Raw genomic sequence first — 72,089 nt, 5'->3', positions numbered from 1 at the left:
ATGAAATGCACACCTTTAGAGTCCCTACAAAAGACATGTAGAAGTTCATTCAATTCTGTTGAGCAGTTTTTGTGGAGAAGTGGATAGACTTCATCCCCTACAACACTATCATAGAGAAATTCAGCAAAATGTACCTAAGTTCAAATGTCTCTAAACTTACAAAAAAAAACAATAAAATAAAAAAACAAAATATGAGATGCACACCATTAGAGTCCCAAGAAAGACCATGTATAAGTTCATTGAATTCCACAGAGCGGTTATGGTGGAGAAGTGGCTAGAATACATTCCCTGTTTCGGACGGACCGGATGGACGGACGTGACGGACGGACACCGAGGGTAACCCTATATGCCCCTGCCATATTTATGGCGGGGGCATAAAAAAACCCAATAATTAGAATAAACCTGGGGGAAAACTCTTAAAATTGGTGATTACATTAAAAATGTATATATTTCGATTATAGTCGATAATCGTTCACCACAAGTCCTCCGATAATCGATAGTGGATTTGGTTTCCAATTCCAAACACTAGTAAGAGCCATGTGTTGAACATTTAACAAAATAGCAAAGTCACACATCCACATCAACCTGCCATGTTCTCAGTGGGCTAGCACTGTGTATATGAATCTGGAAAAAGCAGCCACAAACGGGAATGCTGCAAAATATGTACAGTGATGTTCTATTCAGGACTGAGCCCCATGTCACCTCATTGTGAAAAACAATTCTCAGCACCACTGGCCATGTTTGTTGCAGATATTGAAAGAATGATTTCAAAAATAAAATGTTCATAAAAAAATAAACTATAGCTTTATTGTGGCTGTAATCATACATAATCATATCATTTGAGGGTATGTCCCTCTGTACTACCTCTTCATAATGCATAAATAACTTAATGGATGTGACCATCGTCGAACACGTGCTTTTGGTATGATAAAACATAGTAGTTTCAGAAATGAAATATTTCAGTAAGTATTAGCCTGGCTCACAACTGGCCATCCTCGATAATCTCCAGGGTATACGTTACGATCACTCTCCACTATACCCTGGATGCATCCACGGCTTGGCCCGGTGATTTTATTACCTCCCTTTGCTGGCTTTTTATCCAATCAGGTGTCTATGCTGGGAAGTTGAGCAAACCAATCACTACTCACTTTCGCTTCTTAAATTATCTAACCGTTTAAACTTGGCAACACAATTGATGCAGAGGTACTCTGAAAGAGGTAGAAAGAGTTCTTTTATATATTTTTTGAAAGTTTCAGATCTGTCAATTTGTCTGTATTATTTCCTCAAAAATATGAGTGGCACTGCGAAGAATCCTTCGCGACTGCGGCCGCTATCTTTGTTGACACTGGCAAGCTCGGATGTAACGGAGGCTTAGCTGATTGGCTACTGTGAGAATGCGGAGCCAGCAAAGGGAGGTAATATAATCATCGGGCCAAGCCGTGGATGCATCCAGGGTATAGTGGAGAGTGATCGTAACGTATACCCTGGAGATTATCGAGGATGACAATTTGCATGAATCTGGGATTGAAACATCATGGCACATCTGTGGAAGGCAGTCAGCCCAGAATGTTCTGGCACCGTATTTGACTTGACCACCTGAGCTTTCAGAAGAGTGAAGCACATTTAGTCCTTAGGGATGCCACGATACATCGATACTTTTTCTAAGATGATGCAATTATCAATACAATCAAAACTGTATCGATAATTAGTTTTGAAAGTATCGGCTTAAATATGTTTATGTATCCTTTACATTTTGCAATTGTATCATGATTTTTGATGTTATGAGAGTTATAAATGATTATTGTTCATGCACAAAGATGGGAAATTAGAACTTTTTAATCTCTGAGAATAAAACACGTTGATCTTTTCATGGACAACTATAAAATAGGAAATAATAATGTTCAAAATTTAACTAAATTTATGCAATAATGCCGCAAAAATGGATATCGTGATGCATATCGAATCGTGACATGGGTATCGTGATGCGTATCGATTCATGAAATTTATGTATAGTGACATCCCTATTGGTCCTTATAATAATAATGTAAATGTTTATGCTAACTACAGTCACAAGACCATTTTTAATGAATATCTGAAACCCCAGGCCCTTCAGAATTAAACTGTGAATAATAAAACTGTGCCAATGATAATAGTGAGGCACTTTTTCCCTAAATAAGATACCGCCTCCGTGGTGTAGTGGTTAGAGCATCTGCCCGGAGAGTGGAAGGTCGCGGGTTCGATCCCCGACCGCGTCATACCAAAAATACGTTAAAATATGGTACTTGTTGGTCCATGCCTCGCGCTCGGCATTAATGGGTACAAGGACTGGTCGGCTCGGAGTCAGTATAATGTGTCTGAGTGGGGTATTCATGCTTCACTGCGGCATGGTATCTCAGTGGGCTAGCACTATAAAACCAGCTTAAGTCTGGGCTAGTACAAGCAGCTACACATACACATGCATGCACGTCGTCATATGAGCGAAATATTCTCAAGCACGACGTAAAACCAAATTTCACCTCACCTAAATAAGATACATAAATGAGTATGAGGTTTAGGATGCAATGGGGTTCACACACTAATCTAAACCCCAGAACTGGTTTGAACTGAAGGGCCAACACATTTACCTACAAGGCAAACCCACCACCACTTGGTCGATGCAGTGTGGCCAACCAGATATACCACTGAGATCTGCACCACCGTAAGGTCACTACTGTTAGATTTGAACTACCCCTCCACGGCGAACTCATCAGAATTAGACTGAAGCGAAGATCTATTGACTCAAACTTTAGGAAAGAGGAAAGAGGACAGAAGACACCTCACCACTGGCATCTGTTTTAACGCCAGAGACTTGATTCCAGTAAACCTAATCTAAAATGATGCTTGCTTAAGCTTGCATTTTAAATTACCTGCCCTTGAATTCTTGATTGCCCTTTGCCAGTTTGACTCAAGATGCGAGTTCCAAACCACCCTCTGTATTTGGTTGGCAATGTCAAAAACATGGTGGGTAGTCCCACAGAATATGATCGAGGTTTGCAATAAATTTAGTATTGCTAAACTTGCACAAAAGAAAGCCCTAAAAACCTTTAAAGCGGAACAAGCATCTTCATGTCGAGCAAACTGTTGGAAAAGGCTTATGTATAATTATTGTTAGGTATGCATTAAGTACCTCTCTTACTGTTTCCCATATGTAGCATTTGATTGGTTGGTAAATGCTGATGGAACTCAAGGGCAGGTAATCTGAGATTGCTAACAGTGTGCGGAATAGTTTCCACATTTTGTTAGTCAGTCGACCTAGCTATGCCTGAAAGTTACTTGCCCACAAATTAGTTCACTTGTCCGAACTTTGAATGTAGAAACAGGATTCACCATAAAACTGCTAATATGATGAACATTTTTTATAAGGCCATATCTTGCATGATTTAAAAGTGGGTTTAACTTAACAAGTTGGAGAGAGTGATATATTTACAAAATGACCCCATGAAATTTCACTAGCCAGTCGGACCAGTGACTTTGGAGATTTACTGGCCTGCCTGGATTTTTACTAGCCACAGGCTAGCCACTGATTGCTAAACCATGGGAATGAATCATAGCTTTACCAAAATGTGAGCCCTGGGAATGTTGGGAATGCACCACTGTACCGCAGTATTGCTGTATTTGCCCTGAAACACTGAACACAAGGAGAGACCAAAACCATTTATTTGGGGTGCATTTCATATACGTACAAATTAATGATGGGCTGTTAATCTGTTCATAAAAAATAGTTACAAAATGCCCAAAATACCCCAAATCAGCTGGCTTGTAGACAGCTTCTAATGCTCACATTTGTCCCATTCAGTTAACTTTTCATATCAAATGTAATTTGTATCATGTATCACAATACATGTATTACATCAAAGGCCCTGTCTTGTAATGAATCGGTGCAATATTTCATACCTTAGATAACATACAGAAAAAAACCCCTTCTTAAATAGCACATTATTATATGTAATTTTTTGCTTTGGAACTCTTACTTTTCAAAATATCAAAGAATTCCTTTTACAAAATGCCCATCTGAAGCTAGGACTAATGAGTATGTTATATCTGCAGTAAAGTGGTACACAACGTGCAATTTGACATTTGATTTGCTGATGAAGCATCATCAAAGGAGGTGAACCTAGTTAGTAGATAGATCCATTTGATTTATCAGTGGCTCAAAGTTTCTGCGCATACAAGCAGAAACTTTCACCATACAATCATTACATATGTGTATACCACTTTAAATGTCACCTCTAAATTTATTTATTCGTTTTAAAAACGTAGATTATCTTTGGGTGAAAACAATTTTGGGTTAAATCAAGTAAACCTGGGGCTTTTTAACCTTCAAATCTCAACAAACAACATCCTTAATAAAGACACATTTTATGGATAACAACTTGAGAGCGACCTTTCAGTACAGAATATTGAACCAGTACCAAACAGGAAAGGAAATACATATGGTAGAAGAATCTATCGAAATGTTGCACTCACAAAAGCTGCTATCCATAAAATTTGTCATCATTGTGCTTCCCAACTTTGAAAACCCCACTCAAGGGAGACAACTTCCTTCCCTGATCATTGCCGATTGAGACTTTTCTTCCTCAGTGATTGTCAACTGAGGTGGTTCATTTTGGCTGATATGTTATTTTTTCATGCAAAGCATGTTAAGCTGGTAACATTTTAATGAGATGCTTAAGAAGGCTTAGAGTAACATTTGATGCTGTGTTCAAGCGAGATTGAGTTTAACATTTCTATTGCTAATTACACTATTCCTGGACCGGTGAGATTCTGCATCCTTCCTAACTACATAGCGATGAAATATCCCCTTCCTCTTTCCTCACAACAACTGCATTGTTATTTATCCTCGTCAACAGTGCACCAATCTTGTCCATATCAAGTTCGGACTTAAAGTACTTTTCTAGTTCAATGTCAACATCCCGCACGGTCAGTTCTCTATCGACATAAAACACAATCCCGATAAACACGTTTTTGAAAGGTGCATTGTCGTTATCACAGATCCCATGCAACAGCAAGGAAGCCAAAGGGGACAAGCCCTCAAGGTGATCAATAACCACAGATCGTCCGCTCTTGAAATTAGCCCTTATTTTATCGTCAAGGCTTTCCTTCTGGTCCCTTGCTTCAAGATGGTTCAAGAGTCTTGCATCCACGTAGCCATCATCTCCGACACTGCTCGTCAGATGGTTAAAAAGGGAGGCAACTCTTCGGGCCAGACAGCTGGCAGTCGCGGGATGGTCTTTCCGGACAGCAAACAAAACAACAGCTGGGTATCCGGGGTCCGTGGCATTGAGAATATGTTTGACAGATGACTTGATGGTTTTCCATGTTCTCTTGTCCTGAGACTTGAAGGACGACTGAAGGTCATCAACCGTGGACACAAAGGCCTGAAAGCTTGGACTGCGTGATGGTGGTTTCCTAAGGGATGCAGAGAACAGGACTCCCAAAATGATAAGGACTGGGATTACCAGTCCTATCCACATGTAGGGTGGCATTGAGGATGACGTCTGCTTCTTAGGTGCTGCAGGACCTGGAACAATCAGAGAACATGAAATTGAATAAAGTATTTTCCGACATTTGTGTGAGGTGAGGTGAGGTGAAATTGGGTTTTACATCGTGCTTGAGAATATTTCGCTCATATGACGACGTGCATGCATGTGTATGTGTATGTGCGGCTGCTTGTACTAGCCCAGACTTAAGCTGGTTTTATAGTGCTAGCCCACTGAGATACCATGCCGCAGTGAAGCATGAATACCCCACTCAGCAACATTATACTGACTCCGAGCCGACCAGTCCTTGTTGTACCCATTAATGCCGAGCGTCAGGCAGAGACCAACAAGTACCATATTTTAACGTCTTTTGGTATGACGCGGTCGGGGATCGAACCCACGACCTTCCGCTCTCCGGGCGGACGCTCTAACCACTACACCACGGAGGCGGTCCGACATTTGTGTGAGTGAGTTGGGTTTAATGCTGCTTTGAACAGTATTCCAATTAAATTTTGGCAGCTTTATGAGGGAGAAAAGCCTACAACCATACAGGTCACACAGTGTTTCCCGTTATCCTGTATATACCAGACTTTGAAATTATTCTAACATTGTACTGGTCAAGGGCTGTTGGTCATCGTCCGGCAAATTTTATAATAAACTTTTCTAATTACCTCTGTCAATTATATTTCTCCTCGAAAAAAGATTACGTTTTTACAATGTGTGTGTGTGTGTGAGTTCAGTTTTATGCCGCACTCAGCAATATTCTAGCTCTATGGTCGAGGTTGTTTTCACAATGACATTGAGGTGTTGTCAAATAAAAAGCAGCAGTTTGGGAAAACCTCAGGCTAAAATTAGTGGCATGGATGCATTGCGATACCCTCTACATTTCTGATTGGTTGTTAAGGTGCACTTGACCGGTAAAATTTACAAATAACCGGTATTTAAAATGCTAGCCGGTCACAATGTCCAGCAGTGAAAAACACTGTTGCAAAAAATATGATACTTGTAAATTTGAAAATGAAGATTTACAAAAAGCACAACTGCTGTATATCTGTCGTTCTGATCAGATTTAAGCATCATTTTTTATTTGCTCTGTCATAAAAGACAGCACCAAGCCATTGTTGCTGCTCCCTGTTGATCACCCAATACACTTCTATTGAACTTTAACTTTAATGATTATGTTTTAATTTTAATTTCAGTCCATGATCAAATCTGAAACAAACCGTATAGCCAGGGTTTTACCCAAAAAGGTAGAAATCTGCATCCAGTTTACTGAAACATCCAGAATGGATGCATATATATCATAAGGTTCCTGAAACTAAAATAAGGACTAAATTTGACATTTCAATACCCGACACTGTGTCATTACTTTACAGGGCGGTGGGGTAGCCTAGTGGTTAAAGTGTTTGCTTGTCACGAAGAAGGCCCGGGTTCGTTTTCCCACATGGGTACAATGTGTGAAGCCAATTTCTGGTGTCCCCTGCAGTGATATTGCCGGCATATTGCTAGAAGCGGCATAAGTGAGTGAGTGAGTTGAGTTTTACGCCGCACTCAGCAATATTCAACCTTTTTGGCGGCGGTCTGTAAATAATCGAGTCTGGACCAGACAATCCAGTGATCAACAGCATGACCATCGATCTGCGCAATTGGGAACCGATGACATGTGTCAACCAAGTCAGGGAGCCTGACCACCCGATCCCGTTAGTCGTCTTTTACGACATGCATAGTCACCTTTTGTGGCAAGCCTGGGTTGCCAAAGACCTATTCTACCCCGGATCTTCACGGGTCTAGAAGCGGCATAAAACACAACTCACTCACTCATTATGTGCAGGGCCTTCACTTTTCCTGTAAGGACCGAATACATTTAACCATAAGGCTGGGATATAACTGGAATTCTGTTCAATAAAGCATTAAAAACAAAGTTTCCAATACTGACTGTACCTATCACTTCTCTGTGGTCACTGGCATCAGAGAGGTCTTTAAACATTTCAAAATTATAACATGTTCATCATTGTGGCATAACAAATCTGAGATATATTATATTGCTACAAGTCATACTGATGTTTACACCATTAATACTTTCTGACCATTCAATTCTCCAAATGTTTCAGGAATTTGTTTTATAACAAATTACAAAAAGAAAAAAATATTACGTATGTGTACTAATTTCAGTATTATAAGTTAATACAATGAACTTAAAATGTTTTAGGAATTTGTTTTATACCAAATTACAAAATGTAAAAAATGATAAATATGTGTACTGATTAGAGTCATAAGTTCAAGTTTTAGGTTCAACCCTTCAACTGGTTTGAAGAAAACTGAAAGTTAGATAGTTGTATTGCAATCAGTATCATTTACTCCACACCATAAGTTCAGTTGGACATTTGGTCCTGGGGGGCTGAGTATCCAACTTTTGCAAAAAAATCAGTGATTTAATACCTGCAGGCCTTTCATCTTTTTGCATTGTTGACAAATCCGGATAAATGTTCTTGTATTGTGGTGAAGTGTCACTACCAGACATATCTCCCCGACGGTTTGCCCGATGTTGAAGGATGGGGGATGTGTCACTATCAGACACATTCCCTCGAAGTTTATCCCGACGTTGAATTTTGGGGGATGGAGTCATAGGTGTCGGAGAGGCTCTGGTAGTAGCATAGCTGCTGTCAACATCATCTTCCTGTGAGTCTGTGTACTGATCTTCATCTTCATCCTCCTCATCGTTATGTTCCCGGTACGATAGCCTGCTGGTGTTGGGGGAAGTGTTGGGGGTCGTTCCCCTCCGACTCCTGTTTGTTACAGATGGGCTGTCTGCATCTGAACCTTTAGATGAATTCAAATTCCTAAGATTGTGACCACCCTTTATCTTGCTTGGCATGGTGGAGGTCTTTGTTCTGAAATCAAACAGTCGTCGTTTTAAGAAATACGAGACATCAGTGCAGAAATATGACGTTAAATCAGCAGGGGTGGAAATAACTTTAAAATTGCTTGTGTACTTCGGTACAGTGGCACATGTAAAATCACTTGCCCTGATAAGTTTTCCACTATACCGGCCGTTTTCTTGTTGATTTTTTAAATAAACAACATTATTAACATTGGAAAGTCAACTGGACACTGGTACAGCATGATATACAAATTTGCTTGCCCGACAGAAAAAAACACTTGACTCGGACGTCGGGCAATGGGTTATTATGTCCACCCCTGATCAGTCATTTCAATGGAAGAAGAAACAACAAACTACCATTCCAAGCTCCACACAAGCATCAAAAGGACACCAACCCACACGGATGAATATCTTCATTCCACATCTACCATCCCCACCAGGGGCTTAGCTACCATTATTAAAAAAGCCCGGGCGTACATATGATTGTTGTAAAAAGGTTGGGCAAGCCCTGTATGCTATCTTGTTTAGAAGCATTGCAACCTATCGGGCTTGCTACACGCCTGCCTACAAGTCAACCCGAGAAGATCCGGGTTAGAATAATGGTCTTCAGTAACCCATGATTGTCTTAAGAGGCGACTAACGGGATCGCGTGGTCAGGCTCGCTGACTTGGTTGACACATGTCATCGGTTCCCAATTGTGCAGATCAATGCTCATGCTGTTGATCACTGGACTGTCTGGTCAAGACTTGATTATTTTCAGACCGCCACCATATAGCCGGGAATATTGCTGAGTGCGGCATAAAACTAAACTCACTCACTCCCTACAACTTACAAGTCAAGATAGGAATATTCGCCACCCTAGCCAGGAAAGCAAAGAACACCAGCTCCACAACCCAAGTCCTTCAAGCTGAGTTAGAACACCTTTGACATGTGTTCATAACCATCAAGACCAGCCTCAAAACAGGAGACAAACCACCACGTCAGCATTCAGCACCATTCAGCCAGCCTACTAAAGGAACAAACCTAGGAATTTTTTGGGTTGGCCAATGCCCCACCTATTTAAATTTGGGTGGGTCCCAATGCTTGATAGGAGGGTCCAAGTGCCCCACCAGGTTATTTATAGGTGGGCCCCTTTTAGATTGGGTGTTTGAAGTTTTCAACTAAATGTATGTACTTAAAGGTCACATGCAACCAAAAAATCAAACATAATTAAAACACAATTATCACTTATTCATGACATATAATATACATTGCTGATTATGAAAATACACATAAACAAAATTATAAGCGTACAATCGCAAATCTAAAGTACAATATTTTGTACTTGGTTTACTTCCCAAGAAACGAAGCAGCCGAGATACAGAACCCAGTCAGAGCGGGTGGGGTGCACTCAAGTGTAACAGCTGGTTTATTTTCTCGATGCCCTCACGGCTCATTGTGTGTGTATATAAAGAGATGTTGGGTTTTGTAAATAGGGGAGCAGGACAAAAGCCACCCAGCATTAGTCCGGTGTTTTGTCCGGGTGGCATTTGTCCTAGTCCCTGTAAATACATGCTCATTTTTTGTGTATAACATTTTGCAATCAACAGACATCATAACATGTCATGTGTACAAGTATCACACCTGCCTGTCTGTCTAATTACATAATGTGACAGAGACCGAACTCAGGGCCATAAATCAATGCGTTTTGTTTATGGTGTATAGCCTGATAGGTGTTAAGTTCAAATTGCATGTGGTCAGTGATCGAAGTTGTGTATTGAATATTGTCATTGGCAGACAGGCAGGCAGACACATAGGTGTCAATAAAACAGACATTGAGTTTTGTCTGTGACAACGACATATCTATATCACAGTTAGAAATTCTGTTAACGCTAAATAATGACATTGCTTTTAAGTATCGAACTGAGAAAGTGACTCTGTAAGAAGAATGTGTGGTGAAATAGACAAATGAAATTATAGAAACAGTTAAATTGGTAATGTACTGTCATAACATATAAAAAGCTCGCACATGTGAATTATCAACAAAACATTAGGAAAATAGCTCACACCAAAGCCTTCACCGACTATTCACCACTATCGCCGCTTTTAGCAATACATCAGACAACTTCACACATTGTGCCCATGTGGGCGAAACCTATTTCACCGCTTTTAACCATTAGGCTATGTGCTATTCACCAGACAAGTCCAGTGCAGAACCTATTTCACAGCCATGTGCAGCTGTTGAAACCACTTTTTCCCCCAAGAGCTGGAGGAAAATTAGTGAATCGTTTGAACTACGATTTCGCGCGGTTTTTTTCATCATGTTATTTTTCAACTTTATAAGTTGAATTTGCATTTTTGATGATATGTTTCGGTAAGTCCATACCGAAAGGTATCAGAATCTGAAAAGTTGTGTTTTACGTTGCATGTGACCTTTAATATGGTATGTGAATAAACTGTTTTCATAAGCTCGTAATTTTTTTGGGGAGACATGATCATTCACAATCATGAACGAAAACCGAAATCGATATATACCAAATGAAAGATTTTTAGAAACATACGCTATCATTGGATGAACTTATTACAACAACCAATCAGGAATATTACTGCATGTGGATTAAAACTGGTTCACTTAAAGGTCACATGCAACGTAAAACACAACTTTGCAGATTCTGATACCTTTCGGTATGGACTTACCGAAACAAATAATCAAAAATGCAAATTCAACTTATAAAGTTGAAAAATAATAACGATGAAAAAACGCCATTAAATCGAGTTCAAACGTTTTCACTAATTTTCTCCCAACTTTTCTGGGGAAAACGGGTTTCAACAGCTGGGCTCATAGCACTGCGCAGTGAAATGATAACAGCTGGTTGTCCGTGAATATTAATGTTTGTTGATATCATAAGGCATACAGCTTTTTATAAGTAAATTATTATATCACCACATGTTCTTCTTACAGAGTCACTTTCTCATTTAATACTTAGGCTAACACTTGTATTTTTCAGAATCTGACCTGGCTGCTAATGACAATTCAACTTTATTTTGTGTCCACAGGAAGCAATCCAAATTTCTTTCAGCGGCAATTTATATTTTGATGTGGAAATGACGCAGAAACGCATCCTAGGTTTATCCCTGATACTATATATAGATACAACTGGCGATGCAGTAAGCAAACATAGATGTTGGGTTCCAGAGAGGCAGATAAATTCAGCATGCTTTACAAGTCACCGGCAAACCAGCTACAAGAACCAAAGATGATCCTTCAGCCGTTGTCCATCACATTCCATGGATTATTAGATTACGTCATTAGATTATGTTTTGGGGGCATTATGATACAATGAAACTGTACTACTGATATGTATCCCAGGTATGCTTCTGTATAGATAAATGTACCCTACATATAGTGGAAATTAGGGCTGTGCAATATAACCGATTTACCGGTACTAACCTGTTCAGACATGAAATCGATACGTATTGCGATGCGCTGATCGAAAACCAGTAGTTTGACATGCATTTGGAACACTTTGTAACACTCGGAAATCTTCGGATATTTCCATTTTTTAAATTGTTCCTTTCCTTGTTTCATTTGTTCCAATATAAATCAAGCATTAACTCGATTGTAGGTAGTTGTTTTGGTTTAATGAAACCACTCGCAATATATTGCAATACATATCGCAATATATGCTTTTGCATCGCAATATATCGCAATATGAAAATCCTCTGCAATACCCACACCAAGTGAAAAAACATAAATGTACCCAGTACCATAAATGGCATTTGAATCTTTATCCTCAACCAGAAACTGGTTCATGTTATAGTTTACATAAACTATATTTATAGAAAATAATAGATTTATTAGATTTATTTATTAATAATAGATCATATAATAATATATATAACAAAATATATAAACGTATCTATATAAACATAATCTAATGACATAATCTAATAATCCATGGAATGTGGTGGACAACGCATGAAGGATCATCTTTGTTTCTTGTAGGTTTGCTTGATTTCGAGTGATACTGTCCATCGCGCAATATTTGTCACTGTGTATGCTAGTTTCTTATATATAAAGTAATCAACTACAGTCTACATCTCATACAACAGTATGACAGTTCCGATCAAGAATATGATGTGACTTTTCCTAAGGTACATTTCTGTCTTCTGATTTGGGCAAGAGTATATTTCTGTATGCAGAAACGTATGTGGGTACATATCTGTAGTAGATCTACTGTGCTGACAACAACACCTTCAGTTATAGTTTGCTGAAATTTATAAAAAGAACCAAACATGAAAGAATACTGACATTGTTTTATGGCCCATCCCATAGTTGTGAATTAATATTGTCGACACCCATTTCACTGAGGCACTTTTCTAATGATTCTCACCACACCCTTTTAATAAATGACCAGCCCTTTTTTTACACAATGTCAAGATGAGTCTAATGAAACAATATGGTAACCGGTAAACAACAAAGATTATACTTTATATCCATTATACAAATATGATGTAAATTGTGCAGTTGTAAGTAGGACTAAAACTAATATGTTTAGCCTTGTTTCAGCTTTCACTTTCACTTGTAATAATTTCAGTTTGAGCAGCACTGAACTCGGATTGATTGCACGTAAAGCGTCTGCCACTCTCTATCGCCATTGTACGTGTATCTCAAATGTGCTCACTGTGTCGTTTGAAGTCAATATGCCATGTGATCTAGACGAAGCACCATTCAGTTGCTCCAAGACGGTCACACACTTCCTTTCAATGTTTGCGCCTCGCGACCCCAAGCGGAGAAATGCTCCTTGGATTCATAAAAAATCCTGCCAAAGTAAGAAACTGCGAGAAACATAGACCTTAGGGCTATCATAGCCCCTATCATATGATAGGAAGCCTGGAAATGAATATAGATCTATATTTTGATCTGCAAAGGCTGTTTAGGAGGTTCACATTGATTTTCTATATTGTAAGCGATCGACGCCGTGTCTATATTTAGATTATATTTGAGCTGAGCTCCGTCTCTACATATCACGAGGTGAGTATACGTAGAGAGAGCCGAAAACCACATTAGATATAACTCATCGTCATATCGGGGAAAACCCAGTAGATCTACAACAAACCGTTTAGTTGGTTGTCGTGTCGTTTCAGATACGAGTACATTTTTGTTTTCAAAACAACAGTAAAAAGCTACCATCCGCCATTTGGAAGAGACTTCTTGAAGAATCAAGAACCCAGGTAGGCATACGTGGTGTAAATTTACAAATACAGGCATATTATAGCGAAAATGTTTCGGAAAAATGTTCAGCTTGAAACCACGACCGCCATATTGTCAAAGTCATTTATGACTCATCCATTTAAATTTCCTTATGGATTATAAAAATTGTGATGTGCAGGTGTCAAAGAGTATACTGAAGTGAAATTGTTCCTTTGTATTCACCATTATCAGCAATAGCTTAGAAAAAGACAACAATAAAAACTAATCTCACAGACAAACTATTCAACGACTATTTAGTACATTGTCCAAAAGTTGTTTCTGGATAAATCCTAGCCTAAGCTATTAAGTAGGACTCATGTCTTAGACACACTTTTCAGTAAGACAAAAGCCATGTCTTCACTATTTAATAAATTGCTGTAAATTAATTCATAAAGTAATGTCACCAATATTACTAATATTGTAATATTATTAGAGTAACATTATCCAGGTATTTCAATTTAGGCTCATTAAGATTAAGCCCAATGTAAGCACGCCTATTGTAATGCCATAATCACCCAAGCATCCAGTAAATGTGTCAACAAGATTAATACCAGTTCAATTAGGATTAGCAGGATTAAGTACTCCCCACTGTCTGGTCATTTATTATAGGGTATTCTAGGCCACCACCCCCATTAATCTACCATAGTCTTTCTTCTGTTTCAATTCTAAATAAATAGTTAGATAATCAAAATGTAAGTCAGTTGGGTTTAGTCTCTCCAATGCAGGTAAGCTCTAGCCCTAAGCCCAGAGGGTTGTACCAACTCTCTGTGGCCACCCCATGTCATTCTGTTCTTGTAAATAAAATTGTAATTAGCTTCTTGTGACTTCGGACTCTTTGTTGAGCTAATTCCCCTCTACGACCAGCTCACCATTTAGAAAGGGGTTTCACTAGAAACCTCATTGGTACCTTACACAGGCGACCATTATGTACAGTCATGAGTTTGTCTGTCATGATTGTCACCCTCATCATCATGACTTTCAGCATTTCTATAAAATGCCACTCAAACAAGCATTTCTATATTTTATAATATTTCCGGAGACATGGCAAGTTTATATGCTTTGAAGAAAGTGAGGTGAGGTGAAATTGGGTTTAACATCGTGCTTTAGAATATTTCGCTCATATGACGACGTGCATGCGTGTGTATGTGTATGTGACTTATGCTGGTTTTATAGTGGCCACCATACCGCACGCAGTGAAGCATGAATACCCTACTCAGACACATTATACTGACTCGAGCCGACCAGTCCTTGTTGTACCCATGGACCAACATGTACCATATTTTAACGACCTTTTGGTAGACCAATTCTAACCTGGAGTAGATATCTTCGATGAGTATAAAGAAAATATGTTGGTTTACAATCAATAATTATGGGTTTTTTTAATCATTCTTTTCATTGAAGTTAAAAGTTTACAATGCGCGCATAGCTTTATTTATGCTGTTTGGGAATGTTTGTCAAAATTGATTATTTTTGATCATCGGAACATCACTAATCGAATTAGCAATGGATTGCTATTGTTGAGTCTCCGATAGCAATTAATCGATGGCAGAAACGAAAAACTATTGATGCATTGATAGTATGTGTGACTATCGATTGTCTAGTATTTGACTTCTGTTGATAAATGCGCAGTGCAAAATACAGGATGTTTGGGTGCAGACTTGCAGCTTCATTGAGTTTATGTTTTAACTGTTTACTTGATCTGGGCTTCAACATTCTTGTCACTCATTAAAAAAGACTGAAACTACTTCAGCTTCTATTATTTCATATAAAGTATACATTCATTTGGGAAATGACTTCAAATGAAACAATTCAAGGAGAAAAAGCTATTGCAATAGTTGGTCGCAATAGACTACTGCAATCGCAATAGTATGTTGCAATAGACTATTGCTATGGCAATAGTTGTTTTGCCACCAATATTCACCCCTAATATCTGCACCATAAAACCTTGTAGACTCACCTGAAATGTAGACTGAAACTATTTATCTACTTTTTTGTGAAAGCTAACATGGTCCCAGAGTGTGATGTCGATTTTTAGTGTCACTCTTTCCTACCCCCACCTCTCTTGGTAATGTTGTAAAATAATACTCACTCTCTCATTTTTTATACTCATGAAGATTCGGGTTAGAATTGGTCTTCAGCAACCCATACTTGTCATAAGAGGCGACTAACAGGATCAGGTGGTCAGGCTCTCTTACTTGTTTGACACATGCCATTGTGTCCCAAATGGTTAGACTGAAGGTCATGATGTTGATCACTGGATTGTCTAGTCCAGACTCAATTATTCACAGACTGCAACCATAAAGCTGAAATATAGGTGAGTGCGGTGTTAAACAACAAGAAAACAAAATCTCATTTTGAAACAAGTGCATGAAGGTTTCTGAGGTAAGTTACACTCATGCCATGTGTCTGTGTTTATCCAGATATGTTCATCATGTTTGCAGATTCACTGTCGTGAGTCGTGAGTTCAACAGGCGACAATGAGTTGTGAGCAGATCTCCAGCCACCGTGATCTGGAGGTGGGCGATCTGGTTGAGTTCAAACGAGGGCTGTATTCTCACTGGGCTGTTTACATAGGTATAATGCTCTAAAATATTACTTTGATAAAATACTTCCGCATATTATCACCAGAGCATCTCATGGTCAGTCTAAGTAAACTCAGGTTGAGTATTATTCGTTACACTGCCATACTGAGTCTTACAAACCCTACTAGAAGGTCGCGTCAGCTAACCTTTTGTTCTGACCATTTCAGAACGCAGCTTACCAAATCGCGAAAGTTAACATTCGTACATACCGTTTGAACCTTTACCTAAAAAAATTGAACGATTCCAAATGCTATTTTCTGCACGATCGCTTCAGAGTGATACACGTGGACTAAGCAATGAATAAATAGTCGCTGGAAATAGCATTTTTGTCAATATTCAAGGATGTCATCTTGTGGAAATATAAGCTAATAGTCATTAGAAACCCCTAAGCTCATATACTGCAGGTCAGATATATAGAGAATACTACACGAGGTCTCATTACATACGAATTATACGAAACGAGTGACCTTCCTATGGTATCTGACCTCTGGCGGTCAGATCGAATACCATAGGAAGGACACGAAGTTTCAGTATAATTCGTATGTAATGAGACCGAAAGTGTGGTATTTTATTTATTACCACGTCTTACATGCATTAAATTGACAAAATAGGCGTATTTTTGTTAATATTTTGGTTTCAAACCGAAACCCGGTTTCATAAAGGGGTTGCGGAAGAGTTTTGTACTGTAGTACAATATTTGCATGGCGTCACACCAAAATGGCGTCACTGCCTTGGTAACTGACGTCACGATACATGTCAGTTGTCATCGCCTCGTACAGCCTCCTACAGTAAACTACTCCGTAGCACCTCGTTTCTTGGTTTGCAGTTGCTTCATTCGGCTAACATCACTGGTGGAAACATTGCGTTTATGTTTTTCGACGGATATAATGTCTCAGTTCGACTCACAATTAAACAGCGACACGGCAACGTTCTCGATGTTTACATTCCCACAATGCATTTAAGTTGTAGAATGAATGAATTCACGTGTTTGTTATGAATGAAAAAATAGTTACGTCAGAATGTGACCTAATTGAGAGGTCATCGGTTATCCAATCAAATCGTTAGAATCTCAGGTCAAGTCGTTACGACACAGGTCAACGCGATAACACACTCGTGTGATGTACGAGATTAGTATGCAACTACCCATACGTTGACCACGTGGGTAATAACTGTGTTTTATGCAGATTTTCGTTTGTTGATAGATTAGTGTCAGCGACCACTGAAGGGAAAATCCAAAAAACCATTTTGTAAGTCCCACCAAGCCCTAACAAGTAGTCGTTGTCTGATTGGTTAAATCCGTTCGGCTGTCTCGTGTTTAATTGGACAGTCATAGGTCGCTCAAAGGTTAGTTGACGCGACCTTCTATTAGGGCTTGTTAGACTCAGTATAGCAGTTTAACAAATAATTCTGAGCCTAAGTTAATATTAAACTGATCTCAAGTTAGGACAGTATTCTCACTGGCCGGTTAACATAGATATACACAAAGAACTTAATTGAGCACCACCTGTATTTTTGCAATAATACGTTTTCAACATGTACATAAAACCACTCGTAGTGACCATGATGGAAAAACATGACTTTTCTGACCTGTATGATCCTTTCACTCATAAAAAAAGAAAAACTGATTGGAGTCCATGTTGATTTTATGATGTTAGTTGCTCATTTTAAAAAACAACAATGATTTTCATACGAACCATGTCTGTACAAGTATGGCCCTGGAATGTCTAATGTTTAATGTATTGGTGAATGTCTACCCGATTCAAGGTTAATACCGAGTGTAACCTCCATGTGACTGTATGACAGCCAGCACACTCCTCCTCATACCCCCTGTCAACCTCCTGATCCTCTGAAGGGACAGTCTACGTCATTCCTCATGTAAAACAGCTACCAACAGGGACAGGTTCTGTACAGGAGGATCCTTTTGTTGCACACGACGACCAATCATGACCCAGATATGCTCAAAAGGGTTCAGATCGGGGCTGATTCAATCGTGAGATGTGTCAGAGGGTGCTTAACCAAGTTCTTTGTGTATATAATGCCCTAAAATGTTACTTTCTGAAAATACTTAAGGGTATTATCACCAGAGCATTTCATGCAAAGGCTGTATTCTCTCTGGGCTGTTTACATAGGGATATTACTGTAAAATATTATGTTGTGATTGGCATGTTTGGTCATCAAAACCGGCATAAAATTTTGGTCCCGCCATACAACGATATTATGATCATTAAACTGACTGACTGAGTTTGGTTTTACGCCGCTTTTAGCAATATTCCAGCAACATCACGGCGGGGGACACCAGAAATGAGCTTCACACATTGTGCTATGATCATTAAAACATTGTCTAATCCGGCACCTGTCTATTCCGTATTCCGGCACGACTTTCCGGTCCCAACAAGCAATTTTACCTGTAATTAACACTGTCTAAACCGGCATGGGTATGAGCAGTCCAATCAAGGACCCATAATCCAATACACTAATTAATCCTCTTGCACGCTAGACGATGAGGAAGCAGTGATGACGCAGTGAATCAAACGCTCTAGGCGGCATGGGTATGAGCAGTCCAATCAAGGTCCCAATACACTCCCCTCGGCACACTACATTATAAAGAGATTGACGAATGTAAATGGCAGCCATGTTGGAAAATAATCATCACTGTCTAATCCGGCACCCTGTTTAAACCGGCATTTTATTTGGTCCCGTGGGGTGCCAGTTTAGACAGGTTTCACTGTATATAGCAGATGTAATGAACTCTTTACTTTTCTTCATCTTATTCTACACAGGCTGCATTTCTGAAGGGTTCAGCTTACTCCTGCGTAATAACTGGTGCTCCATTTTGTCCATTTTTTCAGTTAAAAAATAACTGATAGTTAACATCTCTTGAAGGGAGGGAGAGGGCCATGAAAAAGGGTGTCAGAAAAACTTCACACATTCCCAAGATCAATCTCTCCTCCTCCCCACCCTGCTCTGTGTAATAAATATGTGGGTGGTGGGGTAGCCTGGTGGTTAAAGCGTTCCCTCATCACACTGAAGACCTGGGTTCGATTCCCCACATGGGTACAATGTGTGAAGCCCATTTCTGTGCCCCTCATGGTGATATTGCTGGAATATTGCTAAAAGCGGTGCAAAACCAAACTCACTCACTCACTCACTCTATGTAATAAGTGACCAGTCCCTAATGATCATAAAATCTACATCATGCCAAAACTCAATTCTGGTTTGTGGATTCAAAGATTGTGACATGATCACTGACAGCTTCCTATTCAGTGGTGGCTGAGTGGGTTAGATGGCCCACTTTGTGCGCTGGCGATTAGGTGCTAGACTGTGAGGTTGTGGACACAAATCCTGGATGGGACTCAACCCAACCTACCCGTGAAGGTCCGGGGTTAGAATGAACCTTCAGTAACCCATGCTTGTCGTAAGAGACGACTAACGAGATCGGGTGGTCAGGCTCGCTGGCTTGGTTGACACATGTCATCGGTTCCCAATTGCGCAGATCGATGCTCATGCTGTTGATCACTGGATTGTCTGGTCCAGACTCAGATTATTTACAGACCGCAGACATATATCTGGAATCTTGCTGAGTGCGGCGTAAAACTGAACTCACTCACTCACTCAAACCAACCAAAGTACTAGATTTGCTGAGAAAGAGTAACATACATGTATGTTGCATTCTATGAATTCAAATGAATTTGAACCTATACTGATGCTTGTTTCCAGGAGGGGGTGAGGTCGTTCACCTGGCAGGGGAAGAAGATGATGGGCTAGGTAATGTCGGGGGGAAGACACGTTTTCACTGTCAGTGGTACAACATTTAACAAGGCTGTGGTCCGTGTCGACATGTTTGACGATGTTGCTGGTGGAGACAAAGCCTACAGAAACAATACCAAGGACAAGAGGTGGAGGTGAGAAAACTGGATTCATTCAGACTTACACATGTGGTAGATGTGTTGTACTTGTTTGTTTGTTGTATAATGCTTCACTCAGCAATATTCCATCTGTATGACGTTTTTTAAATAATCAAGTCTAGACTGGACAATCCAATGATCAACAGCATGAGCATCGATCTGATCAGTTGGGACACGATGTTCGTCGCCTCTTATGACCCATGCTAACGAGATCGGGTGGTCTGGATCACTCACTTGGTTGATACATGTCATCGTATCCCAACTCAATAGATCGATGCTCATGCTGTCGATCACTTGATTGTCTAGTGTATACTTGATTATTTGCAGACCGACACCAATTAGCTGTTATATTGCTGAGTGCAGAGTTAAATAAGAAACAAAACTTTCTGGCATTCACTATGTCTACTATTAGGGGTGTCACGATACACCAATCTCACGATACGATACGTATCACGATTTTAAGGTCACGATACGATACATATTGCGATACATAATTTTCGCGCCTTTTCATATCATTACCTTACCGACAACGTATGCACTACGCACTCGCTGATTGGTCCATCAAAATAGTCTAGCCAATTACAAAAGCTGTTAGTTTCAACCTATTTTTTAAGTAAAGCTAGCTACATCTATTTATCGGAGCGGTCTGGTGTAATTTTACTATCAAGACTTTGACGGAGATGGATATAGCATAAAAATTTGAATCGATAAAGTTTTAAAATAGGAATCGATACACGCAAGCATGTATCGCGTGTATCATATCGTCAGTAAAAATGTATCAATGCATCGATACATTCGCGTATCGCGACACCCCTATCTACTATGTTCACTATTGGTTTTGGTTCCCTGGCAATGCAAGTTACCTTCCTAAACATTTTATCTGAATGTTTGATGAGTAGGTAAAACGGTCATGAAAATCAAGGGCCTTTAGTTTGAGGTGGACACAGGGATGGATCCGGGGGGGTTACTATAATGTAATCCCTGTAGAAATAGAGGATGGCATTTGGTGACTCCATCTGTACTGTTTTTCAGTCCATTCTCAGCAGCGGAGATTGTAGGAAGAGCTCTGTCTAAGGTTGGACGAGTCGGCTACAACCTCATCTTCAGTAACTGTGAACATTTTGTGTCTTGGTGTCGATACGACATGGAACGGAGTGATCAGGTTTGTCAGCATCAGTGGTTGTTTAATTACTGTACGTATTAGGGCTACAACGAATACACTATTTGGCGAATATGATACGTATCATGAATATTGGGTAACGAATCCGAATAATTATTCATGGATACAGTATTGTAGTTAGAGATTGATGCACAAAGTGGAGCGCCCATGTTGATAGTGTTAATTTTTCACAACAATAACCAGTGATCTCATGACACTCAGATTTGGTATGTAATAGTTAGTCAACAGTACCATGTGTGACCTTGGCAAACTAATGTAACATGTGCTACTACAAGGCTAGTACATATTCCATTCTTTCATATCTCACTTTGAAGAAGAACATAATGGTTCAAGTAAAACACACTCCCTTAAAAAATTCGTAAATTTTTGCTAATAATATTCGGTTCTGGTAACCATGAATAACGAATTGAATTTATGAAAGGCTACAGTTCGATTCACCGAATATGCGAGTGAATTGTAACAGCCTTAGTATGTATCATCATTGATAGATGCATATCAGTGAAACAGTGAGTAAAAATTTATCGTCACATCAGCACTGCCTCAGAAATATAGTGAAGGTAACAGTTTATGCATTCTCTTCCCACAGAGGTTACTCCTGTCATATCTTCCTCTGTAACCTCTGTTCTAATACGGCCCTTTCATGGTTGAAGCGTTCAAGACTTGTGATTGGAGGCAATCAGATGTAGTTGTGCAATCATCAACGTTGTTTCAAAAGTGATCATTCGCAAGGCCTCGGTAATTTCCGTATGCTTCGAGAAAACTAAACTTCTTCCCCTGCGCGATGCGCAAACGTTTCTTCTAGACAGAATTCAGTCATGGTATGTATGGATCAGTGGCGTCTCTATCGCCCTCGTTGACAACGGACAAGCTAGCCATTAAACGTCTTGTGTGTAACATCAACACAAGTCCCCAGCAGATGGGGGATATTTGTGGCCCCACATTTGCTTGTGTTAGTCAAGTTGAATCTAAGTCGATGTAACACGTGTTCTGATTGGAGAGAAAGAAGGGAGATAATTCATGTTGCGATCTTTTGCCGTTAGGGGATTTTACGAGAACCGGGAAATATGGCCGTATTAGAACAGAGGTTCGTAGGAAGATTTGACAAGTAACCTCTGTGGGAAGAGAATGCAGTTTATGTTAAATATGATAAATAGCTGTCACAAAGGACGGTTAAACATTTGTAAGCTGTCACAAGATTCGAGTCTAAAAACTAACCATTTCAAATGCTGAAATATCCTACTTGACACATACAACAATAAGACATTTATTGCCATTAAAGGGAACACCATAAATGGACTTCACAAATTGTTCCCATGTGGGGAATTGAACCCAGGTCTTCTGAGTGATGAGCAGAAGCTTTAACCATTAGTCTACTTCACCGCCATTTCTGGTGTCCCCCACCGTGATATTGCTGGAATAATGCTAACAGCGGCGTAAAACCAAACTCAACCACAAAGCGATCTTAACGTAAACATATGCAACTGGGGTGGCGAGGTAGCCTAGTAGTTAAAGCGTTTGCTCGTCATGTCAAAGACCCGGGTTCGATTCTCCGCATGGGTACAATGTGTGAAGCAAATTTCTGGTGTTCCCCGTGGTGACATTGCTGGAATATTGCTAAAAAACTTGTAAAACTAAACTCAGAGGTACAGATAAGCTGCGTATCTGTGTAAATTACGCAAATATTTATTTGAAAACTCAATTCCTATTAAGTCTATAAATGTCATCTTACATGCGTACACACAAAAATGTCAAATCGTAGCTTGCGTACCGGTGGATAGATACAATAACTGAAGTATATTGAGAGGTTCAATTTCAGGACATGAACGTAACAACTTGCAGTCTTTCTTATCATTTCTCATATTACAGATCAAATGTAAATCACAAACACTAACAATTAAACTTTATTATATTTTAAAAATTAATGGAAAATGGCAAAATACCCAATTGAGTTTGAGTGAGGTGAGTACAATTTATATCGTTGCTCAAAGGAAAATTAGCATACCCAATTGAGATGAACACAAGCGAGTACATAACTCAATGACCCAAAAAGTTATCTGTAGCTCTGTAAACTCACTCACTTCTGTAAATCAGAGCATTAACTCCACAATTATTTATTTGATGTAGCTGGTATATCTTGACTATTGAACATTCAATTTAATGGTTATGTTCTTGTGTTTAGGTGGACAGTTTCAAGACTGGGTTCATGGTTGGAATAGCTGTAGTTGCTACAACTGCCATTGTTTCGTTCCTTGGAGGAAGAAGTAAAACAAAGGAGAAGAAGGAGGAAGAACCTTACTAGATGTGTAACCATCCTCGTTTATCCAGTGTTTTAGGCAGTCTGTGAAGAGTATTATGTTCTGGTCCCAGGCCACATATTTCAACCCCTGTTTTAGGCTTCTTATGTTTTCGGAATACTTATTCAAGGGCAGGTACCGGTACCTCTAATCTGTTTCTGGTCCCCATCCACATCAGTTCCAAATCCTGCTTCAGGCTTTCAATAAGTAACTCTAAGCTCCTTTGAGTGGCATGGTTAGAAGTTGGAAAATCCGACAAGGACAAAACTTTATGGATGAACAACCCTTATTAGGTGATGCGAACTTTTCGATACAGATTCTTGTATCGTTGTCAAGCAAGTATTGAAACGTTGCATCCCCCGAATAAAGAAGTTGTTCATCCATAAAGTTTTGTCCTTATCCAACTCTAAGCTGTTTTTCTCCAAACCCAGACCTTTTGTCTGTGCAGTTTGTAGGTTTTAGGAAGGTTATAATATCTTTTTATGTCGAGTTCAGATTAGATAACACTCTAATGAATTGTAAGGAGTAATCTGTGGGTTTTGTTTTAAATTATCGTATGAATTTCATATGCAAATGAGCATGTAAACAGTCTGTTTCAACTGAGACAATTCAAATTACACTGTTGATTGATGTGGAAGCAACAGTATCGCCAGTACTTGATATTTGCATTCAGAGGTGCAGATAAGCTGCGTATCTGCGTAAATTACGCAAATATGTATTTGAAAACTCAATTCCTATTAAGTCTATTGCATACAAGTACGCTTAAAATTTTGTAAATACTCAATAAATGTGATCTTAGATGCGTACACAGAAAAATGTCAAATCTTAGCTTGGGTATAGGTTGATAGATAACATAACTTGGGTATATTGAGAGGTTGTATTTCAGGACATGAACGTAACAACTTGCAGTCTTTCTTATCGTTTCTCATGTTACAGATCAAATATAACAACAAACACTAACATTTAAACTTTATTATATTTTTTAAGATTAATGGAAAATGGCCAAATACCCAATTGAGTTTGAGTGAGGTGAGTACAATTTATTTGGTTACTCAAAAGAAAAGTAGGATACCCAATTAAGATGAACACAAGCGAGTACATAACTCAATGACCCAAAAAGTTATCTGTAGCTCTGTTGCATGTCTCTAAAACAACTAGGATATGTTGGACTTCCTGCCCCATCTTTTAATAGAGGCCAATTGTACAAAGTCTGCACACTCCTACAATTGTAATTACCATACTTCAAAACAGACCCATGATAGCTCTACTGCTGTGCGTCGATCTCATTTTCCATGTGAGACAATGAAAATTCTTTTGTTTACGGATTTAAGTTTTTATAACTGCCTACTCTTTTGATGATACATGGCTATGATTTTCAACATAGATCGTGCATCACAAGTGTTTGAAATGGCTTTTAATTGGTTGTTATTTTAAAAGTTGTTTTCGGAGATAAAGTCTCTGCTGAGTTAGTGATGTGAGAGATGAAGCTGGTGACTTAAGTTCCAGAATGATGCTCTGTGGCAGATTTTTTAAAATCAGATTTTTTCACTCATTTTTAGCTAGACTGCATAGATTTAAGGAAGAAACTATTTAATTAACCAATTGGTTTCCATATATGCTTTTTAGTTTTCCTTAGCTTCAAAATTCAACATTTGGTTTGAGATAAGAGTCTTCCAACCTCATCCTACCCTTGATTATCAAGGGTGCCATTTAGTTATGGTAAATACCCTTTAGCCAAGTTTTAAATACTTGTTATCCGGTCAGATTACACAATATTGGTTATTGGTAGGGGAAGTAGTGCTATCATAAACATTGATAAATACGATGTATACAATTTGAAATATAATTGAGAACACCTGGTAGCATTATTGCATCCCCTTTTCTGTGTTAATATTCATGAAAATATGTTTCTGTTCGACCTTTATTCTGATTTGTAGTAAAAATCTGTGAAATTTAAAACAACACTGATGGTACGGTTCAGAGGTTGTCGCTCGTTTGAATGCAGATCTATGCCAGACTTTTGTTTACTAGAGTTGTTGTTAGGTCAAGGTCATCAGGACCAGTAATCTTGTGCTGGCTGAGTGGTAGTGGTATGGAGATTGTGATCTCACATCCCTAACAAAGGTTTGGCGGCATAGTCCATGACTGAAAAATATCCCTGGTGATCGAGGATGACATACTTTCTCATCTGACAATCCACTGAAACTGAGTGTCCATTTGTCTATTTGTCAGTGCCAGAATCATCTCAAAACTTGTGCATGTGGTTTAACTAGTATATATATTTATATACAATGTCATGTAAAAATGTTCATTTAAATGGAGGTATTTTCTATATGAATATATGGCAGCATTTTTTCATAAGGAACCATTCATAATATATAGCTAGGAGAGGTGATGAAGATTTTTATGAAGAAGCATGTACAATGTGAATGACACCCCCTAAAATTTATGTACAATGTAAGTGAACACCCCTCCCCCTGCTTGTCATGTACAAAATTAATGACACGCTGCACCACCACCACCCACCACCACCACTTCATGTGTACAAAATAGATGCCCTACCCACAGGCCCTCGTGTCTTTGCGAGGATTAAAGATGTTAAAAAAACATAAAACATTTGAGATGATCCCCGACTCGAAATGCTTCACAGTACAATACATTATGACATAATGTATTGTACTGTGTAGCATTTCGAGTCAGGGGTCATCTCAAAAAAACTTTTTTTTTTAATCTTTAATCTTCGCAAAGACACGAGGACATGTGGACCTACCTACCCAGAACAAAATGGGTGACCCCCCTTAAAATCATCATCACCCCCATAGATTATGAACGGTCCCTAACAAGGTGGTTGATGTCATGTAAACAGGATGATCTGATGCAGCGGTTTTAATAAACTGTTGCAAATGTTGTTATGCAATGACACGTGAGGTGAGTGGTTTGACTAGAACGCAAAAGCACAAATCATTATCATAATTTTTTAAAAGTAAGGATTTAGACATATTTATATTTGTCCATTGGTCTAATTTTGTGCAATTAGAAAAATAAACTACTTATGTAAAATGACTTCGTAAATAATAAGTATTGATACATTGTATTGTTCATAATGAACTTTTTCTTTGAGGTACATGATATCAGTGGTGAAAGAGACAGTGACTGTACTGAACAGAAATAGCCATTTTCCCAAATAATTCTCTATTTGCAAGCAATAGAATTAATAATTAAATGAAATCAAATTAACCAAATAAACTTGTACTCTTATTTTATCCTCCCCAATCTAATTTGAAAGCAGTGGGAAACGTAAAATAAAATAAACTTTGTATTTCAAAGTTATTTACTTACAGTTTTAAAGATTGAATACTTGTAACTATTTATCACCATGTTCAATTAGTAATTATTGGACTTCATCAGTTGATGGCACAATGTTTGCTGGCAAATATATATATTTTGAGATTTATATACCAGTGACAAAGCGCTATTGATGATTCTGACACAGATCATAATGTTGTTGAAACATTGTTACTTATGTGTTTTATACAAAACTTACAAATTTGTTATTAAAGGATTAATACAAGGATATTCTGTATTATTTCATCTTCACTGTTTGTTTGTCTGTTGTTTAACCCTGCACTCAGGTCGCGATTGGGACACATGTCATCGTATCCAAATTGCGTAGATTGATGCTCGTGATGTTGATCACTGGATTGTCTGGTTTCTGTCACTAAACCAGAACAGCTGATTTCTGGTGTACCCCCTGTGATATGGCTGGAAGATTGCTAAAGGTGGCATCAAACTAAACTCACTCACAACACCATGTTCAGTCTTCATGTCAATGCTGTGTGGTATGGCTCAAGAAACAAATTACTACCAAAATGTGGGTTTAAATAGAGATTACAAAAGGAGTGGGTGTTGAATATGGAAAATATTCCAATGAGATATTTTTAAACAGCATGTCGCTTTCGCTTGTGAATATATCAAAACTTTTAATAATATCTTGTTGGAATATTTTCCATATTCAACATCCACGAGTTCTGAGATCTATTTATTACACTCAGGACGGGAAAACCGTGTGATCCATGATGACAAATCAAGCAGACGATGCCGAATGTAAACAATACGGAAGGGAGATAACTCTGTCATGACTACTTTATAGATGAAAATAAACAATTAAAAATATTCAATGGGAAGAAAACTATTAATCCCCAGGAAACCGAAATTGAATTTGAATATTCAACAAACCTAATGCTTTGTTTGGTTGACATTTTTGGTATAAAAAACTGCTTCAATGGAGTTATAATGTTAATGTAAATGAGGTGGAACAGAAAGTTCGGCATTATTGGATAGCTTTCAACTGGTTACACAAAACCTGCTTCAAATAATAAAAATTATCTCATAACGATATTCAGAACACATGTGTAATAAAGTATTATAGTTTTGTATTGTATATTTCTTATGACGTCGATTGAATATTATAGTTACCACGTAATCCTCTGTTTTTGACGCGGTGTGTCTATTTATAGCCTTAGTCGCGCAATACCACGGGGATTCCCCATCTTGTCACGCCGCTTTTAAAAGCTTGCAGGCTTATAACAGTTGTGTTGGGGCCGTGGGAAGGATAACAAAGATCGGCACATCTCAGGGAGACAGGTAAGTCACCATATTAACACCACAACTGCTGCAAATGGGCTGTGAGTGACTTTGATACTGATTTGAGCATTCTTACTGTGTAATACGGGATGTTTGTTGTTTAACGCCGCATTCTTGTTATTTGTTTTACCGCAAGTTTTATTTCTTCTCGTGAAATGTCGCTGTTAAGGGTCTCAGTATTGAAAATACATGTCTCATTTCTCGTCGAGATCAGCCTCGTTTGGTTCGAATTCCTCACTTATACCAACAAAATATTTGTAAAAAGTGTCAACATCGGGAGTATTTTCAGTTTGTTTACCTTTGTTGAGCATTTTCCAACATTCTCTATGCGAGCTCTTCTTATTCTTCCGGAATAGATAATTTATTTGATGTTGATAGTTTCGTATGTGTTAATCTAAACATTTTTTATAGTTTTTTGACATTAGTCGAAACTGTGCTCTATCAATAGCTGAATTTGATTTTTTTACTTTATATTTAGCTTTTTGGAATAATTTTCTACTGTTCCAGCATTCTTGACCAAACCAGGGCTTATCAGTATTTTTTGTATGAATGGCATTTAATTTTATATATTTCTTTTCTCCAAATGTTGTACAGGCTGCGTCAATAAGCACATTCCCGATATCACGAGTCATGCTGTTGATCACCTGTTCATTTAGCTGTGATCCACGCGCTGCACGTGCGCGCTCAATCAGTTCACACACCTTGCCTTGATTGATGTTGTTTTGAAATGTGAAGGATAAATCAGAGTCATATCGTTTCGGTTTTCTACTTTCAAATGGATTTCTATCTGGATTACCCTTTGAATGTGTTTGCATATCTGTCTGGGGAATTGTGGCCTTGAATGAGAACTTTACGGGGCAATGCACATCAGAAAATAGGGGTGAGTAATCTAAGATTTCAAAATTTGTAAAATGTGATAGACAGAGGGGAGTAGTTACAACATAATCAACCACAGATCTGACTTTACACGTTGCCTTACCAACCTTATGATCTTTTCCCAAACGACCATTACATATTAGTAAGTTAAGATGTTTACACATGTCGATAAGTTTGACTCCAAAATTATTTGTCCTATCTGTATCTTTGTTGATCTCTCATGAGGTAGGTTTAGTTCGTCTAGAACCAATTGTGGCTTAAGTTCAATATTCAGTTCATTTAAATCTAGTCCAAATTCATCTATAATGTGTTTATCAAATGCACTAAAATCACTCAAATTTCTAGTCCTTGCGTTAAAATCTCCAAACACAATAATGTAATCACTTACTGAAGCAAGATTAAGGATTGATGTCTCAAGTTCTGTAAAGACATCATGATGCACATATCTCGAACCCTCTGGTGGTATATATACGCAACCAAAGTACAAGTCTTGATTAATATTTACAAGTGACTTACATACTCTGATCCATAGCACATACTCATTGTCATCTTCTACAACAGATATATAATCCTTAAGATTATTTCTAACTGCAATCCTAATCCACCAGATGTTCTTAATGCCTTTTGTCGATGCTTAAGGTAAACTGTGAAGTTTTCAATATCAATCTCATCAAGAAAATCAGTTTTAGTCTCCTGAAAGCCCACAATGTGATTTTCTGCAATCAGGGATACGAATTCATTATATTCTAATCTTTTTCTAAGTCCACATACATTCACAGAGAGACAATTATCGATCAACGCAGTTGGGATACGATGGCGTGTGTTTGAAGTGGGATGTAAGCCCTCACAAACACGGGTCGCCGCCTAGTTTGATCGGGGGTACCTCACTGTGCCCCCTACCTTTGTTTCAGGGTGTCACCCGTGGTTAACTAACTGACAATGGGGGGATTAAGTACAGCCTGTTCTGAAATTTAGTGTACCACAGCATATAACATTCACACATGATACATGAGACATGAAACTCGCATTTACATCACCATTTGACTTATACACCAATACATTGAACAATGCATATAACATTCACACATGATACATGAAACATGATACTCGCATTTATCATGCAAAACTGTGTTCCACAGTAGATATCGCTTGTGTGAGATCAGACGATATCTCCTAGGAGATATCTTTTTGACAGTAGATTTTATACAATTCCCTGACAATGCTATGACGTCATGAACTTGTTGACGTCACAATGCTATGACATAGCTGCACTGCAAATCTAATGGCAGTACTGTGTTCAGAGATGTACATTTTTCATTGAAAATTAATGAAGAGTGATTTTTGATGATAAATAGAATCTCACCCTCGTGTCTTCTGATATCAAATATATCAACACTCGTTGATAAAAGTAAAAATATCCTCGGCAAGCCTCGGATATTTCTTACTTTATCAACTCGTGGTGATATATTTGATATCAAAAGACACTCTGGTGAGATTCTTTATTTATCATCCAAAACTGTGTTCCACAGGAGATATCGCTTGTGTGAGATCAAACGATATCTCCTAGGAGATATCGTTTTGACAGTAGATTTTGTACAATGCCCTGACAATGCTATGACGTCATGTACTTGATGACGTCACAATGCTATGACATCGCTGCACTGCAAGTCTAATGGCAGTTCCATGTTCAGAGATGTACATTTTTCATTGAAAATTAATGAAGAGTGATTTTGGATGATAAATAGAATCTCACCCTCGTGTCTTCTGATATCAAATATATCAACACTCGTTGATTAAAGTAAAAATATCCTCGGCAAGCCTCGGATATTTGTAACTTTATCAACTCGTGTTGATATAATTGATATCAGAAGACACTTGGGTGAGATTCTATATTTACATCACCATTTGACTTATACACCAATACATTGAACAATGCATATGACATTCACACATGATACATGAAACATGATGAATCAACTTATACACCAATACATTGAACAATGCATATGACATTCACACATGATACATGAAACATGATACTCGCATTTACATCACCATTTCACTTATACACCAATACATTGAACAATGCATATGACATTCACACATGATACATGTGACATGATACTCGCATTTACATCACCATTTGACTTATACACCAATACATTGAACAATGCATATGACATTCACACATGATACATGACACCATCGAGGTGACGATATTTCGGTCTTTTGAGTCCCGGCCTTCCACCACCACCTATCTGCAGCATCATGGCATCGGTGTAGCAGTGTTCCTTCTTGATCAGGGGCGGTGGGGTAGCCTAGTGGTTAAAGCGTTGCCTCGTCACGCCGAAGACCCGGGTTCGATTCCCCACATGGGCACAATGTGTGAAGCTAATTTCTGGTGTCCCCCGCCGTGATATTGCTGGAATATTGCTAAAAGCGGCGTAAAACTAAACTCAGTCAGTCAGTCAGTCCTTCTTGATCATATCAATGAACTTGCAGATGTTTTCAATCTTTTAATTTACTTACATGATATCAACTCACTTATATATTCTACAAAATAATTTGATTTTTTGATTAACACAGTTCACTGTCAGCTGCAGACACTAATTAGCTGCTGGGGCTCAGAGCCAGTTAATATCTTGTCACAACAGCACCCACTATATCCCTTTTCATAACATTTTGCTGGGGGGGCACAGTGAGGTTAAACCGTTTGATCAATCCACAAGTATTGATAATGGTCCCCCGCCGTGATATTGATGGAAAATCTCAAAGCGGCGTAAAAATAAACTCACTCACTCAATCGCAAATACAGAAGCGAATGTATGATACATATTCAGACATTGTTATACATAATATTCGAACACAGTTACAACTGTTTTCAATACGGGCAACACATACAATAACCCAAAGCAAACACAATGTCTTTCACTTTCAGCTTAGACTTGATAAGACATGCTCGAGTATCATCATGTACAAAAATAGATTCACGTCATAAATATTCCGTTTTTTGAATTAGCTAAGATACATAGCGCTCACTAACATGGACACTGTTCATGTTCAACTAGTGCACGCTATGTATCAGCTATTTTTGAATATGCAAGCATGCTAGTTCAAAGGTTCACGTAGATTGAATAATATCCGTGAAATCACACACAAGGAAGTCACTGCTTCAATGACTGTTACTTACAAGACTTAGTGTCCCGTTTTGAGCCGTTGGAGCTTGTTGCTTCAAGAGTACGACTTAGTGCGGCACATGAAAAGGTCCGACATCCCAGCTAGTATCACGTGAAAGTGGGCCATTTCTGGCACCGTAAAGTCAGAAAATCAGGCCAATTTAAGGCATTCCGGGACTTGGCCTGTACTATTTCGAACATTGGCGTTGAACTGGACCAGTACAGACAAAGAAGTATGGCCCAGAACACAGCCGTAACGGTTACAAATTGGCCCTTTACAGTTGTATACTCCCCAGGGAGTTGAGATGGATAATACGATGAGCCGTTGAGATTGACATCCAATGATCGAGGGGAAAAATAACAGCGCCTTCAGCATGCACTAGTGTGTGGATATGTGCACTATATAAATATCCTATATTAATAATAATAATAATAATAATATATGTATTCATGCATACGTTGTGGGCATTATTGATAATAGAATCAAGCTGTTCAGTGAACTGTAGTAAGGTAATACCTATAGTATATGTCCCTCTGTAAATGTGATGCATGGTATGCTTATGGTTTTCAAGCTTATATTCATGTCCGTAGTATGTATTTATAGTGAGTGAGTTTAGTTTTATGCCACGTTTAGGAATATTCCAACAATATCACGACGGGGACAGCAGAAATGAGCTTCACACATTGTACCCATGTGTGGAATCGAACCCGTGTCTTCAGCGTGGCAGTATATAGTGATAAAACATTTTTCGTAGGTTCTAGTTTTATCCAAAGAAAAAGTGTTATCAATCTGTATGAGCCTAACGTGATGATGACTACATGTCACATGTAGAAATGTATTTTCATTTACTTTCACTTAAATATCAGCGTTTGGAAATGGAACCAGACTGTATGGTGGTACGGCAGAGGAAATGTCTTGAATGTGACAATGTCAAACTGGGTATTAATGTGATATTAGCAATATTTATAATGAAATCAGTTGCGTTTTCGCTGTTTTGTGATTGGACTTTCAATGCTCTCATTTATCTTAATGGGCAAGTTCATCTTCTAGTGATAGATTGTGGGGATCCTCGATTATGACTGTGTGTTTGCATGCTAGTGTGAGAATAATAATATTCTGCATTTTCTCTTGGTGTTTCAGAAAAATATATAATTGGAGACTAACTGGATCAATAAAGAGTGATAAAAATGGCGTCCCTGGAACTACAGAGGCACAACCAGACAGTACTTGACAACTTGGAACCTGGTGATAGGTTGCAGTTTAAGCGAGGAGTGTACGATCACTGGGCTGTGTACGTCGGTAAGTGTAGTGTGACAAACTATTAATGCAAAATCTTGTGTTTATCTCTTGTTGAATGTTGAATACTGTGTCAATAATATTCGAGGAATATGACAGTGGTCTGTAAATAACCACGGCTGGCTCAGCCAATCCAGTGATTGAAATCATGAGCATCGATCCATGGAATTGTTGGTATTCATAAATATGTATACAGATTCGCAGTAAAACATGCTTGACGTTTTGAGATCTGCACAATAAGGTGCGAATCTAGTATTCCGTCATTGATATCACAATGCATATGTCCTACCTGTGCAGATGTTGTGTTTGCCTGCTTGTTTCTTGTTGAATGTTCGGGAATGGATGGTCAGGCTCGCTGACTTGGTTGACACATGTCATCGGTTCCTAATTGCGCAGATCGATGCTCATGCTGTTGATCATTGGATTGTCTGGTCCAGAGTCGATTATTTACAGACCGCCGCCATATAGCTGGAATATTGCTGAGTGCGGCGTAAAACTAAACTCACTCACTCACTCTTGTTAAATGTTGTATCACCAACTACCCGTGAAGATCCGGGTTAGAATTGGTCTTCAGCAACCCATGCTTACCCTATGAGGCGACTAACGGGGTGGGGTGGTCATGCCTGCTGACTTACTTAGTACATCCTCATAATGCCAATCACTGGATGGTCTGGTCCAGACTAGACTGCTTACAGAGAGTCTTCATAAAGTAGGAAATATGCCGTTAAACAACAGAGAAACAATAAAACTATATGTCCACGATTTGTGCGTTTCAGAACCATATGTGTCAAGGTGGAAATATTCAATTACGGAGGCGCGTAAAGGTTTAAACGCGTAGATTCTATATTAACCTGAAGATATCTTTTCTGAAAGATGAATTCTTCAACACCAGTACTTTAACATCATATCATAAAGTTAATAAAGAGGTTGTGTATCGGTCATTCCGTTATTTCTGACAGAATTGCATAGGTATCTCGTAATAGTTATTATTAACATATTTGTCATGTCTGTTTTAGGTAACAAGGAAGTCGTGCACTTGTCTGGAGTCGATGGTCCAATGGGAAGTAACCTGAATCACTCATGCACAATAAGTGGAGTAGAGTTTGATAAAGGAATTATTCGCAAAGATGCGTTTTGGGACGTTGTTGGAGACAGCAAAGTGTACAAAAACAACTCAAAGGACAAGAAATTAAAGTAAGTTTTGTTTGTTCAATGCGGAACTAATTTAATTTCCACTTGTAAGATGGTGTGACATGTATATATTTAGTTCTGGATCAGACAAACCAGTGATTGATATTGTCGGAAATGAACGTTACTCCCAGTAACGACCCTAGAAGAACGGTTCCTTTTGAAATCCTGGTAAATGGTTTATATCCAGTTGTGGATGTCACTCCATCGTCTCCAATAATGCCAAGGAATTGAATTCCGAATGATCATAGTGTTGTTCTGTTGTTTCCAGACACTTGGCACCATCTAAGATAGTACAAAGAGCATTATCCAAACTTGGAGAAGTTGGATATAACCTGCTCTTCGAAGAACTGTGAACACTTTGCTTCATGGTGCCGGTATGATAAAGAAGAAAGTGATCAGGTTTGTATTAGTTTTGTCCAACCGTTCCTTTGCCAGGTTTATTTGTCTTATTACGTTGAATTACGTTGAATTGCGTTTAGATCTGCTCAGACAACTATTTATCTTGCCACTGGTCAAATATACAAACGATGTATTTACTAGTAGCCAATCCTGGAATGTATGTTGCGAAGGGACATCTAAAGTCAGTGTGTCACCATGGTCCCTAGTATGGTGATCTACCTTCAGTTGTTGGCGATCTATAGCCCATTTTTACATTACGTTTTCTACTTTTAAAGATATATACTACAGCTTGTTCAGCTGACCTGAGCTACTCTACATATGCATGACCCGGGAGGTCAAATGTCACAAACGGTAGATCGGGTTATCTTAATTAAATAGGGGTGCAGCGAATGTTATTAATGCTGCGTTCGTGGGAAGCATGCAAACATAGATTCGTTACAGAACTTGTCCCGGAAAACAACACTTCTAGAAAAACCCAATCATGTCAAGTTTTAATTGAATTGTTTAAACAGTCATATCTTATCTAGTTTGGTTTGATAACTTTACAACTTACAGACGTCAGTTACTTTCACAATCCGATTTACTCTCGCTATCACTCTCTACACCCAGTTCAATTATCACTTCATATCCCCCGCCGCGCGTTTAGCGCGAAGCGGGGGATATAGTATTAGGTCCGTCCGTCCGTCCGTCCGTCCGTCCGTATGTACGTACGAATTGGTTCTTAAGAACCGTTCTCTAGATTCTTTTCATATTTGGTACCTAGGTTCATCACAGTATAAGAAAGGTCCAAGTCAGGTTTGGTGACCTTGACCTTCATTTCAAGAAGTTATCTGTAGCTCTGTAAACTCACTCACTTCTTTTATATAACCACTAAACTGTGATGAAATTCAGATTATTTGTGCAGCTTGAAGGAATTGTGTCAATCAGAGCATTAACTCCACAATTATTTATTTGATGTAGCTGGTATATTCTTGACTATTGAACATTCAATTTTATGGTTATGTTCTTGTGTTTAGGTGGACAGTTTCAAGACTGGGTTCATGGTTGGAATAGCTGCAGTTGTTACAACTGCCATTGTTTCGTTCCTTGGAGGAAGAAGTAAAACAAAGGAGAAGAAGGAGGAAGAACCTTACTAGATGTGTAACCATCCTCGTTTATCCAGTGGGCAGTCTGTGAAGAGTATTATGTTCTGGTCCCAGGCCACATATTTCAACCCCTGTTTTAGGCTTCTTATGTTTTCGGAATACTTAATCAAGAGCAGGTAACTCTAATCAGTCTTTCTGGTCCCCAGCCACATCAGTTCCAAACGCTGCTTCAGGCTTTCAATATTTTTGGGAATTTTAACCAAGGGGAAGTAACTCTAAGCTGTTTTTTCTCCAAACCCAGGCCTTTTGAGTCTGCGCGGTTTGTAGGTTTTAGGAAGGTTATAACATCTTTTTATGTCAAGTGCAGATTAGATAACACTCTAATGAATTGTAAGGAGTAATCTGTGGGTTTTGTTTTAAATTATTGTATGAATTTCATATGCAAATGAGCATGTAAAAAAGTCTGTTTCAACTGAGACAATTCAAATTACACTGTTGATTGATGTGGAAGCAACAGTATCGCCAGTACTTGATATTTGCATGTCTCTAAAACAGCTAGGAAATGTTGGACCTCCTGCCCCATCATTTAATAGAGGCCAATTGTACAAAGTCTGCACACTCCACAATTGTAATTACCATACTTCAAAACAGACCCATGATAGCTCTACTGCTGTGCATTGATCTCATTTTTCCATGTGAGACAACGAAAATTATTTCTTTTTACGGATTTAAGTTTTTATAACTGCCTACTCTTTTGATGATACATGGCTATGATTTTCAACATAGATTGTGCATCACTAGTGTTTGAAGTGGCTTTTAACTGGTTGTTATTTTAAAAATTGTTTTCGGAGAGAAAGTCTCTGCTGAGTTAGTGATGTGAGAGATGAAGCTGGTGACTTAAGTTCCAGAATGATGCTCTGTGGCAGATGGTTTCAGAGTATTTGTGATGGAGGGTAACTTCCCTCTGCGGCACTTGTCTCTGTCACACATCACTGATTTCATAGGCCACAGAGGGAAATTGATTAGAGGCCATGTGCCACAGGGGTGCAGGTCACCGTGATTGAGATAGGATATATCCTGGATATTCAAGGATGGGTAACTTGTCCTGAATTATCCTTTTGGAACCTTGTGCAGGGTTTGCATGGGCTTGTAAAAGTCTAAAGGAATTTTTTAATTTTGAAAATCAGACTTTTTCACTCATTTTTAGCTAGACTGCATAGATTTAAGGAAGAAACTATTTAATTAACCATGTGAATGCGTTCTTTGGCTTCCATATATGCTTTTTAGTTTTCCTTAGCTTCAAAATTCAACATTTGGTTTGAGATAAGAGTCTTCCAACATCAACCTACCCTTGATTATCAAGGGTGCCATTTAGTTATGGTAAATACCCTTTAGCCAAGTTTTAAATACTTGTTATCCGGTCAGATTACACAATATTGGTTATTGGTAGGGGAAGTAGTGCTATCATAAACATTGATAAATACGATGTATACAATTAGTATGATTTCATATAATCTGAAATATAATTGAGAACACCTGGTAGCATTATTGCATCCCCTTTTCTGTGTTAATATTCATGAAAATATGTTTCTGTTCGACCTTTATTCTGATTTGTAGTAAAAATCTGTGAAATTTAAAACAACACTGATGGTACGGTTCAGTGGTTGTCGCTCGTTTGAATGCAGATCTATGCCAGACTTTTGTTTACTAGAGTTGTTGTTAGGTCAAGGTCATCAGGACCAGTAATCTTGTGCTGGCTGAGTGGTAGTGGTATGGAGATTGTGATCTCACATCCCTAACAAAGGTTTGGCGGCATAGTCCATGACTGAAAAATATCCCTGGTGATCGAGGATGACATACTTTCTCATCTGACAATCCACTGAAACTGAGTGTCCATTTGTCTATTTGTCAGTGCCAGAATCATCTCAAAACCTTGTGCATGTGGTTTAACTAGTATATATATTTATATACAATGTCATGTAAAAATGTTCATTTAAAAGGAGGTATTTTCTATATGAATATATGGCAGTATTTTTTCATAAGGGACCATTCATAATATATAGCTAGGAGAGGTGATGAAGATTTTTATGAAGAAGCATGTACAATGTGAATGACACCCCCTAAAATGTATGTACAATGTAAGTGAACACCCCTCCCCCTGCATGTCATGTACAAAATTAATGACACGCTGCACCACCACCACCACTTCATGTGTACAAAATAGATGACCTACCCACAGGCCCTCATGTCTTTGCGAGGATTAAAGATGTTAAAAACACATAAAACATTTGAGATGATCCCCGACTCGAAATGCTTCACAGTACAATACATTATGACATAATGTATTGTACTGTGTAGCATTTCGAGTCGGGGGTCATCTCAAAAAAACTTTTTTTAATCTTTAATCTTCGCAAAGACACGAGGACATGTGGACCTACCTACCCAGAACAAAATGGGTGACCCCCCTTAAAATCATCATCACCCCCATAAATTATGAACGGTCCCTAACAAGGTGGTTGATGTCATGTAAACAGGATGATCTGATGCAGCGGTATTAATAAACTGTTGCAAATACTTTCTGTTATGCAATGACACGTGAGGTGAGTGGTTTGACTAGAACGCAAAAGCACAAATCATTATCATAATTTTTTAAAAGTAAGGATTTAGACAAATATATATTTGTCCATTGGTCTAATTTTGTGCAATTAGAAAAATAAACTACTTATGTAAAATGACTTCGTAAATAATAAGTATTGATACATTGTATTGTTCATGGTTACAGGAAACAATGAACTTTTTCTTTGAGGTACATGATATCAGTGGTGAAAGAGACAGTGACTGTACTGAACAGAAATAGCCATTTTCCCAAATAATTCTCTATTTGCAAGCAATAGAATTAATAATTAAATGAAATCAAATTAACCAAATAAACTTGTACTCTTATTTTATCCTCCCCAATCTAATTTGAAAGCAGTGGGAAACGTAAAATAAACTAAACTTTGTATTTCAAAGTTATTTACTTACAGTTTTAAAGATTGAATACTTGTAACTATTTATCACCATGTTCAATTAATAATTATTGGACTTCATCAGTTGATGGCACAATGTTTGCTGGCAAATATATATATTTTGAGATTTATATACCAGTGACAATGTGCTATTGATGATTCTGACACAGATCATAATGTTGTTGAAACATTGTTACTTATGTGTTTTATACAAAACTTACAAATTTGTTATTAAAGGATTAATACAAGGATATTCTGTATTATTTCATCTTCACTGTTTGTTTGTTTGTCTGTTGTTTAACCCTGCACTCACTCAGGTCGCGATTGGGACACATGTCATCGTATCCAAATTGCGTAGATTGATGCTCATGATGTTGATCACTGGATTGTCTGGTTTCTGTTACTAAACCAGAACAGCTGATTTCCAACTGGTTACACAAAACCTGCTTCAAGTAATAAAAAATATCTCATAACGATATTCAGAACACATGTGTAATAAAGTGTTATAGTTTTGTATTGTATATTTCTTATGACGTCGATTGAATATTATAGTTACCACGTAATCCTCTGTTATTGACGCGGTGTGTCTATTTATAGCCTTAGGCGCGCAATACCACGGCGATTTCCCATCTTGTCACGCTGCTTTTAAAAGCTGGCAAGCTTACAGCAGTTGTGTTGGGGCCGTGGGATAACAAAGATCGGCACATCTCAGGGAGACAGGTAAGTCACGATATTAACACCACAACTGCTGCAAATGGACTGGGAGTGACTTTGATCATCAATACTGATTTGAGCATTCTTACTGTGTAATATTAGATATTCCAGCTATATTTACTTCCCATCAAAAGTTTACTCACATAAAACACTGTATATATACACATATGTATATATATATATATATGGTTACCTCGAAGATTGATTTCTCCACTAACTTGGGGGAACCAACTGCAAACCTCTTGCAGATGAATTGCACGAGGATCATGCATCAAATTGCTGCAACGCATTTGCACATATCGTGCTTGTGAACAGCTGCGTATTGGTGTTAAGTTTTGTTAAGAATTCGCCGATTTTCACTGATTTTTATCATTTATTGAACTCATGACAATAATCCTTTCAACGTGACGAATTTGTTTTACAATACATCAGTTCATGTGTAAACAGTACTCTTAAACAGTATGGCATATTTGGCAAAATTTAGTTTAGAACAGTTGCCTGGATAAGTGGTTATTATATTTACACTAGTGAGTCTAAGCTATCGTTCGGGAGTATATATGGCGCCGGTCTGTAAATTAGCTAGTGTGGTCCAGACAATCCGGTAACCAACAGCATGAGCATCGACCAACGCAGTTGGGATACGACGGCGTCTGTTTGAAGTAGGATGTAAGCCCTCACAAACACGGGTCGCAGCCTAGTTTGATCGGGGGTACCTCACTGTGCCCCCTACCTTTGTTTCAGGGTGTCACCCGTGGTTAACAAACTGACAATGGGGGGATTAACAAGGGATTAAGTACAGCCTGTTCTGAAATTTAGTGTACCACAGCATATAACATTTACACATGATACATGAAACATGATACTCGCATTTACATCACCATTTCACTTATACACCAAGACATTGAACAATGCGTATGATATTCACACATGATGCATGACACCATCGAGGTATCGATATTTCGGTCTTTTGAGTCCCAGCCTTCCACCACCACCTATCTGCAGCATCATGGCATCGGTGTAGCAGTGTTCCTTCTTGATCAGGGGCGGTGGGATAGCCTAGTGGTTAAAGCGTTGGCTCGTCACGCCGAAGACCCGGGTTCGATTCCCCACATGGACACAATGTGTGAAGCCCATTTCTGGTGCCCCCCGCCGTGATATTGCTGGAATATTGCTATTTGATTTTTTGATTAACACAGTTCACTGTCAGTTGCAGACACTAATTAGCTGCTGGGGCTCAGAGCCAGTTAATATCTTGTCACAACACGCCCCCACTATATCCCTTTTCATAACATTTAGCTGGGGGGCACAGTGAGGTTAAACCGTTTGATCAATCCACAAGTATTGATAATGGTCCCCAGCCGTGATATTGATGGAAATCTCAAAGCGGCGTAAAAATAAACTCACTCACTCAATCGCAAATACAGAAGCGAATGTATGATACATATTCAGACATTGTTATACATAATATTCTCACACAGTTACAACTGTTTTCAATGCTGGCCACATATACAATAACCCAAAGCAAACACAATGTCTTTCACTTTCAGCTTAGACTTGATAAGACATGCTCGAGTATCAACATGTACAAAAATAGATTCACGTCATAAATATTCCGTTTTTTGAATTAGCTAAGATACATAGCGCTCACTAACATGAACGCTGTTCATGTTCAACTAGATGGCATTATGTATCTTAGCTATTTTTGAATATGCAATCATGCTAGTTCACAGGTTCACGTAGATTGAGTAATAGCCGTGAAATATCACACTAGGGAGTCACCGCTTCGGTGTCGTCTCACGACGCCGACCTTTCGATTTTCCACTAGTCTCAGGAAGCCGACCTGCGGTTTTCTTTGAAGTTTAGGTTCTGATTAGGCTTAGGGTAATCTACTCTAGATGTTTTGATAAGGTGAACTCGTCGCACATGCACGGGTCACTTGAGGGTGAACTCATGTCACTTGAAAAGTTTACAATAACACTTAGCAGAGTGCCAATATCGATCACTGTTCATATCTTTGGTATAAATATCTATGGAATGGCCAAAGGATTCACATTCGATTTCGAAATGGCAAATGCACAGCTAGATCAGAGATTTATCCCTACAGCTCGCGGCAGTCGTTACTTGGCTGTTGGCGGGTTCATGTACAGAGTCAGCAAGAGAATACGAGACTGGATATCTTGGATATGTACTGCAAAAGGCTGCAAATCCACAGCATCAACAACGAATGACATCGTCACCATGGTGAACGATGAACACAGTGTGTATAGAGGAGAACCCAGCAGCACCATCTCCAGAAGGCCTACCAGGACGATGACGAGATCAAGAGGTTCGTCCGGAGATGTGCCGTCTTGCCTTTGGTGCCAGCACAGGAGGTAAGTTATGTTAAAACAAATAGTTAACTCCACCCCAATAGGCTGTGTAACAAAGGTGCCGACAACTCGGGGACTACATGACCAACTCCTGGGTGGAGGGAGATCTGCACATGACGCAATGGAACAACCACAACTCAGATGGGCCAAGAACAAGCAACCACCTAGAAGGATGGCATTCCCGCCTGAAGAAATACGTCGGCAAGGCTCATCCAAACATTTTCGAGATTGGGTCCTTCTTGTCACGAGAACAGACAAACACCAAAAACAAGCTAGTCCAGTATGCTGTTGGCCAGAAGCGTCCCTCCAAAAAGAGGAAATACAGGGATTTGGAGCGACGACTGGATAACATCTGTCACCAGCTTGAACAAGGAACACTGTCCGTGAGGCAGTTTGCTGATTAGCATCCCACCTATTGCATTTAGGTTAAAATCTTTGAAAAAATGTATGCTATATGAATTTACGATGTATTTATTAAAAATGCTGAAATCTGTCAACTAATAAAAATCTGTCATCTGTTGTCATATTCTCATTAGGTGCGCTCTCATCCGCATAATCCGGATTATCCTCCTCTAACAACACTTTGATCCTGCATTGTCCTCGTAATCCATTATTAAGTGGCAAAGTGAAACTAGTCTCAGGACGTCGACCTTCAGATTGCACCCAACCGTAAAGTTGGGTCGAAAGGTCGGCGTCGTGAGCCTGAACCACTGCTTCAATGACTGTTACTTACAAGACTTAGTGTCACGTTTTGAGCCGTTGGAGCGTGTTGCTTCAAGTTCAAGAGTACGACTTGATAGCGCGGCACATGAAAAGGTCCGACATCGTGGTAGGTGACACTTCGTCTCGTAGGCAGCGCCCGTGCACCATCCCAGCTAACATCACGTAAGTGGGCCATTTCTGGCACCGTAAAGTCAGAAAATCAGGCCAATTTAAGGCATTCCGGGACTGGGACTGTATTATTTCGAACATTGGCGTTGAACTGGACCAGTACAGACAAAGAAGTATGGCCCAGTACACAACCGTAACGGTTACAAATTGGCCCTTTACAGTTGTATACTCCCCAGGGAGTTGAGATGGATAATACGATGAGCCGTTGAGATTGACATCCAACGATCGAGGGGAAAAATAACAGCGCCTTCACCATGCACTAGTGTGTTGATATGTGCGCTATATATATATATATCCTATAATAATAATAATAATATATGTATTCATGCATACGTTGTGGGCATTATTGATAATAGAATCAAGCTGTTCAGTGAACTATAGTAAGGAAATACCTATAGTATGTGTCCCTCTGTAAATGCGATGCATGGTATGCTTATGGTTTTTCAAGCTTATATTCATGTCCGTAGTATATATAGTGAGTGAGTTTAGTTTTATGCCACGTTTAGGGATATTCCAACAATATCACGACGGGGACAGCAGAAATGAGCTTCACACATTGTACCCATGTGTGGAATCGAACCCGTGTCTTCAGCGTGGCAGTATATAGTGATAAAACATTTTTCGTAGGTTCTAGTTTTATCCAAAGAAAAAGTGCTATCAATCTTTATGAGCCTAATGTGATGATGACTACATGTCACATGTAGAAATGTATTTTCATTTACTTTCACTTAAATATCAGCGTTTGGAAATGGAGCAAGACTGTATGGTGGTACGGCAGAGGAAATGTCTTGAATGTGACGATGTCAAACTTGGTATTAATGTGATATTAGCAATATTTATTATGAAATCAGTTGCGTGTTTGCTTGTTTTGTGTTGGGACTTTCATTGCTCCCATTTATCTAAATGGGCAAGTTCATCTTCTAGTGATAGGTTGTGTGGCTCCTCGATTATGACTTTGTGTGTGCATGCTTGTGTGAGAAGAAATACTATTCTGCATTTTCTCTTGGTGTTTCAGGAATATATAATTGGAGACTAACTGTATCAATAAAGAGTGATAAAAATGGCGTCCCTGGAACTACAGAGACACAACCAGACAGTACTTGACAACTTGGAACCTGGTGATAGGTTGCAGTTTAAGCGAGGAGTGTACGATCACTGGGCTGTGTACGTCGGTAAGTGTAATGTGACAAACTATTAATGCAAAATCTTGTGTTTATCTCTCGTTGAATGTTGAATACTGTGTCAATAATATTCGAGGAATATGACAATGGTCTGTAAATAACCACGGCTGGCTCAGCCAATCCAGTGATTGAAATCAAGAGCATCGATCCATGGAATTGTTGGTATTCATGCAAAATATGTATACAGATTCGCAGTAAAACATGCTTGACGTTTTGAGATCTGCACAATAAGATGCGAATCTAGTATTCCGTCATTGATATCACAATGCATATGTCCTACCTGTGCAGATGTTGTGTTTGCCTGCTTGTTTCTTGTTGAATGTTCGGGATCAGTGGATGGTCAGGCTCGCAGACTTGGTTGACACATGTCATCGTTTCCTAATTGCGCAGATCGATGCTCATGCTGTTGATCATTAGATTGTCTGGTCCAGAGTCGATTATTTACAGATCGCCGCCATATAGCTGGAATATTGCTGAGTGCGGCGTAAAACTAAACTCACTCACTCACTCTTGTTAAATGTTGTGTCACCAACTACCCATGAAGATCCGGGTTAGAATTGGTCTTCAGCAACCCATGCTTGCCCTATGAGGCGACTAACGGGGTGGGGTGTTCATGCCTGCTGACTTACTTAGTACATCCTCATAATGCAAATCACTGGATGGTCTGGTCCAGACTAGACTGCTTACAGAAAGTCTTCATAAAGTAGGAAATATGCCGTTAAACAACAGAGAAACAATAAAACTATATGTTCACGATTTGTGCGTTTCAGAACCATATGTGTCAAGTTGAAAATATTCAATTACGGAGGCGCTTAAAGGTTTAAACGCGTAGATTCTATATTAACCTGAAGATATCTTTTCTGAAAGATGAATTCTTCAACACCAGTACTTTAACATCATATCATAAAGTTAATAAAGAGGTTGTGTATCGGTCATTCCGTTATTTCTGACAGAATTGCATAGGTATCTCGTAATAGTTATTATTAACATATTTGTCATATCTGTTTTAGGTAACAAGGAAGTCGTGCACTTGTCTGGAGTCGATGGTCCAATGGGAAGTGACCTGAATCACTCATGCACAATAAGTGGAGTAGAGTTTGATAAAGGAATTATTCGCAAAGATGCGTTTTGGAAAGTTGTTGGAGACAGCAAAGTGTACAAAAACAACTCAAAGGACAAGAAATTAAAGTAAGTTTTGTTTGTTCAATGCGGAACTAATTTAATTTCCACTTGTAAGATGGCGTGACATGTATATATTTAGTTCTGGATCAGACAAACCAGTGATTGATATTGTCGGAAATGAACGATACCCCCAGTACCAACCCTAGAAGAACGGTTCATTTTGAAATCCTGAACAATGGTTTATATCCATTTTTTTGGATGTCTCTCCATCGTCTCCAATAATGCCAAGGAATTGAATTCCAAATGATCATATTGTTGTTCTATTGTTTCCAGACACTTGGAACCATCTAAGACAGTACAAAGAGCATGATCCAAACTTGGAGAAGTTGGATATAACATACTTTTTAAGAACTGTGAACACTTCGCTTCATGGTGCCGGTATGACAAAGAAGAAAGTGATCAGGTTTGTATTAGTTTTGTCCAACCGTTCCTTTGCCAGGTTTGTTTGTCGTTGTATTACGTTGAATTGCGTTTAGATCTGCTCAGACAACTATTTATCTTGCCACTAGTCAAATATACAAACGATGTATTTACTAGTAGCCAATTCTGGAATGTATCGTTGCGAAGGGACATCTAAAGTCAGTGTGTCCCCATTGTCCCTAGTATGGGGATAGACCTTCAGTTGTTGGCAATCTATAGCCCATTTTCACATTGTATTGTCCAAAATTAGTTTCAGATTTTAAAGATATATACTAGCTAGTTTTAATTCATTTTGTGATAAACTAGTAATTTTACTGTCCTTCGTTGACAGAGTTTTAGATATTATATGTATGTATTATGAATTTAGACCTAGTTTTAGTCACGATATGGCTGAAATATTGCCGATGTGGCTTTAAATTTTAATTCACTCACTCACTCTAAAGTCATTGTTGAGGTGTAGAACCTACACATCTTACTCAGGACGTACAAGTTCTCCATTAAGAGGGATGTGGGGTAGCCTAGTGGACGCCACATTCGCTTATCACACTGAATCCCCGGGATTGATTCCTCACATGGGTAAAATGTGTGAAGCCCATTTCTGGTGTCCATTGCTGTGATATTGCTGTGATATTGCTAAAAGCGGCGTAAAATTCATTCACTCATCATTAGAAGAATGGGATAAGCAATTACTCGTAAGACCACGTAACACATTACTAGCATGTTTAGAAATATTTGATATTGTTTCTTCTTGCAAAACCGTAGGATTAAAGTAGTTTTGTCCGAAGTTTTGGCTACGCATTGTTGCTGTAGAAAGTAAATCACACATCACTATTTTCGTTTCTTTTAGGCTGATGGTCTGTTCACTGCACTAGCGGTTGGTGGGGCCGCTGCGGTGGTGGGATTGGCTGTCTGGCTTGGAAGTGATGGAAAGAAAGAAAGAGAAAAGAAGTCAGAATATTGATGTCATCAATTTCCACCATAACACAGTTGCGAGTGAAACAGAATACATCGATCATGGATTGATCAGACGAATGCACCATATCTGACAACAGAGAGGTTTGCTGCATTCCACAACATTCCTCACCAATTCGTACCATTCCGTGACAAGCCTAATATTCATGCCTGAGTCATGCTCCTGTTCATTCAGCCTTTCGAAGGATTCCATATCAGCAATTCCGTGACTACTGTCATCACCATGTTCAAAACAAGTAATTTCTGGCTTCATCAGTTGAGGGCGCAATATTTGCTTTATATATATATATATATATATATATATATATATATATATATATGTATCATTTATGTACCTGGGAAAATGTGCTATTGATCATTCAGACACAGATCATAATGCTGTTGAAACAATTTTACTTAGATGTAAAAGTTCAGTTTGATGTTAAAGGATTAATACAAGGATACTCTTATTTTGTTATTTCATTTGTCACTGTTCGTTTGTTGTTTAACGCTGCACTCCGGATGTGATGTGGACACATGCCATCGTATCCCAATTGCGTAGACTGATGCTCATGATGTTGATCACTGGATTATCTGGTATCTGTCACTACCAGAACAACTCGTGAAGATCAAGAATTGGTATTCAGAAAACAAAGTTTGTCATAAGAGGCGACAAACATCATCGATTGCTTATGCTATATGTCTTTATTTATACTGTATTTCATTTGCACAGATCAATTCTCATGATATCGGTCACTGGATTGTCTGATCCAGACTCAATTTTTTGACAGACCGATTGAATCGAGCTGTTTATATTAATCAGTGTTAAACAGCAAAGAAACAGACAACAAATAAAAATCACTATATATACAAATTATTAGCTGTTATTCATGTTAAATAACAGTTGTTTGTTTGGTTGATGTTGTTTAACTGGGCACTCAGCAATATATGCAGCTGTATGTAAATCATCAAGTCTGGACCAGACTATCGAGAGATAAAAAATATGAGCATCGATCTTCGTAATTGGGATACGATGACATGTGCCAACCAAGTCAGCGAACCTGACCACCTTATCTCGTTATTCGCCTCTTTCACTGGCGTCTTTTCACGTCGGTCACAGGACTGTGGGGTTGCCTTGTGCGCCGAAGACCCGGGTTCGATTTCCCACATGGGTTTCAGTGTGTGAAGCCCATTTCAGGTGTACCTTGCTATGATATTGCTGGAATATTGCTAAAAGCGGCGTAAAATTAAACTCACTCACTCACTCATCATGCTCAGTCTTCATGTCAATGTTGTGTGTATGGCACAATAAACTAATTACTACCAAAAATGTGGGTGTACATATAGATTAGAAAACGAGTGGGTGTTGAATATGGAAAATATTCCAATGAGATATTGTTAACAGCGTGTCGCTTTCGCTTGTGAATAAATTAAAACCTTTAATAATATCTCGTTGGAATATTTTCATATTACACATCCACGAGTTTTGTGATCTATATATTGTAGCATATTGGCGACAATTATTAGGTAGACCAATTATTAGATCAATATTAGGTCATTATTAGATCAATATGCTACATTTATTACACTCAGGACGGAAAAACAGCGTGATCCGTTATGACAAATCCAGCTGACGATGGATGTGAACAAAGCGAAAGGGAGATAACTCTGTCACGACTACTTTTTTGATGGAAATAAACAAGTAAGCATATTCACCTGAAAAAAACACACATTATAAATCCCCAGAACAACTCTAATGCTTCGTTTGGTTAAAAGTTTTGGTAAAACTGTTCGAATGGAGTTATAAGTTAAAATATTGAGGTGGCAATAAAAGGTTCCGGCATTATTGGATAGCTTTCAACTGGTTACACAACAATTGCTTCAAATAACGACAATTATCTCAAAACGATATTCAAAACACGTGTGTAATAATGTTTTATAATTTTGTGTAGGATATCGCTTATGACACCGAATGAATATTGTGGCTACCTCGTAATTCTCAGGTGTGGACGCGGTGTGTCTATTTTTTAGCCTTAGTTGGGCAAAACCACGGGGATTCCCCATCTTGTCGTGGGGCCGTGGGAAATATAACAAAGATCGGCACATCTCAGGGAGACAGATAACATTATCAACACCACAACTGCTGCAAATGGGTTGTGAGTGACTTTAATATTGATTTGAGAATTCTCACTGTGTAATAAGAGGTGTTTGTTATTTAGCACCGCACTCAGCAATATTCCAGCTGTATGGCGACGGTCTGTAAATTATCAGGACCAGACAATCCGGTTATCAACAGCATGAGCATCGATCTACGCAATTGGGAAACGATGACATCTGTGTTAATGTGGAATGTAAGTGTGATTGCAACGATTCGGTTCGGTTCATCGAAAATCGAATCTGACACTTTAGTTTCTATTTTCGATAACAATTATTACTATTTCGATTTGATTCGATATTTGAATACGTATCAAAATTATTTCCACACAGTCAGAACGTATTTTTTTATTCTAACTCAAGCAGATTCGAGCGCTGTAATAAGGCGAAACGTGATTGGTTGACGCCGGACTAATTGTTTTGGAGAATTGTTAATAGACATCGCCAAGTTGACGATGGATTTCACGCTAAACAAGCAGACTCACTTGAACTCTGAGAGTCCAAAGAAATCGGATGTTTTTACTTGTATGGAGAATCGAATCGAAAATGATCGAATCGATGGCCCAATATCGAAAATCGAATCGAGGGCTGGGTGAATCGATGCAGCCCTAAATGTAAGCCTTCAAAAAACAGGGGTCGCAGGCTGGTTTGATCAATCCACAAGTTTTGATAATGGTACCCCGCCGTGATATTGATGGAAAATATCAAAGCGGCGTAAAATTAAACTCACTCGCTTAATCAAAAATACAGAAGAATGTATGATACAGTTCAAACATTGTTTGTTTAACAGAATATTCGAACACAGTTCAGCTGTTTTCAATACGGGCTACACACACTATTGTGACAATAGACCAATGCAAACACAATGTCTTTCACTTTCAGTTTAGACTTGATAAGACATGCTCGAGTGACAACATGTACAAAAAGAGATTCACGTCATAAATATTCCGGGTGCAAGCATGCTAGTTCACAAGTTCACGTACATTGAGTAATATATCCGGGAAATCATACAATAGGAAATCACTGCTTCGATGACTGTTACTTACAAGTGTCAAGACACCGTGAGAAACTCGACCCTTCTTATCAAAAGGTTCATAACTTTATTCTCAGTCGTGGTGTATTTATACAGATAAATGGTCTCGGCACAGATGTATCTAATACATCTTTTCATATGTATTCATGCATACGTTGTGGTCATTAGTGTTAATAGAATTAAGCTGTTCAGTGAATCGTAGTAAGGTAATACCTATAGTGTATGTCCCTCAGTAAACGTTACCTGTGAAGGTCCGGGTTAGAATGTGACTTCAGTAACCCGTCCTTGTTACTGGGCGACTAACGGGATCGGGTGGTCAGGCTCGCTGACTTGGTTGACATATGTCATCGGTTCCCAATTGCGCAGATCGATGTTGATACATTCATCACATTCGATTGTCTGGTCCAGACTATTATTTACAGACCTCCGCCATATAGTTGGAATATCGCTGAGTGCGGCGTAAAACTGAACTCACTCACTCACTCAGTAAATGTTATGCATGGTGTGCCTAACGTGATGATGACTGGTTCTGCTACATAGAAATGTATTTTCATTTACCTTCACTTAAACATCAGCGTTTGGAAATGGAACCAGACTGTATGGGTGTAAGGCAAAGGAAATATGTTGAAACTGACAAAGTCAAGCTGGGTATTTATGTGATATTAGCAATATTTATACTGAAATTAGTTGCGTTTTCGCCTTTTTTGTGATTTGACCTTGTAATGTCTCTTTTATGGCAATGGGCAAGTTCATCTTCTAATGATTGATTGTGTGGCCCCTCGATTATAACGTTGTGTTTGCATGCTAGTGTGTGAAGAATAATATTCTGCACTTTTTCTTGGCGTTTCAGAAAAATAAGTAACTGGAGACACGGTTCACGAAAAGGAATAGATAAAGAGTAATACAAATGGCGTCCCTTGAACTACAGAGGCACAACCAGACAGTACTTGACAACTTGGAACTAGGTGACATGTTGGAATTTAAGCGAGGAGCGTACAGTCAGTGGGCTGTGTATGTTGGTAAGTGTAGTGTGACAAAATATTAATGTAAACTCTTCTGTTATTCAGCTTGTTTCTTGTTGAATGCTGTGTCAGCAATATTCGGGGTATATTTCAGTGGTCTGTAAATAACTACGGCTTGCTCAGACAATCCATGAGCATCGATCCATGGAATTGCTTGTATTCAAAATAAGAACATAGATTTACATTACACCATGCCTGACGTTTTGAAGTCTGCACAATGAAGATGCTAATCTAGTATTTCGTCATTGAATGGATATCACAATACATATGTCCTACCTGTGAAGATCAGGGTAAGAACTGATCTTCTGCAACCCATGCTTGCCTTAAGAGGCGACTAACGGGATCGGGTGGTCATGGCTGCTGACTTGGTTAATACATCCTCATAATGCCAATCACTGGATGGTCTGGTCCCGACTCGATTGTTTACATAAACCCGTCATAAAGTAGGAAATATGCCTTTGAACAACAGAGAACCCATAGCTCCACGATTTGTGAGTTTTAGAACCCTATCTGTCCAGGTGTAAATATTCAATCTCTGGGACACAATAAAAGTTTAAACAATGTAGATCCTATATTTACATGCAGATACCTTTACTAAAAGATGAATTCATGAACACCAGTACTTTAACGACAAATCATATCAAGAAATTAATAAAGATGCTGTATATCGAGCATTCGGTTATTTCTGACAAAATTTCATTACGTATCTTATAATAATATATATATACATATTTCTCGTGTGTTATTAAGGTAACGAAGGAAATCGTGCTTGTCTGGAGCCGATGGTTCAGATGGAAGTGACCTGAAGCACCCAGTCACAATATCTGGAGTTAAGTCTGATAATTGCATCGTCCGCAAAGATAATTTTTGGTCAGTCGCTGGAGACAGCAAAGCCTACAAATACAACTCAAAGGACACAAACGTAAAGTAAAGTCTGTTTGTTGTTCAATTCAGCAGTCATTGTTTGTTCCAGTTGTAGGACGGTGTCACACCTAGATAATTGATTCTCGACCAGAGAAACCAATAATTGTTACTGTCGGAAGTGAAAGTTACTCCCAACAACGACCCTAAGAGAACGCTTCATTTTGAAATCCTGGACAATGGTTCATATCCAGTTGTTCATGCCTTTTTATCTTCTCCATTGATACCATTTGAAATCCAAATGATCATCTTGTTGTTCTGTTGTTTCGAGACCATATGACTGACTGAGTTTGGTTTAACGCTGCCTTTTAGCAATATTCCAACAATTTCACGGCGGGAGACACCAGAAATGGGCTTTACTCATTGTACCCATGTGGGGATTCGAACCCGGGTCTTGACGAGCCAACGCTTTAACCACTTCCCTCCAGACCATATGAACATTATAGGATAGTGAAAAGAGCATAATCCAAAGTTGGAGAAGTTAGGTATAAAGTACTCTTAAGAACTGAAGGTGCCGGTATGGCACAGAAAGTGATCAGGTTTGCAGTTATCAATCAGTTCCTTTGCCGAAGTCATTTCCCGTCAACCAAGCACAGTAGTTTGACAAGCAGGTCAAAAGTTTTATTACGTTTACATTACACTAGACGACGATTATTTGTCTCATTTGCAGGTAGCCAGTTCAGGACATACGAGTTCTTTATTAAGGCTAGGGACAAACATCATGCTTGGCCTCGTATCACGTACACTAGTTTTCAGAACAGCTAGCATTTTCAATAATATGCATGTTTCATTTTGCCAAAGACATGATTTAATAAGTTTGTTTTGTTTCCAAGAATCTTTTTAGATGGAAGTATTGTAGAAAACAAATCACATGTTTTCATTTAGTTTCAGGCTCATCGATCTGATTACTAGACATCTGATAGCCATGGTGTTAGATGGGTTTCTCTGGGTTGTCAGAAAGCTTCGATTACGCCATAATTTACCACAAATACGTAAGGACCCACTACTCGTTTGACCGTATTTGACCATATTCTCTAGGTATCTCAATAGGGACATTGATACATTTGGCCTGCAATTGTCAGAGGAAGGAGCCGAACTTTGAGTTCAGCATGTATTGTTTCTCATTGTGATGACATCATATATCGTGCAGGTTTATAGAGTTTGGAAATGCTGGGATCCTGGAGGGACATTGTCGCGTTGTCGCATTGTCACGCTTTGGTAAATTTTGCCTCATTTTGCTTGTTTTTGAGAGGGTATGACGCGATAACGCAACAATGCGACAACACGACATTGTCCCTTCTCGGATTCCATAGTGAACAGTATATTCGGCAGAAACTGTTTGTCTGTGTAAGTCTCCGTAAACATATTTATACATACCATTTAGCTACAGCTGCAGTTAGTTTAGGGATCATCGATGTCATTTTCTTAGATTATAAGTGTAGGAGGTAAACATGTACAAATCGCATAAAATCAGTGTTTTAAATATTTAAGTAAATCTTGTTTTAAACGTGTTTTCCTTTCAACATATCACGGTTATTATTTTGTGTACCATGTCTAGATGTAATAAACGTTTATACATCTTGTAGGTGTTGATTGTGTTCATGTACTCTTGAACCAGAGACTGACTGACTGAGTTTGGTTTTACGCCGCTTTTAGCAATATTCCAGCAACATCACGGCGGGGGACACCAGAAATGGGCTTCACACATTGTACCCATGTGGGGATTCGAACCCGGGTCTTCGGCGTGACGAGCTACCCCACCGCCCCACCAGCTTGAGAGAAATTAATTATAATTTGAATATCTTCTCTTTCACACGTTTGAAAGACATAGGAGCGTGTACGTAAACGAGGCGACAACGACTCAAAGTACCAGGAAATGTAATTAATGTAAAAGACTGATTGGCTTTTTGGTAGAATGTTAGTGGACATATATTTTGTATTCCAGATCACATTTCGCGAAATACCCCAATCATATGGAAAGTTCGAATGTGAAGTTTACATAATATAAGACTTTTCAATGAGGCACCCGTTAACCCATATGCCCGCAACAATAGAATTGTGCAACAACAGAATTAATCCGTAACTGTTAACTTCTTGTTGCCCTGCAACCTCACACAGAATGATTACATCGCCCCAGTGTACGTCATGCACTCGTTATCAGTTAACTCTCTGTGACAGTGTTACAGAGGACTGTTGTCTGTTTCCACTAACAAAGACTAGATGCAACTTAGCATAGGATTCGTCAGTTTCTTTTAATTTCATACTGTACTCTTGTTATGACGCCATGGGGATTCTGGGATATATGTTCCAAAACATATTTACCTTTAAAAGGCAAATATGTCATGGTGGCTTGTTGATTGTGCGTAATCTTTAACCGGGCTGTAGGACGCAACACTCAATAGTTCGAAAAACGTTCAATAGTTCGGTCCATCACAGTGGTTTCTCGGAAATTTGATATTGTGATGACCTAACGCTACGAACAGAGATAACTCAATAGTCACGAGCTGCAGTTGATATGTGGGTGTAATAGGAACTCAAAGGCGAGAAAGGTAAGTGATGGTATATTTCGTGATTTGGCTTGGAAGTATTAAAGAGTACATTGTCACAACTAGAAGGTAGGTATTAAATAATTCAGCATACACCTTGATGACAAATCAGCATAATTGGGTTACACAAAGTGGAATATGTCATATCGCAGAGAGGGACTTAACAAATCCTTCTGGATGGCTATCTAGGAGGCAGAAACAGAATTAGACAGACAAAACTCACTTGAGATGTGTTGTCAAGATCTGCACTGGCAGATGTACCACTGCTGGAGACTACCTGAAGACTGACTGACTGACTGAGTTTGGTTTTACGCCGCTTTTAGCAATATTCCAGCAACATCACGGTGGGGGACACCAGAAATGGGCTTCACACATTACACCCATGTGGTGATTCGAACCCGGGTCTTTGGCGTGACGAGCCAACGCTTTAACCATTAGGCTACCCCACCGCCCCACTATCTGAAGATCCTCACGTCGAAAACCCGGGTTCGAATCCCCACATGGGTACAATGTGTGAAGCCCATTTCTGGTGTCCCTCGCCGTGATGTTGCTGAAATAATGCTAAAAGCGGCGTAAAACCAAATTCAGTCAGTTCAGTCACTATCTGAAGAATCAGACTGAGCACAGCCATCCTGCAGTAGACACGGGCAAAGTCAAGTTTCGGAGTTCAGTGAGAAAAAGAGCAAGAGACGAGACCATGCAGATGCATATCATTTATGACGAGGAGTTAGATGAAGAAAATGAAGACCAGATTCCTGTGTTTCCGTCCGTCTCAGGCATTTATAGTTCCCTGTACAGACATCGGCGTACGACACGACCAGCACTTCCCCAGTCACGTTCTGAAGTAGGACTGAAAAGAAGATGGACAGAGACAACAAATGGCCGCCCTTTTCTTCCTCACTCAGATGGTGACGATGACAGGCTGCTCGCCTTCTTCAGCCTCAAACAGTTACAAGCCCTGCAAGGTGCTGAGATTCTCTACATTGATGGGACATTACCTGCCTGGCCAGAGATGTGGAATCAAGTCTACATCAGCCGTGTCTGAGCTGGTTCTGTGTCTTATCCCCTTGTTCATGTCATGTTACCTGATCGACAAGCCACAAAGTGCACAAGAATGTTTCATCTCCTCAAGGGAAAGGTGTTGGAGAACTTGAACCGTCCCCACTGGGCCCAACAAGAAGAGAAACTGACTTTGAGGTAGCTGCCATCCGAGCCGATGATTGAGAATTTCCTGATGCCATCATCAAGGGCTGTGATGTTTTTCCTGTGATGATAAACTATAAAATACTCATGTGTTATTTATGACTTCATTAATGTGATTAAAATATGTTTTCAATGATGATTTACTTATCAATTTTATACATATAATAATTGTTTTAAAGTCTCATTGACATCATCGCTAAATCATTAAAATGATTATCTTATGATATTTTATCATTCTGCATATTATATAGTTTATTCCATTATCTATCTCCGGTAACAGGTAATTACTTAGCTGTGCATTCAGCTGAAAAGTGTGTTGTTTTAGGCTGTCTAACACTGTCTGTCTAACAAATGGGAGGACACCCTTGAATACTTCTTTGTCCAGCCCGTGCTGCTCATCGTGATCATTATTTGGTTCTGTCTGTCCTCTACTCTGTGAAATAAGAAAAAAGAAAAATATTAAAGGACTGGACAATGGTCAACTGGTTCACACACCTCCACACCTCAATCTGAAATAGAAAAAGATGAGTTCCATTGTACTGAAATTCACATAAACACACCTTATGAATATATTTACGTACTGTTGTAAATGATCAGGTTTGAATCTAACATTTTAAGAGACTGCGTGTAGATGCAATAAACGTTTTTTTATTAAACGTGTGCAGTCTTTAACCTCGGCGTATACGTCAAATACCAACTCGCCCCTCGGTTAATCAGTTAAATGAATCTGATCGCTATCGTTATCAGCCTTGCGCCGAGGTGTTATTTGCTATCGCTTAAATATCTGAGTGTATTTCCGACAACAAAACACGTAGTAACACCATCATGACGACTGACTAAACAACACTACGACATCATGACGACTGACATATCTTCAATATGACGTCATGACGACTGACATTACAACACCATGACGTCATGGTGACCAACATAACAAGACCATAACGTCCTGATGACCGACATAACAACACTATGACGTAACGACGACCGACATAACAACACTATGGCGTCATGATGACCGACATTAGAACACCATAACGTCATGATGACCGACATAACACCACTATGACATCATGACGACCGACATAACAACCCTATGACGTCACGACCGACATAACAACACTATGACGTCATGATGACCAACATAACAACACTATGACGTCATGATGACCGACATAACAACACCATGACATCGTAATGACGACATAACAACACTATGACGTCATGATGACCGACATAATAACTCTATGACATCATGATAACCAACATAACAACACTATGACATCATGACGACCGACATAGCAACACTATGACGTCATGATGACCAGCACAACACTATGACATCATGACGACCGACATAACAACACTATGACATCATAATGACGACATAACAACACTATGACGTCATAATGACCGACATAATAACACTATGACATCATGGTGACCAACATAACAACACTATGACATCATGACGCCCGACATAACAACACTATGACGTCATGATGATCAGCACAACAACACTATGACATCATGACGACCGACATAACAACACTATGACGTCATCATGATCGACACATCAACACTATGACATCTTGATGACAGACATAACAACCCTGCGACGTCATGGCGACTGACTTAACAACACTACGACACTTTATTGCTCTCAAATTTTACAGAGTGTCAAACAATTGCCCCTGTGCATGTCATGCATTTGCTATCAGTTTACTTGCTCTAAAATGTTACAGAATATATTTTTAAATCTGTTGCCTGTAACCACCACTGTTGCCTGTAACGACCACGAGCAGCATGGTCTGGGATGTCCGTTAACATCTTGACATTACTTATAATAGTGTTGTTAAAAAACGGTTGAGATTTTTGGTTGTATGTCCAACACATATTTTTTGATTAAGGCGCCTTCATGTCTCGGCTGTTTGTTTGGTTGTGTGTAGCCTTAAACGCGGACGTAGAACAAAGCGCTCAAGAACAATCACAGGATTGTCCGCTTCAGGGTGTGTGTAGTCAAATTGCAGTGATGTTGCTGTAATCAGACGTTCAACAAGATACTTAAAATAGGTCGGGTCATCATTGGGTTTATATGGACTTGTTGCAACCTGTGTCACAATAAGAAAAGCTGGTTAGGATTCCTGGGAAATTCGCGTCTTGGAATGCTAAATATCAAACCCACCCTCGGGTGTTTCGTTGTACGTAACAAACTAAGGGAATGACAGCGGGAAACAAAAATATACTACTATTACAGTACGATGCGACATTACAACACTTTTACAGCACGATGCAACATTACAACACAATTACAGAACAATGCCACATTACAACACTATTACAGCACGATGCAACATTTCAACACTGTTACAGCACGATTCAACATTACATCACTATTACAGTACGATGAAATATTACAACAGTATTATTGCACGATGCAACATTACAACAGTATTATTGCACGATGCAACATTACAACACTGTTACAGCACGATGCAATATTACAACACTATTACAGCACGATGCAACATTGCAACACTATTACAGTACGATGCTACATTACGACAGTATCACAGCACGATGCAACATTTAGCTCTGCAGTGAATTGCAGTAAGGTGATACCTCAGGGGCATATGTCCCTTGGGAAATGTGATGCACTGCATGTTTACGATTTTGAAGCTTATATTCATGTCCCTAGAATATATCTGTAAAACATTTTTCCAACGTTCCAATTTCCTCCCAAGAAAACGTGTTATCAGTCTCTATGAGCCTAATGATGATGACTAGTTGACACACATAGAAATGTATTTTCAGTCACCTACACTTAAACACAGGTATTTGGAAATGACATTTCCGTTCGAGATCGTACGACATAGGAAATGCGTTGATGGCCGCAGTCTTACTCAGCAATATAATCAAATCAGTTGCAGTTTCGCTTTTTTTGTTACGTGACACTGTAATGTTCCCAAAGTGATCTTAATGGACAAATTCATTTTCTTGTCGTTGGTTGTGGGACTCCTCGATTGTTTCTTTAAATTTGCATGCTAGTGTGAGAAGAATATTATTCTGCATTTTCCTTTGGGGTTTCAGAAAAATATATGTTTGGAGACAAGAAAAATGACGACCCTACAACAACTACAACAACACAACCAGACAGTACTTGACAACTTGGAACCAGGTGGCATGTTGCAGTTTAAGCGAGGAGTGTTCAGTCACTGGGCTGTGTACGTCGGTAAGTGTAGTGCAACAAAATGTTAATGCAAAATCTTGTGTTTATTTCTTGTTGAATGTTGAATGCTGTGTCAGCAATATTCGAGGTATATGACAGCGGTCTGTAAGTACCTACGGCTGGCTCAGATAATCCAGTGATTGAAATCATGAGCATTCATCCATGGAATTGTTAGTGTTCAAAATAAGTATAGGGATTCACAACAAAACATGACTGGCGTTTTGAGATCTGCAAAATTGAAGATGCGAATCTATAGTACTGTCGGAAAAGAAAAACCCTGTATTTTCTCATTTATCTCTACAATTTATGTAGTTGATATGTGAAAGTTTGAAATATCTGTGAAACTAAGTTCGGCCTAACTACAGTCTCAGTGGTAGAGATATAGGAAACGGAGAAAAAGGACTTTACTGAGGGGAAATTAGTGCAGAAATGAGCAATGCAGTTTTTCAAAGTTCAAAGTTTCAAAGTTCAAAATGGCTTATTTGGAACAGACCATGGCTTTATGCAAATTAGTGTGCGGCGATATTGTATTACAAAAGACACTTTTTAAATTGCCAATTTGAAATTAGGCGTAGATTCATTATAGACGATAGCTGACGTAAAGAAATAATAACTTTTATTGTGAAACTATCAAGGATGTAGCTACCATGGAGTCTCACTGTCACTATAAAAAGAAACAGATAGGAGGGATGGTCTCAAAAGCAAAACCTGGAGTCGGGCTGGGAGATAGAGATATCAGTTAAGATAAGATAATCCTTTAGGGCAATTATACTGGGGAGGTACATGGCACGTCATAACAATTTACAAAAAATATCCATCCATGTCGATCTTCGGGTGGACATGCCACCAATGTACTACGATGCGTTTAGATGGTTTTCGGGTATCATACGCTTTTACATATTTCAACATAAACTTCATGAAAGAAGGACACGTAAGATGTTTATCAATAGATGAGGCACAGTCAACACACATGAAAAAGCACAAAATATCTTTGAGATGACCCCTTATGCATGTAGGCAGCACGTGCATTTCATGCCAGGTGAGTCGACTGTCCGACGTCATACCAACCTGAGCGACCTAATTGCCATCTATAGTCTGATCTATTGTTTACAGCGGCTATTCGTATTTTTTCTAAGTTTTGCCCGATTTTACGAGTAAACGTGCTTTTTTGGATATCGTATTACTCATCCCACTGAACGCCCAGTTAGGCCGAAGTGGGTTATTTCGATATATGGTATTTGCAATTGTGTAAATTTTAGGGATACAGAGTAACAGCCTAAAAACAGTTTTTTTTCTATTTCCAACAGTACTTTTACTATTCCGTCATTGAATGGATATCACGATGCATATATCCTACCTGTGCAGATCCGAGTTATAATTGATCATCAGCAACCCATGCTTGTCTTAAGAGGCGACTAACGGAATCGGGCTATAATCCGTGCTGTCTTGGTTAGTACATCATCATAATGCCAATCACTGGCTGGATGCTGATTTCCAGACTCGATTGTTAACCGAAAGTCGTCATAATGTAGGAAATATGCCGTCGAGTAACAGAGAAACAATGTCCACGATTTGCGAGTCTCAAACTCATGTGTCAAGGTGTAAACATTCAATCTCCGAAGTGCTTAAATATTTAAACAAGTAGATATCACTTTAACCTGTAGATACCATTAACAGTATATCATATCATGAAGTTAATAAAGAGGTTGTTTATCGGTAATTCCGTTATTTCTGACAATATTGGTCTGGTAATAATTACTATTAAGATATTTGTCATATCCTGTTTAGGTAACAAGGAAGTCGTGCACTTGTCTGGAGTCGATGGTCCAACGCAAAGTGGTCTATTTACCTCAGTCAGTATAAGTGGAGCACAGTTTGACAATGGAATTATTCGCAAAGATGCGTTTTGGGACGTTGTTGGATTGAACGAAGTGTGCAAAAACAACTCAAAGGACGAGAAATTAAAGTAAGTTTTGTTTGTTGTTAGCAGAGAATAACTAGGAGTATCCAACCATCGAGCCATCCATAACCTCATTGCACCTGTGACGTTAGGAGGGCGTGACCGTCACACAAAGACGTGACCTCTTGACGTCACCGTTTGTTACGTCATCGACTATCGGTCCAACGTAATATATTGTTCATAGGACAATGAAAGCGAAACATTCATGTATCAAAAGGTCTCTTGCGTGTCTGCAACGCATCGAATATGTACGGTAACATAGTATAAAATAGAAGAGAAATAAAACACATTCAGCATGTTGAATAGCAGAAAGTATAAGGGGGCGTGGCCTCTTGACACCATAGGCTGACTTCGTGCAAGCAATGAGTAGGAGTTGTTGATTGTGTCATTTTCATAGTTTCAGAATTTAATTAACATATGTAACTATTTTGTTGTCTGTATATATCTGTGACGGTTATACATTTCGTATAAATAAAACTTATGTTTGAAATTAAGCGATTAATTTTCAGGAAAGAAGGAGACATGATAATTGTTGCAGACAAGTAAGAGACCTTTTCATACAAGAATGTTACGATTTCATTGTTCTAGGGCCAATATATTACGATGGATCGGATCAATACACGGTGACGAGCTCACTTGTTCAGTGAGGGCACGGATGGTTCGACGGCCGGATACTCTTCATTCATTCTCTACTGTTTTTCAATGTAGAACTCATTTCATTTCCCGCTGTAAGAAGGTGTGACATGAGTATAATTGATTCTTGACCAGATAAACCGGATTTTCAAATCCTGGAGAATGGTTTATATAAAGTTGTTCAAATTGATCATATTGTTGTTCTGTTGTTTCCAGACACTTCAAGCCATCTGAGATAGTACAAAGAGCATTATCCAGACTTGGAGAAGTTGGATATAACATCCTCTTTAACAACTGCGAACACTTTGCTACATGGTGCCGGTATGGCAAAGAAGAAAGTGATCAGGTTTGTATTTATCCAACTGTTTCATTTCATTTCTCTTCCACTAAATGGACATGGCGATCAGCTCAACCAAACAAAATACATTTTGTTCTGGAAAGTATTGCTGTAAAGGGATGTTGAGGTATGAAATTTACATATAAACGAATAACAGTCTGCACTTCTGATACCCAGGTCGAGAAGGTATTGTAACAATGTATTCTGTTCGCGTATCGTTTTTTGCAATGGTGACGTATCTGCAAATATCTTTTTCAAGATGAACAAGTTTTTCATTAGGTCCTGGTTTGGATACACCTTGTGTACCCCAGTTCTGGTATTCTCAGGCGTGATATTGCTGGAAAACTGCTGAAAACGCAATCCACTCACTTTCTCAAAGAAGAGATGCCACACGACTACCCTCGGAGTCGTACCATTACCTTTCAGAACAGCGAGCACGTTCAGAATCATTTGATGTAGGATTATAATAGAGGTGTCTGGGATTTCGGAAGCACATTACAAATGTAGAAAACAAATCAAGTATCAATAGTTTTCCTTTCTTTTTAGGTTCAGGGTCTGTTTGATGCAGTGGCTGAGGTAGGGAGTGCCAAGTTGTGACAGGGCAGGGGTAGCATTGGCTGCCTTGTTTGGAAGAGGCGGAAAGGAGGAAAGAGAAAACATACCCAAAACTTAAGTTCTTATCATAAAATGGTTATGAGTGAAACCGAATATGTTGGTCAAAGGAAACCGTGGACTGGTCGACGAATGGACGCCAGGTCTCATGACTCCATGGCAGAACCATTTTAAACCAAAGAAGCTATTTACAAAATTCATTGAAATGAAAACATACACCTTGTTCACTAATGTGGGAAATATAACCATAGCGCTTGCTAGATTATTAGATTATTGCACACACAATCATATGACCGTTGTAGAAGTTACTGATGCCAAAGTTATTACTTGAAGTACTGTGGCGCCAATGTCTGTAGATAACATTGATCATTGTATTATTACAAATGCTTAGGAAATCAAGACGATATGAAAATTACATGATATATATTCTTAAATTTTGCGGGCATTCAGGACATATGGGTATTATTTCAGTTTTACGGAAAGTCAATTATCGTATTGTTTTCAGCATACATTCCATTGCATTACTGTGTTCAGGCACTTTCCCTGTGACGTCACATGTCATGATGTGATTTCAACTGATGTTTATTTCTTCACAGTAAACTGCTTGAATGAGTGAGTGAGTTGGGTTTTATGCCACAATATTCCAGCAATGTCACGATGGGGACACCAGAAATGGGATTCACACATTCCATCCATTTTGGGAATTGAGACAGGGCCTTCGACCGGACAAGCGAACGTTTTAACTACTAACCACCCCACCGCGACCTATTTTTCCACACAAGTTTACGGCACATCGGGTAAACCCTAAGTAAACTATATTTTGTTCTCGCCTCGTTTCTGTAAATTTGTTCCACAGTAGCCTATACACACAGGACAAGAGCGTTTTCTCCACCATGGAACTCCCGTAATGCTGTAGATTGCAATGACATAACAATGTGGTGGCCATGTCATTAGAAAGGAATATTTACCATCTTTTATTATAACCATCCAAATGAAATATAAATGACCATAGTCCCGACCAACAAAGATTTCGTATCTTTGCGACCTGCCGTAGCTCTATAGTTCATCATAGGCTTATGCCTGTCGTAGAGCTACGAAGGTGTTGTTGATAGGGTGAGTGAGTGAGTGAGTTAAGGTTCAAAGTCACATCGGCAATATATCAGCCACATCGTGACCCATATTATAAATGAATGAAAATGCTACTGAATTACGGAACCTGTTAATGTATATCTATTTAATTTATACCCTAGAAAATATGTTTAAAATTTGTAATCTGTAAATATTTGGCACATGCTTTTCTGCTGCTCAGTTGTTAACATTGTAAAATGTAATATAGGTCTGTGGCCTTTTAAGTACTGAATAGATGAATAGCGTTATAACTGTACCTGCCGGAAAGTCAAAGTCAGGTTAGGTCATTTCCTGCTTGTTCGTTGTGAATCATGTACATTCAATCCCTAATCCTCTGACCAGTGAAGCTGAAACTACACACACATGCTTCTTTGCAGTAATTGTTTTAGTCAAATTTGTTTAACATGTTAGAATTATATATTATAACTTTGTTAGAAATCTATGTGGCCGCCACTACAACTGTTTTTGAAAATACATTCATGACCATTACAAATCTGCCTATTTTGTACAAACTTTGATAGATTCATTTTGTTTAGTATATGATGCGATTCAGTAAATATTTTTCATTTTTCAGTGATTTGAATGTAAGAAAATCTTTCTTTTCAACAATTTTGTATGCATCGTATGTGTGAAATACATATGCAAACACTTATTTTGTGTTGATTGTGTTCAAGTATCCTGGAACCAACTTTAGGGATGCTACCGATATCTAAAGTTCGATATCATGAAATTTACGTAAGAGGAAAGATGGTGGATGCAGCAGAGTATGTGCTAACAAATGCCACCAAGTAAAGGATTGGCTAGAAGACTGGTATGTTAGTGGGATCTAAGGAGCAGTATAGTTTGCCACCTTCAGAACATATTTAACGGGTTTTATTAACAGAACACTTTTTTAAAATGTGAAGTTAACAAAACGTGCATATTTTCCTTTGGACGAGAGGTCACATGACTGAGGTTCAATGGCGTATCATCAAGATCTTTTCCCGCCCCTTCGCTCATCACGTGTCTGTATGCTTGAAATGACAAAAACACTGACGGACTTTTTCCACGTTCCTGTGAATAGAGAGTGTGTGAGTGAGTATGGTTTTACGCCGCCTTTAGCACTATTCCAGCAATATCACGGCGGGGGGCACCCAGAATGGGCTTCACACATTGTACCAATGTGGGGAATCGAACCCGGGTCTTCAGCGTGACGAGCGAACGCTTTAACTACAAGGCTACCCGAACGCCCCGCCTGGGAATAACCCGAAGCACGAATATATGTAGAAGCTTTGTTTCGTTTCGACCTGTTTATCTCGACCTCGGTGTTTTGTCATGCATCGGGAGAAGCCACATAGTTGGAGGATATACAGGCTTCGAACCATGCTAGCAAACAAGAGAAGTGATATCAAAATTAAGGACTCGATCTACGTGTAGGCTAACACATAATATTCAACAGCAGTCTATATGTATATATTTACCGAACATTCTATTAAACACAAGTTTCTTATGATCATTAACTCATCATTGATAAGTAACACTTTTAGTTAGCACCGGTTCCTGAACAACTTCAACAATATCTCTTGTCTTACCTCACATATAAAACGTCGTTTTCTGATTGGCTGAGCACTCTTTATTATTTTCAGTGTACCCCACTTACTTACACATTTTCTATGTAACCCGCTGGTAACTATGAGAATTCATTTGGTACTTCGTGTTAGTTATTCTTTATCTCGAATAATTGAGTCACGTATGATGCTTTGCGAAATGCAAATTGGTGGAAGGGAGGTAACTCTATTTTTTGTCGTCTGCTAGATTCTATGTCATCTGAAAATGTAGTGATTGTCGGTATTGGCTAATTGCTTAACCCTGGTACACCTTATTATGATACGGTACCCGTGCTTCAAACAGTTCAAACAGTCCCTCGGGGCCCATACGGTGATGTACTCTCAGTCTCAGAGAACATAAACAAACATAGAACAACCCATCCCGTGACCAGTGAACAACAACTTACAATGTTAACTGATAACATCTGGTGTTGTACTTTAACTAACCTCGGGGCGACAGCGGACGCGACACTACCACAGGTGGTGGCCACATGAACACGCGCGCAACACCCAGTTGCGGGTACCGCAACGTGCAGTAAACTTGGGACAAAGTACTGCGACTATGTGTCCCAGTCCACCCAGCTGTGCATGGGTACCTCGTAAGGATGGGAATGCCACAAAAACCCTGTGTGCCTAGTGGCTGCAAGAGTTGTATGACCCCAGGGAGTTGAGATTGACAATAAGAGGTGCCGTTGAGATTGACATCCAGTGAACGAGAGAAAAACAAAGTGCCTTTGAGCAGCTGATCTGAGCTGGATATCGGCGCTATACAAATTGTATGTATGTATGTATGTATGTATGTATGTATGTATGTATGTATGTATGTATGTATGTATGTATGTATGTATGTATGTGTGTGTGTGTGTGTGTGTGTGTGTGTGTGTGTGTGTGTGTGTGTGTGTGTGTGTGTGTGTGTGTGTGTGTGTGCATGTGTGTATGCATGTATGTATGTAAACACAATTTACTGTGTTTGCAATCATCAAATCCTTCGGGCTCAGAACAAAACATAGAGGGTACATCTACCTGTGTCATCCTCGTGACCAGTGAATAACAACTGACAATGTCACGTTAACCGTGTCGCCCATTGCCACATTCTGAATTTGTACATGTGTTACACTGTAATAGTGCTGAAACAAATATCTGCTCATGATATAGTTTCCATCTAAGTAAACTTAGGCTCAGTATTATTCGTTATAGCAGTGTAATGAATAATACTGAGTATAACAGTGTAACGAATAATACTAAGCCTGAGTTTACTTAGACTGGATATAGTCACAATCTCCTTAGAGCAGATATTTCTTATGAATGTGGAAAGTTTCTTGTCGTTTTTATTTACTAAGTGCTGTTTCGTGAACACCTTAGGTAGTTTGGAGGGCAAATTTTCATATTGTATTGCTTGAATCTATTTATTTAAGCACAAGTTATTCCTCTGTCACAAGTTGAGCATACACATGCCCATGTAACTTCTCCCTTTGATAGGGGCGGCGGGGTAGCCTAATGGTTTAAGCGTTGGCTCGCAACGCTGAAGACCCGGGTTCGAATCCCCACATGGGTGCAATGTGTGAAGCCCATTTCTCGTGTCCCCCGCCGTCATGTTGCTGGAATCTTGCTAAAAGCTTCGTAAAACCAAACTCAGTCAGTCAGTCTCCCTTTGATGAACTATTTTGTTGACAGATAATCGTTTTAAGGTTGTGTATGCAAGCTAACAATAGAAGTCACGCTATTTGCGTCAGGTTGACATACAGGCAAGTTTATGGCATGGAGTTACTATTGTCCTGCTACCAGCCTACTAGCGGGTATTTTTGTAATGCGATAGTTCGCGACAACGATTAATTGGAAATTCGATGTCAGGATGACATAACTCAGAGTAAGAGGAAGGCCTACTGTGAGTAACTGTATCAGGTAGGAGGTTTTATGTTGACGCCAGTGATAGGAAGGAAAATGTTTGTATACATCGTGATTTGGCACACAATAATTACAGAGTAGGAAAAGTATAATGTGATTCAGAATATCTATGCTTGTATGTCGGTATTTGTAAAGTTATGATTCATATTTATTTGCTGAATCTCTTCCTGATTTGTTACACCTATTGAATACATGTGTAAATGACTCTTGATGTTTGTAAGGTTGCTTCATCATGCTGCAGCCAAAACAAAAAGTACCCTCCTGTGTGTAAAGGTGATAGTGAGCAGGGAGCAGCCCCCATGGTGGGATCAAGAAATAGAGGAGTTAAAACATGATGAGTACAAGGCTCTTAGAGCTCTTAAAGATGTAAATCAAAGTCTGGATATTTTCAGGTGTCTTAGAAATTGTTTTAAACATGTTTTCAGAGTTAAGAAGGAAGCCTATTTCTGGAAACCAAAGAAGTTGGTAGTTGCTAGTAAGGATTCTGAGTTATTTTGGAGGATTTTGAAAAAGTGTAATTCTTCCAGTGGTATTATTCAGCCTATAACGAATCAGCAGTGGGTTAGTCATTTTATGTCTTTACTTGGTGCAGATCAAGATGGGTCTTGTCTTTCAGATATCAGAAGGGCTTTATGATCCTATTACTCAATAAGAAGTTTCACTTCAGATAATTAATCCTGCTAATAATTAATCTCCAGGGCCAGATGGTGTTGCTGCTGAATTCTTATAAGCTTCTAGTCATCTCATTGTATCATATCTTACTCAGCTTTTTAATCATATTCGTGATAGTGGTAAATTTCCATCTTGTTGAGGTAAAAGCATTATTTTTGTCCTGTTCATAAGTCTGGTTACAGAGATGATACTAATAATTACAAAGCAATTTTTCTTGTAGATTTACTTGTATAGTGTTTATGTCTATTCTTAATCATCGCCTTCAACGATGGTATGAGGCTTTTTGATATTATTAGTGAGTCACAGGCTGGTTTCACGGCTGATTATTCAACAATTGATCAGATGTTTTCATTGCAGTTCTTAATTCAAAAATATATTAGCAAAAACGGGTAGATGTTATTGTCTCCCTGTAGACATTGCCAAGGCTTTTGATACTCTAAGGTATGATGTTCTTCTAAAGTCACTCTATTAAGACTACGGATTTCTTATGCTGTTAACTTCTGTGTATAGTTTTATCAGCTTCAATCAGGACATCCAAGGGTGTATTAAATAGTTTTACTTTTTTAAAAGTGTTACTCGCCAAGGCTGTGTTTTATAGCCCTCAGATTTGTATTATTTACATAAAAGTTATGCAGTCTTATGGAGTTGGAAAGAAGCCAAGGTATTACAGTTTCTTCTTCTATCGGCAATCTCTTTTCTCTTATGTTTGTTGATGACACTTGTGCACAGTTGCGAAAAAGAAAATATATATTAAGTATATACAGTAAATAAATGAGATGTACAGTTAGATGTAGATGCCAGTGACAATGGATACATTTAGAAGCCCATAGGGGTGTACATAGCAGGAGTGATAGGACATGTTTATACAAGTGTACAATCAGTTAGGTGGTTGATAAGGTCATTGTATGCCGAGGGAGAAATAACCTGATCTCTGATGATCTGGGGTCGGTGGCGTTTGATGATGTGACGGCTTCGGCTAATTTCCGTTTGGTGAGTCAGGTTGGTTTGTCGCCAGTATGGTGTATTCTGGCCCATTTGATTTCCGGCGTGATTGGGGTTGCATATCCAATTGTTGGCTTCAATTCATAAAGTTTATTTCTTCCTACCTGAGTGCCCCACCTTTTTGCATCAGGTCCCGAGTATGACTTTGATAGTGGGTTTGAAATCACCGTAAGGGATCAGCAGGAGATAAGGGCTTGTCAAGAGCTGCTTTAGCTGCAGCATCGGCTTTTGTGTTACCTGCTATGCCGACGTGACCCGGCAACCAGCAGAGGACGATGTCACACACAGTAGAAATGTCGTTGTAAAGTTTTAAAATGTGTAGGGATGATTGTAAGTGACTTGAAGTAACATTTTGAAGTGCGCTTGAAGGCAAGATAAATGAATTTGTAAAAACGATGAAGTTTTTGGAATGATTCTGTTGTTTAATGTAGGTCAAAGCTTTAGAAGATAGCTTTGGCCCTCGGTGAGTGAAAATGGATCGAATGACCGTAGCACTTCCGGTAACTCTGGCTTTCATCAGCCTTTGATCCGTCTAGAGAAAATGGATCTATGGGTGTTAGTTATACTTGAACGTGAACTGGTTGTATTCCTGTTGGAACACCAAAGCGACTTGTTTCAGACTTTTTTAGTTTGATGAGGGTAAGATCGACCTGTGGTTTCCTCACCCATTTGCCACGGTAAGTGAAGACAGAAGGCTATAAGGTGCAAATGGCATTGAGATCGATTTTAGCTGCAGATATGTGTATATTGAATTCTGATTCCAAGTGGTGGAACCAGGCTTGGCAGTTTAGGAAACAGGTTTTCATGTAGAGGGCTGAAACACAATTGTATGCTGGATTGGACTCATTTGAACGTAATTTTAGTGATATACTGCAGTGGAAGTTTAATGCGGCGTTGTCTAAGGGAAGATCTGTTGGCCTCCGTGATATAGACTGTCTCCACCGGAGAGGTCCTAAAACCCCCAGATCCTCAGCCCCTGGTGTGGTAGAGAGAATCTAATCTTTCTAAGTTGTTTTTGCAGGCTCCACCATAGACAACCAATGATCTGTACAAGTGAAGGACGGTAATCTGATCCCTTCCCACTCTGTATCGAAGATAGGTCTGATCCTTGTGTGGTTTGTATTTACGACAAAAGTGAATACAATTTGTTTTGGAGTTTGAAACTTTAAAACCATTTTCGTTGGCTCCATTTTGATTTTGTTAAGGCACAGTTGTAGCTGCCTTTCTATTGTGTGTGCATGCTCTAAATGTATCTTAACAATGGTATTCTAAAATCCCAACATACACGAATAGAAATATGTATCCCGGCTGGATAGAGGGTTTGGGGATATTGTCTCTTCAAACACAGGAGTCCATTAGTGGGCCCACAGCACTTTATTCGGCGTAAATATGCAATTACACGATAGTGCAGCAATGGCCAGGCAGCATCACAGAGGCGTGATTGCCAGCCCACCTGCCTTAGCCGCTGTCCGAGGGTCAATTCCCGTTACATCCAGAATTCATTGTCATATACTTGACTGCTGTTGGCCAGTTCTGTATTACGCTGATACATGTAAGGTTTCAGCCCTGTGCATCCAGCACCTCATCCACACAGTTAACTTCTGGGACCAACCGGGCTACAGTCAAAGGTTAATTAGGGTTCATTACACGCAGGCAGGTAACCAGTAGATGGCTGTGCTGATGGTCATGATGATAGCTGCTAAAAAGTTCATTTATATTGTCAGCACCTTGTGATTTAGAATCAGATACACAACTTCAACTTAACTCAGAGGATAAAACAAACACTGTCTATATTTACTCTGATAAAACTTTATATACCTCGTCACGGTACTCTACGATATATGCCTATATAATTACAGTGGCAGTGCAACGTCAATGGCAGTACAATTACATTTAGTTCATTGTAGGTGAGAGAAGGCATAGTACTGACAGCGGATCTGCTCAACATTCAAAAATGTTTGCCACACTTGTCTGAATCTGACACTACTTTCTTTGTGGATACTCTATCCTGATTGTCATCTGCAGGATAGCAGCTCAATCTTGTCACCTTTGAGTTTAATGTCACCACTCCACCACTTTCTTCGTGTGTAATTGAATAAACTTTGCATATGTTTGTTTATGACGAGAAGCACCTGTGGGGCAGGATACGCCTCACCCTTTCGCGAACACCTGGCATCATCTTTTATTAAAAAATGATTCATGATCACATGCCTGTCATCGTATCGCATGGTGACAATCACTGGATTGTTCAGGTCCAGACGCGATTTGTTTACGAACAAATCATACAGCTGTAATAATTGTTCAAAAACAATGTGAGATTATTGATATAGTCACACTGGTACAATCGAATCATATGCGGATGTGGAAAGGGTTTAGTTGTTTCTATTGTCAACAATTACCTTATATGAATGTAATAAATTTGAATGTATTTTCTTGCCTTGTTTGTGTCATGTACCCGGAAACCAGAGGTTAAAGGATCTGCATTTTAATTTCCCAACAATGTGTGGTGTAGAAAGTGCCACCACCACCACTATACCCAGAATTATAGGCAGTGTAAAGGGGTTGACTGGAAGACTGGCCTATTAGTGGCATATATGAGTATTATTACCCACGTGGTAATTCGTAAAGGGTTTCATAACATATGTGTCAGAACACCTTCGAGTGATTCCATTGGCCATTAATACGTGAACTTTGACATTAGCGGTACCACTTTTCATCAATGCATTCCATTCAATGATTTTCGTTCAGAAGTTTTCATACCTTCTGAGAGCATGTAAAATGAGAACACATCTATGAAATTAAATAAAAATTCTATTTATAGTGTGGTTACAAGCATAGGTTTTCAAACCTTTAATAACTCAAGTTTCTGTACATAAAACGAAAAATAAATATCTAAATATGTAAACAAATACGTCTACTATGTCTACGCGTGAGTGTAAACAACATTGCGTCGCCCGCAATTGGTCAAAAATTGACGGACAGCTGGTTTGATGAGTTGCAGAATATTATCAGGCCATTGAATACCTTCAGCGTGTATGTTGTCAGGTCTGCACAGGGAGTTTCTGCCACCAGAAGATCAAAAAAGATGAGCGACGCTCTTGTATCTCGCGATCACCGCCACTGTCAGTCGCGTAATAATAAATGTCTTGTCCCCCGCACAGAAACATG

General features: G+C 39.0%; 3 protein-coding genes and 1 long non-coding RNA gene across 10 annotated transcripts; 2 read left to right on the top strand and 2 right to left on the bottom strand.

Moving 5' to 3' along the window:
* Positions 1-3,552: 3,552 nt before the first annotated feature.
* LOC124290864 (torsin-1A-interacting protein 2-like) lies at positions 3,553-13,195 on the bottom strand. Of its 2 annotated transcripts, none has more exons than XM_046727706.1 (3): positions 13,050-13,195; positions 7,959-8,410; positions 3,553-5,560 (listed from the first exon to the last, which is right to left on the bottom strand). In XM_046727706.1, the coding sequence occupies exons 2-3, from the start codon at positions 8,392-8,394 to the stop codon at positions 4,815-4,817; spliced, it is 1,182 nt and encodes a 393-aa protein (XP_046583662.1). In that variant the 5' UTR covers positions 8,395-8,410; positions 13,050-13,195; the 3' UTR covers positions 3,553-4,814. The 2 variants fall into 2 exon arrangements, with proteins under 2 accessions (XP_046583662.1, XP_046583663.1); XM_046727707.1 differs by having other exon boundaries at positions 13,065-13,194.
* A 283-nt stretch (positions 13,196-13,478) lies between these two features.
* LOC124290870 (phospholipase A and acyltransferase 2-like) lies at positions 13,479-24,562 on the top strand. Of its 2 annotated transcripts, XM_046727717.1 has the most exons (5): positions 13,479-13,614; positions 16,075-16,207; positions 19,933-20,117; positions 21,153-21,282; positions 23,480-24,561. In XM_046727717.1, the coding sequence occupies exons 3-5, from the start codon at positions 19,984-19,986 to the stop codon at positions 23,597-23,599; spliced, it is 384 nt and encodes a 127-aa protein (XP_046583673.1). In that variant the 5' UTR covers positions 13,479-13,614; positions 16,075-16,207; positions 19,933-19,983; the 3' UTR covers positions 23,600-24,561. The 2 variants fall into 2 exon arrangements, with proteins under 2 accessions (XP_046583673.1, XP_046583674.1); XM_046727718.1 differs by lacking the exons at positions 13,479-13,614; positions 16,075-16,207 and adding an exon at positions 18,326-18,344 and having other exon boundaries at positions 23,480-24,562.
* Positions 24,563-28,111: 3,549 nt separating this feature from the next.
* Positions 28,112-62,673, top strand: LOC124290866 (phospholipase A and acyltransferase 3-like). Of its 5 annotated transcripts, none has more exons than XR_006902065.1 (5): positions 28,112-28,238; positions 33,432-33,590; positions 34,604-34,781; positions 45,881-46,010; positions 46,875-47,852. XR_006902065.1 is itself a non-coding variant. In XM_046727714.1 (5 exons), exons 2-4 carry the CDS (start codon positions 33,479-33,481, stop codon positions 35,129-35,131), a joined length of 375 nt encoding a protein of 124 aa, XP_046583670.1. In that variant the 5' UTR covers positions 28,112-28,238; positions 33,432-33,478; the 3' UTR covers positions 35,132-35,177; positions 46,875-47,852. The 5 variants fall into 5 exon arrangements, 2 of the variants coding, with proteins under 2 accessions (XP_046583670.1, XP_046583669.1); XM_046727714.1 differs by lacking the exon at positions 45,881-46,010 and adding an exon at positions 35,047-35,177; XR_006902064.1 differs by lacking the exons at positions 28,112-28,238; positions 33,432-33,590; positions 34,604-34,781 and adding exons at positions 43,356-43,357; positions 44,260-44,416; positions 45,436-45,613.
* Positions 62,674-64,612: 1,939 nt separating this feature from the next.
* Positions 64,613-66,443, bottom strand: LOC124290841. Its single transcript, XR_006902052.1, has 2 exons — positions 66,402-66,443; positions 64,613-64,809 (listed from the first exon to the last, which is right to left on the bottom strand). It is a non-coding gene; the product is annotated as an uncharacterized LOC124290841 (long non-coding RNA).
* Positions 66,444-72,089: the final 5,646 nt, after the last annotated feature.

The sequence above is a fragment of the Haliotis rubra genome, unplaced genomic scaffold (assembly GCF_003918875.1).
Source record: "Haliotis rubra isolate DU_JTF1 unplaced genomic scaffold, ASM391887v1 Scf476, whole genome shotgun sequence".
Classification (NCBI taxonomy): Eukaryota; Metazoa; Mollusca; class Gastropoda; order Lepetellida; family Haliotidae; genus Haliotis; species Haliotis rubra.
Note: the sequence above shows the minus strand (reverse complement) of the source record. Positions and strands in the feature narration are given on the sequence as shown.

What these genes read in the sequence shown, in the direction of transcription:
- LOC124290870 (XM_046727718.1), top strand. Translation starts at nt 19,984, where the DNA reads ATGTCGGGGGGAAGACACGTTTTCACTGTCAGTGGTACAACATTTAAC. An exon ending in ACCAAGGACAAGAGGTGGAG is followed by an intron (nt 20,118 to 21,152) that starts GTGAGAAAACTG and finishes ACTGTTTTTCAG; the next exon opens with TCCATTCTCAGCAGCGGAGA. An exon ending in ACATGGAACGGAGTGATCAG is followed by an intron (nt 21,283 to 23,479) that starts GTTTGTCAGCAT and finishes TCTTGTGTTTAG; the next exon opens with GTGGACAGTTTCAAGACTGG.
- LOC124290866 (XM_046727713.1), top strand. Translation starts at nt 51,073, where the DNA reads ATGGCGTCCCTTGAACTACAGAGGCACAACCAGACAGTACTTGACAAC. An exon ending in TCAGTGGGCTGTGTATGTTG is followed by an intron (nt 51,185 to 60,874) that starts GTAAGTGTAGTG and finishes TATCCTGTTTAG; the next exon opens with GTAACAAGGAAGTCGTGCAC. An exon ending in TCAAAGGACGAGAAATTAAA is followed by an intron (nt 61,053 to 61,895) that starts GTAAGTTTTGTT and finishes TGTTGTTTCCAG; the next exon opens with ACACTTCAAGCCATCTGAGA.
- LOC124290864 (XM_046727706.1), bottom strand. Translation starts at nt 8,394, where the DNA reads ATGCCAAGCAAGATAAAGGGTGGTCACAATCTTAGGAATTTGAATTCA. An exon ending in AAAAGATGAAAGGCCTGCAG is followed by an intron (nt 5,561 to 7,958) that starts GTATTAAATCAC and finishes TGATTGTTCCAG; the next exon opens with GTCCTGCAGCACCTAAGAAG.